General features: G+C 33.6%; 1 protein-coding gene and 1 long non-coding RNA gene across 2 annotated transcripts; both read right to left on the bottom strand.

The window, feature by feature from the left end:
• Window positions 1–27,715: 27,715 nt before the first annotated feature.
• LOC145270553 (uncharacterized) lies at window positions 27,716–32,168 on the bottom strand. Its single transcript, XR_013865438.1, has 2 exons — window positions 32,077–32,168; window positions 27,716–29,877 (listed from the first exon to the last, which is right to left on the bottom strand). It is a non-coding gene; the product is annotated as an uncharacterized LOC145270553 (long non-coding RNA).
• A 3,836-nt stretch (window positions 32,169–36,004) lies between these two features.
• LOC145271289 (uncharacterized) lies at window positions 36,005–36,943 on the bottom strand. Its single transcript, XM_080126840.1, has 2 exons — window positions 36,488–36,943; window positions 36,005–36,295 (listed from the first exon to the last, which is right to left on the bottom strand). Exons 1-2 carry the CDS (start codon window positions 36,941–36,943, stop codon window positions 36,005–36,007), a joined length of 747 nt encoding a protein of 248 aa, XP_079982966.1.
• Window positions 36,944–71,796: the final 34,853 nt, after the last annotated feature.

Genomic DNA, 71,796 nt, shown 5'->3' with positions numbered 1-71,796 from the left:
CCCTATCCACCAGTCTTCTATAATTCTTTCCCTCAATTCTAATCAAAACAGAATATGATGCGCCCATGTTATCAACTATGGCATCGGTATGCCCTTGTTCAGCTGGGTGGCATTGCATGAATGGAGCTCTCCTGATTTCCCTGGATATGGTTCTTGCAGAATTTCTGTATGTTGCCCACCTCAACAAAATAGTAACACCTAATTATCTGCCTCTTTCCTTCTCTCTAGTTTTAAATCCTAATCCCCTACTCTCTACTTGGTTTCTTTTTTACATCTCTCTCCATATCTTGGGGAACTGGCTAGACCCATAGCCTCAACTAGTATCTGCTACAAACCTCCATGGGATAGTTTTTATACCCCTTGCTTGCATTAGGCCAGATCCTCCATTTAACTTCTAAGGCTTTCTGATAAGCCACTTGTGGCTCGTGTCTCATCACAAGCATCTCCACCTTCCTATCCTTGAGACCCTCTATACAGAATCCCAGTACCTGTTATTTAACTAGTCTGCTTCTCTGGACTATCCCACTAAAAGCACCTAATTCTCATCTAACTATCCTGTGCATATAATCAGGTACCCCTTCTAACCTACCCTGTCTCACGTTTGCTAATTCGACTTTGTTTGTTAGGGTTTGCGACAATTCCATAGTAGTTCTCCATAGACCTCTTCAAATCAACCCATGTTAAACTTTCATTGTCTAAGATGAGTCTGGTCATGAATTGTTCGACCAGGCTCCATGTGGTTAAGAGAGCTATCCGATATTTTTCCTCATCCAGTGCTCTGGTCATCCTTAAATACTGTTCTACGTGGTCCACCCATCTCCTGTAGCCACAGTCTTTTCTATTTTCCAACAGCATTGTTTTCCTTAGAAGAGATTCCCCTCTTATCAATCTTCTTACTGACCCCACTGCCTTTTTCAATTCTCTACATCATTCATCCACCTCCTGTAGCCACCGTCTTTTCTATTTGAAAATAGCTGCTACTCCATCATAACAATAGCAAATGCTACTGATGAAAGAACAAGATAACAATACAACTTACAATCAATTTTTGTTAAGATGGAGAGTTTGGATTGCGATGTTGATTTGTTTTTGTATAAAATATAAACAATTTTATTTTCTCTTTCTCATACTGCATCATATGTGTGTGCCTAGCTAGAGATGGAGAGTGTGAACCAGGAGGTTGGTAGAGTAAATAATGCTTGTGCGATGCTCATTCCTGGCTGACTGTAGGCCTCTCATCCTTTTCCTTTTTCTGTGGTTTATATATGTGACATGCCTTTTGCAGATGCTCTCACCTTTGACACTTGCGTGCGTCAAATAGTTGCCCTTTCTCTACTGACGATATCAATTCTAAGAACCTGATCCCATCATCTAGTGTGTTTACTACCAGCTGTCATGCATGCGTTTGTGTGTGTAGCCTCAACACGTGGTACGAAGGAATTAACTTCTTGTCTCTTTTACTATCCAAGTCATGTGATACCACGTGGGGTTAACATCATTAAAAGACTATCATAACATTCTATCCCAACTATCATCAATGGATCTGAGGAAATCCTATCGGCATCAGACAAAGCCAAATTCTTTGCAGCTAATTCTACCCTATGCGACCAAGAACGCCAACCCCCAGTATTTCCTCAGGTATCAGAAAATACTCTATACAATATACAAATACCAGCGTGAAGTTGCCAATCTAATCAAAAACCTTGATTCCAGTAAAGCAACTGGCCCTGACGGCATTCCTATTATAGTGCTAAAAAAGCTTCAACCAGAATTAGCTCCCATACTTACAAAGCTGCTTAAGTGTTATCTTAAGGAGAATTGGTTACCAACACCCTGGGAAACCTTGTTAGTGTGCCTTTTATTAAAGAGTTCAGTTGATCGGTCATCTCCCTCTCAATACAGACCTATGTTTCCTGTGTGTCATGAGTAACTTGCTGGAATCTGTGTTAAATAGAGAACTAGTCTATCACCTCAGCAAAAATAAACTGATTAGTGATATTCAATATGGTTTCCATTCTGCTAGATCTAGAGCAGATGTGCTTATGGTTATATCTAATAGGATTACCGAATCTCTTGATGGAGGCTACCTTTCTGGGGAAGTTGCTCTTGACATATCAAAGGCCTTTGATAGAGTATGGCATAAAGGTCATAAGATATTCAGTTACAGTATAGCATGTAATGTTTTCTCAGTTATTAAATCATTTCTGTTGGATAGGTTCATAAGATGTCATAAGTGGTTAAGGGGCAGAAATCAGAAGCTCAGGGTATTAATGCTGGAGTCCCTCGGATCGATCCTGGGCCCAACTCTCTTCCTGATCTATATCAATGATCTTCCCAATCACATCCTAAGATCATTCATAGACATTTATGCTGATGACACTACCATCTATAGCAGTACATCAAAGACCAAGTTCTCTCTGATTCTCTCTCCTCTGATCTTGAGCATGTGGTACAATCGGGAAAGAAGTGGTTGGTTATTGTTAATGTATCTAAAACCAAACTTCTGTCTTTGCATCATCAACGTTCTGCTCCCTATTTGGCATCAATTGAAATGGGGAGGCTCCATGTTTTGACAAGCTCCTGTGCTTGATGGTTACTCCTGATGTGAAATGGAACATGTACAACAAATCTGTTGCCAAGGATGCTGGGAAAATGGCGGGATCCTTCTATCGATCCAGTAGATATCTTACTGCTGATCCAATTCTTTTCCTATATAAGATCCAGGTACAAGGATGGAGTGCTGTTGTCACATCTGGGTAGCAACTGCTAGAAAGACCTTATCCTGCCTTGACAAAGTTCAAAACAAACTTTGTAGACTAGTGGGAGAATCCTTTTTCTCTTTCCTGCAACCTCTTTCTCACAGAAGAGACGTTGCGAGCCTGTCTCTGCTTTATCCATTATTTTCATGGCAAGTGCCCGTCTGAGCTCCAATCTATGGTTCCCTTCGCTAAACTTTCATGAGAAACACTAGTCTAGCTCAAAACACTATCAATAATTTTCCTCACTCTTTATCTGTGCCTAAACCTAATCGAAGATGCCATGAACAAAGTTTCTTTCTTAGAACTGCACACCTGTGGAACTCGCTTCCTTTTGCCTGCTTTCAAGCTGACTGTAATATGGTCGTCTTCAAGTCCAATGTAAACAAGTTATTGATGAGCCGTTCCACTTAAGTGATCCAATTGACCAAATTTCCACTACTAACAATTATTACGACATTGACCAGTGTACGCTTATTAACTCTTATCCTCGAGTGGCCGCTGGGCCTTGATAACTGGTGACTTCTTTGTAAAAAAAATATTTCTTAATAGTCTTAAATATGTAGCCAGTATGTAAACTTCAATTCTCACAATAATGTAAATAGTCTGCTTTCTACAACACTGAGCAAAAGCAATATGTACTAATAAAAATGTATATCAAAATGAGGTGGAAAGTTTAAGAAAACACTCAACCAAACATCTAGGCAAAATATAGTATTCAAGATGGATTCGACTCTCCAGAAACATGTGTATGTCAAGCCGCTTATGGAAAAATTGTGACTAAGAGATTTCATGTAAATGTGGAAAATTATACAAATGTCATTCACTAACATGTGTATGTCAAGCCGCTTATGGAAAAATTGTGACTAAGAGATTTTATGTAAATGTGGAAAATTATACAAATGTCATTCACTAACAGTAGGTTAGAAAAGCATTGAAAAGCTGTAATATGTAGTGATTGAAAAATCATTTATGGCAGAATATATATGGATGGAAAAGGGAAACCCTCTACCATCTATAATATAAAGCTGTAATATGTGAAGAGATTGTTATAAGTTGCAAAAATCTGTTTAAATGTATGTATGTCTCGCAAAAACGTTCAACAGAGGCAACGGATTTTCATGAGATAGCTATCATTTTGAAGCTGTATCCTTCAGGCAACAAATATCAAAAATATTGGCCAAAACATTAATTCTCTCACCCTCTACTGGGCACTTTTCTAAAGGGAGGGGTCGCATTTTTTGCTGATATTTTCAAAAGTCACTGCTTTTTTTCGATTGTCTAGTTTTAATTTATACCTATGTCACTTCCTACTACCACATTTTTGTGCTCGCAATTTTCCTTTGTTTTTTTTTTTTGCTCACCCAACACTTTTACGCACACCTCAACTTTCTTTTCTGCCGTTGTGTCATGGGTTCGAGCCTGCTGGCTACAATTAATTTGCTTTTTTTTTGCTCAATGTACCCAGGCTACTTATGTAATAAAAAAGAAATTATAGATGGAGGTGAACAATGAAGAGTAATCTGGTTTAAGGGAACAGTGCATATTCCGGATGATGCTCAACTACTAAGCATACCTGGTATAGTATTTAACACGATATAGAAACCATCAATTATAAATAATGATTATATATATATATATATATAGTACTAAGTACTAAAAAGTGTCTAGAAAAAATAGGTCCACAAATTCATACTATGATTGTCTGCTAGGACCATAGTGCTATTATTAGAGTTCTAGGTAAATTCAGTTGTAAGTTATATACTCCTGAATGTTGAAGTTTCAATCCTCAATGAGATTTAAAATAGAATTTAAGATTAATTCGGAATTTTTACAGAGTCATTACTAACCATACAAGAACATGCTAATCTCATAGACTAAATAAAGGTTCCATTCTGAATTATGTTAAGATTTCTGATTTCAAGAGAAAGGTTCCCAAGGTCAACAAAATACAACTGAATAAGATCGGAAGTAAACTAGAAACGTTGTGAAAATAACACCCAAGATAAGAACAGCATTTTGAAGAATCCAAATAATATGAATAATAAATCTTCACCTATAAAACAAAAAACACGTAATTATATTTAGTTAAATATTTAAAAAAATTGTTATCTAACCGGTATTTAATAAAACTATACTCATTCTTCAGATATTCTTTAAAAAGGTCAACATAATGAATTCAATTTTACAACGTGAAATGTATTTTTTCAAATTTATTTTATATTTTCAGATTTTGCAAAAACGAAAAGAAATTCATTAATGGATGAGAACTTTTCTGCATCGGTGATTTAAAAAGGTTATAAATTTCTTCATGAAAATTTTCTAAAGTTAAAACTTAATAGCGTGCCTATCATCATACACTTCATTGCATTTTTACTTTTTGTGTAATCAGATGCAAGCAAACATGACAGAGAAACCACATTCTTGTGAAATATGTAGTTCTTTTTTTGCAAGGAAGTCACATTTATTGCGTCATATGAAAACACATATGGGAGAGAAACTACATTCTTGTGAAGTATGTGGTTTTTTGTTTGCACGGAAGTCAACTTTGTTGAATCATATGACAACACATACGGGAGACAAACCACATTCTTGTGAAGTATGCGATTCTTCTTTTGCACAGAAGTCAACTTTGTTGCGTCATATGAAAACACATACGGGAGAGAAACTACATTCTTGTGAAGTATGTGGTTCTTCTTTTGCACAGAAGTCAACTTTGTTGAGTCATATGACAACGCATACGGGAGACAAACCACACTTTTGTGAAGTATGTGGTTCTTCTTTTGCATGGAAGTCAACTTTGTTGCGTCATATTAAAATACATACGGGGGACAAACCACATTCATGTGAAGTATGTGATTCTTCTTTTGCACAGACGTCACATTTGTTGAGTCATATGAAAACGCATACGGGAGAGAAACCACATTCTTGTGAATTATGTGGTTCTTCTTTTGCACAGAAGTCAACTTTGTTGAGTCATATGACAAGACATACAGGAGACAAACCACATTCTTGTGAAGTATGTTTTTCTTCTTTTGCACAGAAGTCAACTTTGTTGAGTCATATGGCAAGACATACAGGAGACAAACCACATTCTTGTGAAATATGTGGTTCTTCTTTTGCACAGAAGTCAACTTTGTCACGCCATATGCTAACACATACGGGAAAAAAAACACATTGTTGAGTCATATGAAAACATACAGGGCGCCCCTAATGGTGCTGGCGTAAACATCTTAGAGGGAGAAAATAACAAAATAGCAAGGACTTATGTACGACATAAACATAAGACGGTATCAGTCATTCCAGTCCTTATAGGAGACACCAGGCTAATGAAAAAAAATTTCAAGAACTATCTAGTGAATATACCCGGTGAACCAAGCACAAGAGAAATACAAAATATTGCACTTTAAGGCTAGTTAGAATCTTTAAAAGGTCCATCGGTTGGAGTAACTAAATTCATGGGATAATGTTTGACATCTAGCAGAATGCTCTATCCCATCAAAAACAAATTAAGAGAAGGAGAGAAAAAATATTCTGGTTTAATATTTGGTTCTTTTGTATCAAAATCAGATTGGTTGCATCATATGAAAACAGTCATACCAGTTATTACATGTGCCACAGGGGTTATGAAGAAGAACCTGAAGTCCTACCTAACTAATATTCCTGGTGAACCAAGTGCAAAAGAGATCCAGACAATTGCACTTAAGGGAAAAGCGAGGATACTGAAAAGAGCTTTCGGTTGTTTTCAATAAAAAGCAGGACAATGTTGGTGGCTGGTTTGGCTGCCCCATACCCAGCGTTACAATCTTAAAAGAAAGAAAACTTTTTTAAAAATGAGACAAACCATAGGCTTGCAAAGTGTGGTTAACTTGCATGGAAGTCAAATTTGTGAAAACACATACGAGAGACAAAGCACATTCATGTGTTGTATATGATTGTGCGTTTGCACTGAAGTCAACTTTGATGAATCATATGGAAACACATACAGGAGACAATTACTTTACTAACTCAGTGTTTAAGAGATAAAGAACTTAAATGGAACATTCGAATATCTATGTATCTCATATAAAGTTCAAGTGTTAGCTGCAGGTTGTGGGCCCCATGATTTCTGAGAACTTTTATTTTAAAAAAAGAGACAATTCATGTTCTTGTAAAGTATGTGGCTGTTCTTTTGCAGATAAGTCATTGGAAACTGACCAACTATTTTGCACATGGCTTTCTTTAAAACATTACAGAATCAGAAAACAAATTTGCTACAAAAATCACACAAAATAGTAGTTTAAAATACTCCAACTTGCATTTCAGAAAATTGGAAAAATGGGTCAAACAAGAGTGGGACAAGTCTTGTTTGGATTTATTATTATTATTATTATTATTATTATATAAATAAGGGAGACTATAGACTGGCTTTAAAGAGAATGCCTTCACTATGATGAGGACAGAGTTATAATTACTGCTCACAATCAAAGTTTGATTTCCAATGTTTCTAAGTAGATAGAAAGGAAACTGGAATCGTTTGAAAATTTCTATGTCAGTAATTCTAGGAGCAAATCAAATTAGACAAAAGAATTAAAAAAACTACCTGGCAAATATATCTGGTGAACCAAGTGCAAAAGAGATTCAAACCAGAGAGAAACCACATTCTTGTGAAGTATGTGGTTCTTCTTTTGAACAGATGTCTACTTCCTTGAGTCATATGAAATGCATGTGAGAAACAATATTTGATGATTTTCCAAAATCAATACCTCAAAATTGTATTCAGCATCACAAAACAAGAACCAGCAGAACAACGTCTGTCAGGAAACTGGCCAATCATTTTTCACAAGACTTTCTTACAAATATGACAAAATCAGAAAATAAATCTGCTTCAAAAATCACACAAAATAGTAGTTAAAAATACTCCACAACTTGCATTTCAGAAAATTGGAAAAAGTCTTTTCTTGATTTTTATAATAATAATAATAATAATAATAATAATTATTATTATTATTATTATTATTATTATTATTATTATTATTATTATAAGGAATGTTGTGTAGACTGGCTTTAAAGAGGATGTCTTCACTATGATCAGGATAGAATTATAATGACTGCTCACTATCAAAATTTGATTATCAATGTTTCTAAATAGATATAAAAGAAGCTGGAATTTTAGGGAAATCTATTCCAGTAATCATAGGAGGAAATAAAATTACTTAAAAGAATTTAACAAACTACCTGATAAATATATCTGGTGAACCAAGTGCAAGAGAGACGGTTTGATTCTTAAAACTTCCAACCCTCAAACTTGACACTCTTTTGTCAAAATTTTCAATTCCCAAACTGAAACTGTTATCAAAACGTCTAAATCCAAAACACTACATTATTTCAAGTTTATTTGCACACAACTACGTACGTAGCACGCCTTTTTCTTACTCGTCTTCTGTTTACTTTACATCTGTTTTCACCTTTTTATCATTTGCATAGAAATGCAACAGTCTGCATCGCTCTAGTGATCGCCTATGATAAAACCAACTTAGTAACTATTTCAGTCTTTTTTCTTTTTGTTACAAGACCAAACTTTTGAAGAATTCACACATGCTAGCCAAGTAATTTCGATTTTTCCTACAAAGTAAAATAAGAAAAACTGAAAAGGCATATTTTGTATGACTATATCTCAATAAAACATCTATTTTATATTGAGTATTCATGTTTAAATATCTGCTTAAGCGTTGTAAGATTTTTTAAGTACGAGGAACGTTCAATAGTGAACAGGAATGGAGATGAGAGATTTCTTGGCAAATTTTTACTCAATTACAGGAGATTATTTCACTTCATTTTATAGGAAATTGAATAAAGCTATCAGCATTAGGAGGCTTATTGTACTTCATTTAATAGAAAATTAAATAAATAAAATCAACATTAAGAGGTGGGATCAGATCAGCAAATATGTCCCTGCAAAATATCACTCCGATAATCAGATGATGCAGCTTGATTTCTGAATTTCTGCATCTTCTTCAAAAACTTTCTCCAGAGATGCATTAAACGATGTGAGAAATGTGTAACTCTGTGATGTTTTTATCTAGAAAAAGAAACTAAAAACTGTGGCAATTTTTGTTGTTCTAATTATATTTGAAATTAGACTGGCATTATTATTTACTTTTGCAGCATCATGATATCGAGAAAGTATAATTTTGTTACCCAAAGCACTGGCTATAAATTGCTTGATTTACTTAATGTAATATTTTAATGTTCAGAAGTTCGTACAGTCTTTTCATAAACACATAGTTTTTCTCACTTGCGTTTTCGTTTTCAAGTGATCAAGGTTTTTTGTTTAATGCTCGATTAAATAGGGTAATTGACTTCTGATCTCCTCGTGGTGGTTGAGGCCTGGCCCTCACTTTAGATAAATTTAACAGACACAAATTACACGTGTAGTAAAGCAATGAAGATTTTCTGGTTTTCAAAGGTTTTATTTAAAGAGAAATTTTTCAGAGGAGGAGAGACCATTATCTTATTAACTAATTACTTCTTGATCAGTTTTTCTAAGTTAGTTCTAAGGATGAATATTTAGAGATGCAGACAGCTTGACGTGAAGGTTTTAATGGTTTAGATTTTCCTTCCATTTTAAGACTGATTTTGCTTGTATAGAATCCAGATTCAGACTCCCTCAAAACGCTATTCCATCCTCAAATATGTGTTTAATTATTGAACGAAAATTTCAATCACACCACCTTCAGCATGGCATATTTCTGTTTGCTGACAGGTTATCTTGAGATGTACGGCTCTAAAATTCAGACGTATGATCCCAATATATAACATTAAGAGTGTTATTTTTCTAGTTTAAACGTTAGGGGAGAAGGAGGTTGGCAGGGAGAAAGAGGAAGGGAAAAGTGGGGGAAGTGAATTAAAAAATAAAAAAAGAATATAAAACGAAAAATACATATAAAAAGTAGTGTTAATGAAGAAACTGTGTAAGAATGAGAGCACACACATATAGCAGTGAATTGCACGTAAGATACACAAGAGCATACACACCCACACACGTATATGTAAGAACAGTGATAAACGTAAAAGTATTCGTAACAAGAAAACGTAAAAGTAAACGATTACTAAAAGCAAACGTTTAATAATATAGAATAAATAATAAGGACATAAACAGAAATGATGTTGATGCGTCTCTGCGAACCTGTTCTTTCCTCTGTTTTGAATATCACTCTTAATTTTCTATTTTCTTTTTTAGATTTATATACACGGCAAAAAAATTGAAAAATAAACAAGTAGTTGTCGTTTCAAAACGAATTAAAATCTATTAAAATCCATTATTCTAATAGAATTTTACATTTACAAAATTTATCACAACCACACAATTCACCGCCATCATTTTCTCTCCATCACTATTTGACGGACCGTCTTTTTAAAAATCTACCAAAAATCAGGTAATTATCCGATCAATACGAAATTTTCAGCGAATATTAAGAGAAGAATGACCTTTATAACAGTGTACTTATTTTTCATAAACGATATTTATATATATATTTTTTGCTTACAAACCCCCCTTGTTTTGAAGTGGGAACAAATATGCTTAAAATAATCACCTGAAATTGAACACAACATATTGTGTTGTTGTAAGGGATAGAATTATAGATTAAAAAAAAAAAGAAAAAAATTGTTTGCATACCTTATTTTGACGTCTGAATATCAGAACTTCGATTGCCGCTTTTGAGTTTTGAAGTGTGAAATTCGGTGAATATGTTAAGTAAAATAATTAATTTAAGTTAAGCAAAACAAACAAATAATTTTTTTTAATATTTATACGAAAAAAGCCATTTTAAAATCTTTGATAAATAAATTAACAATTTTTTTTATTGAGCCGAATAATGCATGACCATTATTAAACAGGGTATGCTTTGAAGAATCGATACAAAAAAAAATTCGATAAATATTTGTGTTAAAAATAGCATCATTGTTTTCGTTCCCGTTTGAAAACGTTGGCCGCCTTTCGACTACGGTGGACCTAACGCACTGAAATAATTTGTTTTTATTCTGCTTTAAATTGCCCCCCCATTTTGGGGAGCCTGGCCCCCATACACATACACATTAAAAACCAAACTCATACAAATGGTCACCCACCTGGTACTGACCAGCCTCAGCTTAATAATACATTGAAATTTTCGTCACTGAAAAATAAGTTTTTTTTTGCCTGTTTGGTCTTCCATAGTTTGCTTTTTATCAAATGCAAACGTAAACAGTGTCGATCTAGACTCTAGATCGACGCGAAATAACTGGTTGCCTGTATGAATAAGTGGAATTATTTGAAATCCAGGTACTTATATTATAATATTTTTGCATATTCTCTTAGAAAATCATCCTAAATCTTAGTTAGACAACAAATAAATAAATGAATTATTTCAAAAACCTTTTTTTTTTTAAATATTTATGTACGTTTTTTGTGCAAGACAAAAAATGTCAATTGTTAACTTTTGGGGAAAATTTAACATTTAAAATTGAATTAAAAATAGTAGAAAAAGTTTTACATTATTCTGTTTTCTATATGATAAAATTCAGGGTTTTATCTTTCTGGAAAAAAAAGTTACTCAGAAATAATGGATTTTAATAAATGTAATTTCGTTTTAAAAAACAACAACAACTTGATTTTTCGGCCATTTTTGGCGGTGCCTAGTATATACAGTCCTGCCTACATTAAAATATTTTAATATGATTTGCTATGAGAATATCCCATGAATTCTACAGTCACGTATTGGAGCAATCATTTAATGAAGACGTCAAATTGGTTGTAAGATAAAAATAGGACTAATATACACAGATATGTGGGCAATTCTGTGTGGCATCGAAAAAAATGTTTTGAATGTTTTCCAATAAAAAAACAATTTATTGAGCAAACATACAAACAAATAGATGAGAGATAACTAAATTAAATCATTACAAAAAACGACTCATGGAAGATGATTGATTTTAGACGGCAGTGCCGACACAAATTCATCATAAATCACTGTTTTTCATTCACAAATATACATGAATCTTGGTAATAAAAATATAATAAGTACCTGCATCTCAAATAATTACAACTTTTTATACCACTCTATAGATTTGCGAAATTTACAGAAAAATTAATGATATTTTAAAATTAAGTACGGAGGCCAGTAGGTGACTAAATAAACTACATTTATATATATATATATATATATATATATATATATATATATATATATATTGCCTACATAACCCCGAAGTGAAACAATGATGAGACTAGTCAATACCAAATGCATAACTATTCGGGGAATGCTCGGTTGAAAACCATTCTTGCATCTAGTATCACGGTTAGGCAACTATAGGTGAATAAAAAAGATATTGCCAAGAGAAATCATCGTATTTTTAGCAAAATGAGCAGTTATTTATTAATTTCTTTTCTTTTATGGTATCGATTCTTAAAAGCATGTTATATTAAAAAAGAAAGTTTCTGCTTATCGTTTTAAGCATATTTGTGCCCACAAATACAGAAGGGGTAGTAGACAATATATATATATATCGATTATAAAAAGTACATCATTATAAAATTCATTCATCATTTTATAATCGGTGAAAATTACGTATTGATTGGATAATTACTTGATTTTTGAGAGATTTTAAAAGAAAGTCTCCGTCCAAAAATATACTTACTCTCTCTTTTAGTTTTGGCAGTACCGATTTTTTTTTGTGTGTGTTTGTTGGTTTTTTTTTTTTTTTACATATTAAAATATAAAACTAACTGAAGCAATTATGATTAAAGAGTTAAGTAAAGTTTTTTGTGCACGGCAACTTTTACAATCTGTTAATATTGAATAAAAATGTTAATTTTAATTTCAAGGATTTAGTTAAGATTTATAAAAAACTAAGTTTTAGGAATTTAAAATTGGTATTTCGTAGAATAAAGACTAATTTAAAAAGAAAAAATAATACAAATTATGATATGGAAAATTAATAATAAAAGAAATTTTGTATGTTAGCTGACTCCATATTCACAAGAAACTTAGGTCATCTTTTAACTCTCTGATCTTTTTAATATTCCCGGTTTTCTAAAGGAACCTGAAATATCAGTTTTTTTATTATTAAAAATACAGTTTAACAGATTTAATTAAAAATTATTTTACATGTCAAATAAAATAGAAAAATGGCTTTCAATATTTATTTTAACTGTAGAAATTCATTTCTTTCAACATTTGTAAAATTTAGATATTATGCTTATCCCCTTCACAATAAATTAAAAACAAAAAATATCTTATTTTCTGTTTCAGAGGACAAATGTAGATAATGTGTTTAGTCTGGCAACTTCCTTCGAATTATACTTTTTCCAATTCCAAAATCGACCTACAATATAAAGTTTTAAGAACTAAAGAAAAAAAAATAACGCATTTGATTCTGGTAGCTTTTTTATTGATGATAACACCTCCACAACTTTTTTTTTTAAATTACGACTTTTAAATGTTTTCGACTTTGCTGAATGAGAAAATATCGTTAAAACTTTGCAGAGTATTTTTGGGGATATAAAGACTTTTATTATGCACTATAATTCACTGGCTTCCATGTATGCGTGTGATAAATGAATCTTCTTCTCTGCGACTGCCAACTCCCACTTTTTTTTTTAAATATAGCATTTGCGGGTGAGTATGCTGGCAACGAATATCACAGTTACGATAAGCAGTATTCATTCAATATTTTCATGAAAAAAAAATATAATTATGAAAATATTTTTAATATTTCACAAACATTACGATAAGAAGTATTCATTCAATATTTTCATAAAAAAGTATAATTATAAAAAATATTTTTAATATTTCACAAACATTACGATAAGCAGTATTCATTCAATATTTTCATGAAAAAATATAATTATAAAAATATTTTTAATATTTCACAAACATTACGATAAGAAGTATTCATTCAATATTTTCATAAAAAAATATAATTATAAAAATATTTTTAATATTTCACGAACATTACGATAAGCAGTATTCATTCAATATTTTTATGAAAAAAATATAATTATGAAAATATTTTTATATTTCACGAACATTACGATAAGAAGTATTCATTCAATATTTTCATGAAAAAAATATAATTATAAAAATATTTTTAATATTTCACAAACATTACGATAAGCAATTTTAATTCAATATTTTCATAAAAAATAATATAATTATAAAAATATTTTTAATATTTCACAAACATTACGATAAGCAGTATCCTGTTTCATGTGTGAGGATGCCCACGGATAAATATAACATAAAACCAGTCGTTGTGTTTACTCGGAAACCATCTTTATTCAATACTCCTCTTACACCGGTCACCTCAAAGGGGCGTTACTCCAAACGGTGTAACACCTGTTGCTGTTCATACAACATCTTCCCTTTTCTCTAAGATAGGAGAAAACAAACAAAAAACGTCTGAACGGAATTAAAATAAAATATATATAAAAAAAGTGACCTAGGCATTCATTGGGCAGACTTCCCTCCTGCCTAACAGGGATTATTCTGCCCTTTCCTACTTTATTTCGCGTAGTCCCTGAATCTCACAGGATCTCTCACTACTCTTCCCGACCGTGTTGTCCGTAGGCTTGCTTTTGTTTGTTCGGGGCTTGATATCATTGGGGGTGGTGTCGGGTTAACTCCCTCTCCCAATTCACCTTCATACCCAGGTTGGCCTGTGTTATCTCTCTCTTCTATGCCGTTACCTTCATTCCTGACTATTTTGCTCTGCACTCTACATGGCTGGTAAATCAACGATGTAAGTGGGGGTGCTTCTGCAGTTTTTTTTTAGTCGACCCTATTCCGTCGATATAGCTCCCCATTCACTTTTACATTGTATGACCGCTCATCCAGTCTCTCCCATACAATTGCCTTCTTCCACTCTCTCTGACCCTTTATGTAGGGTTTCATCCGTACTACATCTCCAGGGTGTAACGGTTGAAGTGGTTTCACTTTGTGGTTTAAAAAACTGTTCTTGTCTCCTGCTGTCTCGTTTGACACACTTTTTGAGGTTTTTGGCCAATTCTGGACTGAGTAACTCCTCTCTAGTTGGGAGAAGCGTTTTTGTTCTCCTTGACATCAGCTTCTGAGATGGTGATAAGAGACCCTTAGATGGTGTATTCCTATGGTCCAACATTGCTAGGTATGGATCAGCCTTATCGTCCATCGCTTTCCGGAAAAGGTTCTTTGCCATTTTTACTGCAGATTCCACTTTCCCATTCGCCTTGCTATTGTATGGACTGACAGGTGTATGTATAAAACACCACTTTTTAGCAAAAGTGGAAAATTCCTGGCTGCTAAACTGAGGCCCATTATCAGTTACCACTTGATCTGGTATTCCATGTCGTGCAAAATGATGTTTCAGTTTAGTTACTACTGTCTTAGCTTCTGTATTTTGAAGATGATCAATTTCCCAGAAGTTGCTCATGTAATCCACAGTACAAAGATAGTCTCTATATCTGTAAACTTAAACAGGTCCCCTCCCACTTTCGCCCAGGGTCTGTCAGGAACTTCATGAGCCATTAATGGTTCGGCTGGATTGGCTACTTCGTATTTTCTGCATGTGGGGCATTTTGAAACATAGTCTCTGATCTCACTGTTCATGTTTGGCCAATACAAACATTCTCTTGCCCTTCTGCAACATCCTTCTATTCCTAGGTGTGTAGAATGCAGCTTCTCCTTCAGTATAGCCCGTTGGGTAATTGGAACCACTACACGATTATTCCTGAAAATTAATCCATCTTGTACAGTCATTTCATTTCGTATACCAAAAAACGGTCTCACCTCTGGGTCAAGATGTATTTTTTCGTCTGGCCATCCCTCCACAATTACTTGCTGCAACTGCTGCATGCTTCGGTCTTCTTTTGTGGCTGAGCGCAGTTCAAGCAGCCCCCTCTCTGTTACAGGAATGTATTCAGCTTCCTTGACATCATCTTCATTGTCAATATCTTCGCTGTTCACTCCGTGGATATATGCTCTTGATAGCGTGTCTGCAAGGAACATCTTCCTACCTGGATGGTACAGAACGGTAGCATCGTAAGCCTGTAATCGCATCAGCATGTTTTGCAGTCGTTTGGGGCATTTTCCCAACTCTTTTTTCATGATAGTTTCTAATGGCCTATGATCGGTCAGTACCGTTATCTGTCGACCAAACGTATATTGATGAAACCGTTCGGTAGCATAGACGACTGTTAGCAGTTCTTTTTCAATTTGCGCATATCGGGTTTCTGTGTCAGTCAGCGCACGGCTGATATAGGCTAGAGGTTGACCTTCCTGCAGTAGTGCAGCCCCCATACCCTTCTCACTTGCATCACATTGAATGACGAAAGGTTTGTTGGGTTCATAGTATCTCATTACTGGTGCCTCACTCACTAACCTTTTAATTTTTCCAAAAGCTCTTTCATGAATTTGGGACCACGTCCATGGCACATCTGCCTTCACTAAATTCCGAATTGGGGCCATCAAGTCAGAAATATGTGGCAGAAACTTTGCTAAGTAGTTCACAAATCCAGCCAATCTTTGCACGCCTTTAACATCTGTTGGGCATGGCATCTCTTTTATAGCTTTTACCTTCCCAGGGTCAGGAAGTAACCCATCACTGGTTATCGTATGACCTAGGAAAGATATAGATGTTTGTCGTAGGTTCAATTTTCCAGCATTCAATCGAATCCCATGATCACGGCATCTCTGCAACAGTTTTCTCAGTTTTTTGTCATAATCAGCTGTTGCTTTCTCCATTGTTTTACCTTTCCCAATCACCAGAAGATCATCTGCTTTGTTGATCACACCCTCTAAATCCCATACATTGTTAAAGAGGGCCTTTTGAAATATCTCTGGAGCTGGAGTAATCCCAAATGGTAAAACCTTCCACCGAAACCGACCAAATGGCGTGGTAAATGTAGACTGCTGACTTCATCCAATTTCAAATGCCAAAATCCCTCTCGTAAATCCAGGGTGGAAAATACTTTGCTGTCAGCCAGTTCTGGCAGCAAATCATCCAATGTAGGTAGTTGGAAATATTCCCTTTTCAAAGATTTTAGTGGTCTTGGGTCTATGCAAATCCTTAGATTTCCATTTTTCTTCATCACCAATGCCAATGCACTTACCCATGGAGTTGGCTCACTTACTGGTTCAATAACTTTCTTTTTAACCAGTTTCTCCAATTCAACTTTTAATTTGTCTTTCAGTGCGACTGGCACTCTTCGTGCTGCAGCTACATTTGGTGTTACTGCTGTATCCACCTCCAAATGTACCGCTCCAAACTGAACTGCATATTTTTGTCCAGTTTTGGGGTTTGTCATTTTGAGTCGACACTCTCCCAATGGCTTCACTTCTGTTCCATTCCACATGACCATTTGAAGGCTCCAGTATTTTCCCCATTTGAAGGCCCCAGTATTTTCCCCATTACATGCTTCTCATTCAGTATGTTTGCTGATGTTCCACTGTCAAGCTGAAAAATAATTGGCTTTCCTTTCACCATCATTTGCGCTTTTATCACCTCATGATTCACAGCGTTAACTTTTTCTTTTATTGTTACACTGTTTAACTGCCCATAGTCTGAAGAACTACTACTGTCATCTTTAACCTCGTATTGTTGCGTTTTGACAGTCTGCACCTTCTTTTTCCTTGCTAGTCTGCATTTCGCAGAAAAATGATTTTTTTCCATTACAGTTGTAGCATGTCTTGCCAAATGCAGGACATACTTCCTTGTTCGGTCCATGTTGCAGTGTACATGCTCTGCATTCTCTCACAGTTTTTTCCCCTGGCTTTTTCTTGTGTCTGAACTCCACTCGGTTCACTCTCTCAGGCCTTAGGATACTGGCTTGTAACGTAACATTTTCAGGCAGCTTACAAATGTCTATACATCTTTGTAAATCCAGCTGTCTTATTTTAAGTAACTCAGCTTGTGTCTGAGGGTTACGTATTCCCAGCACTACTTGATCTCTGAGTACTGAGGAAACGCAATTGTCACAAAAATTGCACGTTTTTACTAACGTCCAAAGTGCCGTAATAAAAGATTCCACGGTCTCCGTTTCTCCTTGCTTTGTCGTGTGAAAAACATAACGCTCGTAAGTTTCATTTGTTTCCCCTATAGCATATGTATCAAACGCCGGGCGTTGAAAAGTGAAACCCATAGTACACTTTCAAAGCATCATCCCCCAACGTATGAAGCAAAAGTGCAGTTTGATATTGTATCGTCTGGGTTGTCAGATACGTAATAATAGCATAATTATGCCATTTTAGCTTAAATAGCTTCCAATTCTCTGTCAAATTCTGCTCCATACAAAGGGATGGTGGTGGTCTTATGTCAGCTACCGGTCTGTTTATTGCACTCATGTCTCCTTCCGACATTTTTTTTCCTCACCACCTCGTGGCGTCCTACTTTTCACACCGAAAAATTAAACGTTACTGATCTGGGTTTTTTTTCTTTTTCTGCTACCTTTCCACCGTTTTGTTTTTTCTTCTCTTTATTGTACATCCCACCGCTATCACCATGTTTTATGTGTGAGGATGCCCACGGATAAAATATAACATAAAACCAGTCGTTGTGTTTACTTGGCAACCATCTTTATTTAACACTCTTCTTACACCGGTTACCTCAAAGGGGCGTTACTCCAAACGGTGTAACACCTGTTGTTGTTCATGCAACATACACCCAGGCAATCAGGAAACATGGGAAGGGGGTTAAAAAGTCGAGGGAAAATCTACTCCAGGATTATCGGCACATAAAGGCTTCAACAGGATTTTGCTATTTTTCGCATCATTTGGGAGTTTGTGCGTCGAAAGTTCACAAGTGCTATTTCCTCAGAGCACAGTCAACTAAAGAGTTTACAAAACTGGCAAAGAGATGCAACATTCCGGCGATGTGACAGGGCTGGAGCATGGCCGATAGTGCGTAACTTATTAGATTTGACACTTTTTTTATCATGTCTAATAGGTAAAGACTAGAGTTAGATTCATCAACTTAGATGTGGCAACAATATTTTTTACATAGGCGAATTATGGCTTTGTAAAGATATATGATATGTGGGAATGTTAGGCCGAAAAGTTTGAAAAATGGATTTTTTGTCATGGCAATCGTTTGGAGAAGTTTTTTAAAATAATTTGTAAAGAAAAGAAGCTTAGTCTTAGTAGCATTACATGTTTTTTTATTCATTTACGGTCCCATTCCTCTACAAACTGAACGTAGTTTTCTAATGCCTCTGTTACTACTTTGGATTTGTCAACATTCGTTTTTCCATCATATCTATTATAGTGAAATTACAAAACTGATGAAAATCTTCTTCAGATTTCACATGACTACATCAGATAAAAAGAGTATTTTTCAACCTTCAAAAGAATTTTTAAATTTCTAAGGAACACAATGAGTTCTGAAAAAACTAGCATTGCTTTCAATTGAAAAATATACTTCACTAATACACAAGAGGTCAAGTTAAAAATGATATTTTCTTGCAAATTAAAACAATAAGCATGAAGTAAAATCAAATATTTATTTCTATATAAGATTCTATTAAGTTTATATATTTTTTATATGCATGCATATGAATATATTTTTATGTTTGTTTTCATTTTACAAAGTATCGAAACAATAGGTAAAACTTTTTCTGGAATTGTGTAACAGAGCACGTGTGAGAAAATCAGCAGCAGCTGTAAGGTAGCTAGCTGGTGAATATATATTGCCTTTAACCTTAATAGCTACCGGTTTTGAAGATCTGGTTATGTACGTAATTGGAACAGATTATCTCTTTTCAGGGAATCAGATTAGGAGGAAACTATTTCTGAATCTGGATTTTTTTTATAAATTGAAGTTGTGTCTAATATTGCTAGTGTGGCAGACATTTGTAAAAAATCGGATCTTTGTTTTTTCGACAAAACTATTTTATTATTTTATATTGCAACCGAGTTATTACTTTATTTTATATGGGTATGCTTGTGTTTTGAACATATCATAACCTCGACGCCTTGACGTCGAGACAACTGAAACAGCAAAATTCAGTTACGCACGCGTGACTGTATAAAGATTACTTCTGCGCGCACATAGTTTTTCTACGCCCACTCAGATTTGTCTTTTCATGCGGACGTCTTAGGAAGCATATTACATTATAAAGATATTGTTTTTTTTTCATCCAACCAAGAAAACAAATTAATTTTTTCTGACGGTCTCCGTGTAGCAGGTTGAAATGTATAAATAGTTCATTTTGCGCCAAACCAATGAGTCAACCTCATTTTACACTTTATTTTTATTTTTTATTATCTTGAGTTTGCGGGACTTACGCCGACACGCATAGTCCCGCAAAAAACGTATATAAATATATGGAAGCGTTGTCAAGCGTTCAAACTATTCTTGTGTCATTCAAAAACTTGCCCTTTTTTATCTTTTATTGTTTTAACAAGTTTTTGAATAGAATTAATAAATTTGTTAAAATGGCAGTTTTCTTGCTTTATTTTATGTCGTATGGTCTTTACTTTGGGTATTGCGTCATTCGTTTGGAGATAGGATGTCTTTGCGTCTTAGTTTCTGTCGGGTTGAAGGGAGGGCCGATAGTACCGCTCAGGCTATAACAACATAATTGTGTGAAATTCGCAATTTTTATACGCGTAGAACGAAATACAAGGTGGTCGCTAAAAAATCGGGAAATTTATTAAACAACGATTTATTTTTACAAGGAATAATCTTTAAAAAATTTTTCATAGATACTCAAAATGTCACTTCAATGCATCGTAGAAATTCAATAAAAGAACCAATCGAAAAATAGCAATCACGCATTTTATTCATGATCTCAGCTGATCTTCAGATTCCCTGTTTTTCTTGCGACCACCCTGTATAAATTGAATACGATTATAAAAATAATTAGAAAATCAAAACAAGTAATTGTATTAATAGAAACACATTTCTAGCTAAAAAAATAACTAGGATTAAGGATTCATCTGTAGCAGTTATATTTTAATGGAATTTGTATTTTCATTTCAATTAAATGTATTTGCTCTGTTAGATCTCCATGGACACATGTTTTATCATCTCTAAGTCCTATATGTGGCTAAGCGTACATAGATTAAATACACAGATTTCAGTTATTGGTACACAGTGCTGAAACAGTTGAGCCAATGAAATTGCTTGTGACAGTGAGAGAAACTTAATTGAAGCCTCATCTTATCCTTTTTCACACGACGGGTTAATGAGACACGTTAGTTGGAAAGAGGGATATAAAGAGTCAGCGCCCAAGTGGAAGAGCACGCTATCCTGTAAAGCATTCTTGGGAAGCCCCGTCCGCATTCCATGATGGAGGTTTCTCAGAGTATTAGCAATAATTATAATAAGCGATTAGTGAATGTCAAACTATTTATATGTTTCGTTTCATTAATCCATTATCCCAGGCATTATCTACTTATTTCGGATCAAAAATTTTATATTACTTTTTGCGTGAAGGCTTGCAAGAGAACTAAGAAAGCTGTTTACCACTGGATTAATTTGACATTCTTGAGAACATAATTTTTGAAAGCGTAATTCTGAATATGAATTGACCTTGAGTTTAACGTATGCCGTAGAATGCATATAAACATATCATACTTTTGTGGTCGGATTTCCATGTAGTATGTGTTCTGTCCTTTTTGAAAGCTAGCATGTTTTAACTATATATTAGTAATAAACGATGAATCACATTCCACAATAAAATTATTACCAAGGAGTTTTTTAGGGTGATTAAATTTATTTGGTGTATGGATGTGCGTTCTATATTTTAGGATTGAAGAGGAAACTACTATACTACCTACGTATACTTTGTAGTGGTGATAAATTCCTATCGTCATTTCCAAAAACAAGTTAGTTCTTGCAAGAACGTGTAAACTCAAATATTCTTAACCTTTTAAAACAACTAGAAAAATTACACTAATTGTTATATATTGGAACCGTACCTCCATAAAAACGTTGTTAATTCGTATACATTTTAGCAAGGGTTAGAGTCGTACATGTCAGGATAACCTGTCGACAAATGAAATAAACTGTGCTGCAGGTGGCGTGATTTAAATTTCGTCCCCTGGATAAACACATAAGAAATGCAATTGTCACATGATATGGCAAATAAATATCTTACGTATTTGAGGATAGAAGAGGGTTTCCAGTCAGTCTGAATAAGGAAGCGAGACAGACAAGATAGCTGACCGTCTGTATCTCTCAATTTCCATTCTTAAGAATAACATAGAAAAACTGATCAATAAGTAATTACTTAATAAGATATTGATCTTTCCTTCTGTGACGTAATTGCATTTATTGGGGAGCTTTAGATTCCACCAGGGGCTTAGGGGCCGAATGACTATGCTAGATTGTTTTGACCGATCCCTGGTAGCGGCAGGTGCCCCGGGAATTTAGGGTGGATAAATGTAGATATATATTTTAATTCATTATCAAAATAGATATGTTTGCATTTTGGTTGGAAAACCTGAGATATTTTGTTATTTGGAAAAACTCAACAACAGGAAATATGAGGATGTTAGAAGAACATATTGTACTGGCTGAGTTATGGGTGATGACCTCAAGGTTATAGGATTTTGATATTGAATTGAATCTCAGATCCCAGTTGAACTGCACACCCGCAGTTGGGGTTTAGCGTGATTTGATTGGCTGAGGAGACTTTTAACCCCAACCACATTGGGTCGATACGCTCGAAAATTAGTCAGATTGCTTTTTGATTCTGGGAGGAACAGATCGTATAGAGAACGCCGTTCCCTGGAGACGTGACTCCTCTTCATCTTTATCCACCCGTCTGACGCTGTCTGTGAAGAGATTTCAGACTTTGAAAAAACTTACTAAGAAATGAATGATATTTGTAAAAATATTTGTACATAAGTTTGTGAAATTTTCTGTAGAATAGAATTTCACGTGTCTGTTTTTCTTCCTGCATGCGGCTTCAATATTCGCTTTCAGCATACAGGATTCAATGTAACAAATCCCAGAGAAGAACCACACAATACGAGTCGAGAGTTCCAGATAAACAGGCGTCCTAACCGAACTCAACTAGGTTGGAGTTACACTTCAATGAGCAATTTCTTTTTAAATAAAACCTTTTAAATCAACATATCTTTATTGTGCTTTACTACACGTGTTGTTTTTGTTTGTTAACTTAATCTAGTTACATGAGATTCAAGCGTAAAAAATCACTGGATTATGACAGCAATTGAGGCACAAAAATCTTATCGACTATAAAACAAAATCTCGATCGCTTGGAGGCAAAAACGCAAGTGAAAAATATCCGTTTATGAAAAACGATTTACAAAATTTTGGTGAACATTAAAATGTTACATTCAGTTAAAGTAACCCAGCCGATATAACTAGTACCTTAGGTAACACAATCAGGTTTCTGTAAATTTCTCCAGCCTTTTGAGCCGAAATACCCAAGACTTGTGTGGTGGGAGGAGGCAAAGAGGCGAAAATAAATCTTCAATTACTCACATGCATGCCTTCATCTCATGCACATATTCTTACACATTAGCGAGAGTCTGGGGAACAGAAACAAATTGAAACACACAGCTATACACAAGCTAAAAAGAACAAGGTAAATCAACACACATACACAGTGTCATGCACTAACATACATGTATTATTTACATATGCATATTATTCACACTATGAAAATATTGACATACACGTCTCTAAGTTTTGTGATTACTTTGCTTTCTGTATAAAACGTCTTTTAATAAAGAACGCTCACTGTTTGAAAATAACTATTATATTCTTATAAAATTGTGGATATAAGCATGTTATAAAATTTCGTTTTCCTCAAATTTTAATTTAAAAGATTCTGTTTATGTATTAATTAGCACTTTCTAACTGGTGACCGTAATAAATATGTACGTCACAATGTATTCTTCCTAAATTAACTATTCCAACATTTTATTAATTTTATTTCAAGTTTTCTCTCCTTTTACAAGAGAAAGAGCTTAAAAATTATTTAACACCAAATGGTATATCGCTGGTGACTTGGCTGGACACGTTTAAATGGTTTAGACATGAGAAACTGAAACAACTGTAACATACATACATATATTACTTACATGTGAATATTATTCACACTATGAATATATGTACTCACACATATCTAAGCTTTGTGATTATTTTGCTTTCTGCATCAAACACGACTTTTAATAAGAAACCTCACTGTTTGAAAATAAATATTATATCCTTATAAAATTGTAGATGTTTTCCTCAAATTTTTAATAAAAAGTTCTGATTATGTTTTAATTTTCAATTGCTAATTGGTGACCGTAATATCCATTAATGCTTAATTTATTTCCTTTATAATAAAAATGTACATCACAATTTATTTTTCCTAAACTAATCTAGCAATAGCCATTGAACAAACACAGTTTTGTTAACTTTAGTTAAAATAATGAAAATCTCTATTTTAACATTTTCTTAATTTTATTTCGTATTTTCCCTAATTTAACAAGAGTTTAAAAAATGATTTAACACCAAATGTTTTATCGCTGGTGACTTGGGTGGGCACGTTTAAATGATTTAGACATGAGAGAAGTTGTAAATAACTAAGTAGAAGCACTACCTATACAACGTATTTTAATCCAATAATAATCGATAAATAATTCTAAGTAGAAATATTAATTCACATAAATATAAAACAACTCCACAAATTACTTCTACCCAGCTTATTATCTAGGTCGAGGATGTATATGGCTAATCAGTTTATAATTGTTGACTTTTTATCGATATCCTGATGCTGCGACAGTAAATGATAATGCCACAGTCTAATTTCTAACATAAGTAGAACAAAATAATTGCAACAGTTATTAGTTTGTTTTTCTAGACAAGAACATCACAGAGTTACACATTTCTTGCATCGTTTAATGCATCTCTGGAAATAGTTTTTGTAGAAGATGCAAAAATTTAGAAATCAAGCTGCATAATCTGGAAAACGCTTTCCTTTCAACAAACAATATCCTGGCTTCAAAATCTGATAATCAGATGGTACAAGGTGATGCAGAGTAAGTGCATGGCAGAAGATTTCATAGCTTCTGATCTCGAAAATTGTGTTGTGCCTTGGTGTGATATTTTGCAGAGGGATATTTGCTGGTCTGATCCAAGCTCATGATTTTTATAGTTTACATATATTCCCTGAAAATTGAAGCATAATAAACTCCTGTAAATGTGGATACCGTTTTAACATATCTAGAGTGAATATTGCTTCAATATAGTATGGTAATCGACGCGTTTTTGCTTCTGTAAAATTGTGAGCAACCTAGAAATTCATTAGATAATTTCCACAGACCCTGTAATAATCATGATCGATTTGGTGAATAATCAAGCATTGATCTTCACAAAAGGTTGCCTCAACATGGCTTAGAGTTGCCTCATCAATGGCAGATGGAGGGCAACCAAGTCTACTTGCTGCTGCTGCTACAGATTTAATGACATATTGGAATTCACAATGACAACATTTTACCAGAATAATATTATGTGGCATTGTTTCTTTTAATTTCATCAAAAGTTTCCTGTAGTGTGCATGATTTCAAATAAGACAACTGATCACTGCATGACATTTGACAGGCTTACTTTTCCACTTAACTAATTTAAAACGCTTGTAAATAAGGAACAAAAATTAATTCAGAGTTGTAATTTGACACATGACCAATACAATAGATATATATGCATATGCAAAATTATTACTAAGTGAGACGAGGTTGTTTGCTCAGCAACCGACAAGGCTAATATGCTTTCCAGCCGGTGTGCCTCGAACTCCACACTGACTTTCCTTTGCGGACAGACGCCACGCTAGACGATCTAAAAATCACCCCTGCTCAGGTACACACTATCATAAAAAAACCTTGACACTTCAAAAGCATGTGGACCTGATCTCATCCCAGCTGTGCTATTAAAAAAGTGCTCAGCCGAAGTAGCCCCAGTTCTCTCCAAAATCTACAACAAATGCTTTCCGGGCCGCTGGAAAACTGCTTTTGTGGTACCAATATTCAAGAATTCTGGCGAAAGAACTGACCCATCAAATTATCGCCCCATTAGCCTCCTCCAACTTTTCGCCAAAACATTTGAGACCATAATTAACCAGGCTCTAGTCCGGCACCTTACAGATGCTAAACTTCTGACTGACAAACAATATGGATTTAGACATGCCCGCTCCACAGCTGACATCCTCACTGTAATCTCTGAACGTATATACCATTCACTGGACAAAGCGGGGGAGGGCAGAGCGGTAGCTCTAGATATATCTAAGGCTTTTGTTAGGGTATGACACAAGGGTCTCCTCAGGAAAATTAAATCATACGGTATCACTGATAGAATACTTAACATAATTAGGTCCTACTTAGATAAGAGAAAAATCCAGGTTGTCCTCGACGGTCGTACGTCTCAACAGTGGGATATAAATGCGGGAGTGCCTCAGGGGTGTATCCTTGGACCTCTATTGTTCCTAATATTTATTAATGACATCCCCGACAAAACTGCCTCTGAGATAGGTATATATGCTGATGACACTACACTCTATAACAAGCATGACAGGAAAACAAATGAACACATATTTGAAGAAATGACAAAAACACTAGAGGATAACCTCTAATCTGTAGTGGAATGGGGACATAAATGGATGGTCACTTTCAATGCTGCCAAGACTAAACTCATTTCATTCAATAATTACAAGAAACCTTCTCTGTCACCAAAAGCAATGGCCAGTGACTCCCTGTTCTAGAGTACATCTTTCAAACTGCTTGGCCTAACGTTCACAGTAAACATGAGTTGGAACAATTAAATTGAAAACATTGCCAGGGCCGCTGCGAAAAAGGTAGGCTCTCTCTACAATGCTAGAATATTACTGACACCTGAAAGTATCCTGTACCTCTACAAGGCCACCATTCGCCCATGTATGGAGTATTGTTGTCACATTTGGGCTGGTGCATCTGCTACTAGTCTCTCGCTCCTAGACAAGGTTCAGAAAAGAGTCGCCAATCTGATAGGCCCTGAACTGGCATCTAAGCTTCAGACTCTGTCCCATCGACGAAACATTGCATCCCTCTGCCTGTTCTACAAGTACTTTAATGGTGAATGCTCTGACGAACTGCAGACACTTGTGCCCCCACGATGTAGACACCCTCGATAAACCCGACAGGCAGCTAAATCCCACCCCACACAGTATAGATCCCTAGATGCAAAAGATCTTTCTACTCCAGTAGTTTCTTTCCTAGAACCGCGAGACTCTGCAATTCGATTCCAAGTTACTGCTTCCCCAACTGTACTGACATGCAGAAGTTCAAGTGCAAGATGAACCGACATCTTGCTGCCCAAATCCCAACATAGCGGCTCAGTAGTTGCTGCCCCTGATAGTAGCCCCCTACACCAAAGTGGTAATGCGCCTTGTTTGGGGTGAAAAAGTAATTTAAAAAAGACGGAAATTTGCGAAGGTCATTAATTATTGAACGTTCCTTGTATTTAAAAAATCATGCACAATAAACATATATATGAAAACAACAATGATAAAAGACTAAAACTTTAAGTAGATATTTAGACATGAAAACTTGGTATAAAATAATTTTAATGAGATGTATTAAATTTTAAAAAAATAAAACACTTTTAAAACGTTTTATTGAGATGTATTAAATTAAAAAAAAAACTAAAAAAAACTGTTAAAACGTTTTTTTGAGATGTATTAAATAAAAAATGTTTTATTCAAATGTATTACATTTTAAAAAATAAGAAAACTGTTCAAACGTGAACTCAGCATAAAGGCTTATGTTCTTTTGGTGGTTTTAAAGATTTACAGAATAAGAACTTTGTTTTTAAAAGTAAATTATTAACATAATCAAAGTATCATATTCCTTTCTATCGTTTTGCATGAGAAAATGACAAAAATGTTTAACACAATAATACCAACACATACATATAAAAAGAATACCAACACACACATACACACACACACATATAACAAGAATACCAACATATGGTTTTACCTTTTTAAAACTTTATTTTTTGTGAATAGAACATACTACCAGAACTGTACAATTGTGTGTTCGCATATTTGTCTAAAGTGATTTCATATAAACAGAAGAGCTACATGACAAAAAATGTTTTCAGTTTGTCTTATTTTACTTTGTAGGGAAAATAAAAACTTACTTGCTTTGCATGTGTGCGTGCTTCAAGGATCGATTTTGTAACAAAAATATAGAAAGTAGCTATAAGTGGTTACATCAAATTTATTTTATTAGTAACGGTTATGACCATGATGCAGAATGTTACCAATTCTATGCAAAAGAAACAGGTGAATTAAAAAAAGACCCATACAGAATAGAGGACGAGTTAAAAGGAAAATGTGCTGCGTATGTAGGCACGTGCAAGTAAACTTCGAATGTGTTGAATTCTTTCCTTATAATAGTGACACTATCCTCTTTTAAGCCAGTCTATAAAGCGTTCGTTATTCATAAAGTCCTGCATGAACAAATCCAGAAAATATTTGTCATGCTATTGTTTGGCTCACTTGTCCAATTTTCTGTAATGAAAGTTCTGGAGTATTTTTAAAGACTCGTTTTGGTGATTTCTGTAGCAGACTTGTAATATTTGTAAAATGGTCTTGTGCAAAATAGTTTGACTATGTAATAGAGGTTGTACTACTGGCTATTGCTTCATGATGCTGGTATACAATTTTGAGATATGGAATTTGGAAGATCATCAGATATTGTTTCCCATATGTGTTAGCATATGATGCAATAAATCTGACTTCTGTCCAAAGGAACCACGTACTTCACAAGAATGTGGTTTGTCTTTTTTGTTTTAATTTTATTATCACTTTGTTTTTCCTGGGGATGGGGCATTCTACCGGATGCCAAATATTATCCCATTAGTTTAGTTACTCCAACCAAGAGATCTTTTAAAGATTCTAACCGTCCCTTTAAGTGCTATTATTTGTATTTCTTTTGCACTTGGTTCACCAGGTATATTCGCCAGATAGTTTTTGAAATTCCATCCCATTAGCCCGATTGCTCCTACAATGACTGGTATGATTGATATCTTCTTAAAATTCCATTTTCTTTTCATGTCGTACATAAGTCCTTGGTATTTTGTTATTTCCCCCTCTATGCTCTGTTAAGGTGAACATAATTAGAGACGCTTACTTCCACTAGGGTTGCCACTTTCTCCCTCTTGTCCAATATCACTATGTCAGTCTTCCATATGTTTTTTCATATGACGTACCAAACTTGACTTGTGTGCAAAAGAGGAATCACATACATCACAAGTATTTGGTTTCTCTCCCGTATGTGTTCGCATATGAGTCAATAAATTTGACTTACATGCAAAAGGAGAACCACATACTTCACAAGTATATGGTTTCTCTCTTGTATGTGTTTTTCCGTGTCTCAACAAACCTGACTTCCGTGCAAAAGAAGAACCACATACTTCACAAGAATGTGGTTTGTCTCCGGTGTGTGTTTTCATATGATTCAACAAACTTGACTTCCATGCAAAAGAAAAACCACATACTTCACAAAAATGTGGTTTTTCTCCCGTATGTGTTTTCATATGACTCAACAAACTTGACTTCCATGCAAAAGAAAAACCACATATTTCACAAAAATGTGGTTTCTCTCCTGTATGTGTTTTCATATGATTCAACAAAGTTAACTTCCGTGCAAAAGAAGAGCCACATACTTCACAAGAATGTGACTTGTCTTCCGTATGTCTTTTCATATGACTCAACAAAGTTGACTTCTCTGCAAAAGAAGAACAACATACTTCACAAGAATGTGGTTTTTCTCCTGTATGTCTTTTAATATGAGTCATTAAATTTGACTTCCATGCAAAAGAAGAACCACATACTTCACAAGAATGTGGTTTTTCTCCCGTATGTATTTTCATATGACTCAACAAATGTGACTTACGTGCAAATGAATAATCACATCTTTCACAAGAATTAGGTTTGTCTCCCATGTTTGCTCGCATCAAATTCCAGAAAAATTATATGCAATGGAACGTATGATAAGATATGCTAATAAATTTCGACTTTAGAAAATTTATATGAAGAAATTATATTATTATAAACTTATTTACGTCACCAATGATGTAAGATCCTTCATTTTCATTAATATATTTCTTTTCAGTGTTGCAAATTCTGAAAATAAATAATAAATTTGGAAGAAATAGCGTTTAGTTAAATTGAATTTATTATGTTTATTTTTATAAATATAAATTTATTATTAATAAAATACAAAATAAAATAAGTATAGTTTTAATCAATACTGGTTTGTTAAGAAAATGGTTTCTTTTTTCAAATATTTAATTAAAAATTTTACATTCATTTATTGTAGAGATGAGGATTGATTATTCATATTATTTGAATTCTTCAGAATACTGTTCTCATTAATTATGACGTCATTACTATGAAATATTGATAAAAATTGAAATTGTTGAAAAAGAATTGGAAAAGAATTTAATAACTAAGTATTTAATAATTAATAGTATTTTTTAGAATTAAAAAAAAATAAGTTAAGATAGAATTTAAGAATTGAAATTATTGTAAAAGAATTTAATAAGAATTTAATAATAGTATAAAAATAATTAATGTAGAAGTATTTTTAAAAGTTAGTCATTTAAGTTTAAGTAACAATTCGATCGCTGATTTATAGTGAACTATTTTATTTTTATTTTAAATTTAAAAAACGTTAATTAGCTCTCCAGTGAAAATAATTTTTTAAAGTTCAGACAGAATTTAGGAATTGAAAGATTGTAAATAAGTATTTAATAATAGTATTAAAATAATTAATGTAGAAGCAATTCGATCGCTGACTTATAGTGAACTATTTTACTTTTATTTTAAATTATATTGTGTATTAAATTAAATATTTCCGCATATAATAATATGCATCAGAGAACAATATCAGTTATAATTATCTTTGGTTGTTAAAAAAAATGTTTTATACTAAATAAAAAAGTACTTTTGTATCATGCATGTATTTATTTATTTCTAAAACTATCATTTATTTTTTAAAAAATTGTTTTCTAATACTGTCAATTTCAATATCCTATCTTTTTATCGTTTCTAACTAATTAAAATTATGCGTAAAAAATTGTTTAAGAAATTGTTTATTTATAAAATGACGTCATAATTTCTCTATCCGATCAATGGCATTCTTTCAACCGGTGTCAGACGACTGCTGTTCCTTTTCTATCTTCCTATTTGCCAAAAGTGCAAGAGGGCCTTTTCAATGATGTTAACCCTATGTGGCATCACATGACTTGAAAAGTAAAAGCGACAAGAGTTTAACTCCTTTGTGTCGTTGGTTGAAGGTGCACACGCGCATGACAGCTGGTATCAAATGCACTGAACGATGGGTTCAGGTTTTCAGAATTGGTATTGTCAGTGGTGTACAATTTTTTTATGACTGACGAAAAATCCACGGCACATTAGCTTCTTGGTGCCGTTTTTCAAAAAAAAAAATTTTTTTTTACTAGATATTCTAACAAAGAAGAAAGAAGCCTGGATGAACAAATGATAAAGAAAGGCCATGTTAAGTTGTTCGAAAACAATAAGGTAAGATTCGACTCTTTTTACGCTAAAAACTCTTTTTACGCTCTTTTACGTGTGTGTGTGTGTGAAAATATTGAATGAATACTACTTATTGTAATGTTCCTGAAATATTAAAAGAATTTTTAATTGTTAACATCAACAATTCATGCGTTAATTTTTATCTAAACAGACCATAATTTGCGATTTTAGTCATCATATCGGTGTCACTGGACACATGTATCCATAAAAATAAAACTGAGTTTTTAAAGAAAAGGGAATAATAAAATCCATTCAATAATTGATATTTTAAAGTTTATTATCCATTTTCATATTAAGTTAAATGAAATGACACACACAAAAAATAAATAAATAAATAAACCACGATAAAATATTTAGTTTAAAATAAAAATAACGATTTATTAAACGACTTTTTATATACAGGATATTTTTTCGGCATTCACCGGAAGTTATTATTTCCCCTAGAAAGTTCGATGTGTTTATATTTTTAACACTATTAATTAACACACGAATATTGAGAGTAGATATGGTAAAAAAACTGAAAGAAAAAACAAACAAAAGAAATAATTGTTGATAACACAAAGAGAAAAGATAAGAATCGAAAAGTTATAAAAGGCTGAATGGGGAGTCGTATGCGTAATGAAATGAACAACACAGCTAGAAGTAAGGGGGTCGGACATGTGGGTAAAGAAAATAAACAAAGTTCGTAGTTAAGATGAAATAATATTTTAAAAAATAACGTTAAAAATATTATAATGTGTCTTTAAGAAGGAGAATGTTTCTTACCGGAGATGGCTTTAAACGGCGAAGGACAACAGAAGATAAAAGACAGAGACATGTGTGGATAAACAGGGAACAAAACACCGGTCAACTTGCCGGTGTCGAGTCAGACGAAACTCTGCAAAAAAAATGTCTGGCCAAGGGAAATAACTGTTAAAGGAATTAAAAATATTCGTGTGTGTGTGTGTGTGTGTGTGTGTGTATATATATATATATATATATATATATATATATATATATATATATATATATATATATATATATATATATATATATATATATATATACTAGCAAAAGCGAATTTGGGGAATTTGGGGGTATCAAAACCAAAGCAAAATATGATGAAAGTAAAAATAAAATAGATAAACTCCGTAATTTAGTATACCATACCTGTTCACACTGAAACACTTATCACAATATACTGTGCTTCTATATTAAAAAACCGTGTTAAACTTTGTGACATATTTTCATTCTATGGAGATCAGGTGCAAACGAACTCCCCATAATTTTATTATACCATATTTCTTCAAAGTGAAACATAATTATCAAAGTATACTTACGCAGATAGATATGAAAAGTCTTTATTAAAGTTTGTGCCTATTTCCATTCTATGGAGGTCAGGCGCGAACGCAGACCCCACAATTTTATTATACCATCCCTATTTAAGTTGAAACATACTTATCAAAGTATTCTTATGTACATCTTTATCAATAACACTTGTAAACGTTTTTTTTAAATTTTTTATTTCCATACTTTGTGGACCAGGCGCGAATGCAGACCCTACAATTTTAATGAACCACCGTTCTGCCAGATCAAATATACCCATTCCTGTGTCGCGATACATCTTCTATCATTATATGTAATCAGTTTTTTAAAATAGTAAACCATATAGGAGCCTATTCGTGACCACACACACACACACACACACACACACACACACACACACACACACACACACACACACGCACGCACACACACAGGCATTCAGCGTTATATATATATATATTTTTTTCTTTTTATTAACGTATTTTCTGTTAAGTTACATTATTGTTTCAGCTACCCAGCCGATTTTTTGGCCGTCTGTAGCATCTTCAGACATTTACAGAAATGTTCGCTTTTGGAATGTTCCCTGAATGAAAGAATGGATGAATGATGTCAGGGGAGGGGTGCGAGAAAAGCGGAAAAAAGAAGGAGGGAACAAGGAGGAAGGTGGTAGGAGGGTGCTTGGTATGTCAGTAATGTTTTAGTTTTGGGGTTTAAAGGCGTTTTGTGGTTGTGGGGGGTCTGGGGAGTTCATTTCTTGTGTAGCTGAGGGCATAGGGATATATGGAGGGGGAGGGGGAAATGTGGGCGTATGAGGAGGGGGGTTACTTTAAGATTCGAGTCTTAATGTTTAATTTGTTTGGTGTCTCGTTGGTGAGATGATTTCTTGGTAAATATGTCTTGACCTGTTGGGTGTTCACTTTGGTTAGGAGGCGGGGGAGGGCTATGATTCGGTTTATTTATTTTGTTTTTTATTTTTTATTTATTTGTTGTTAAGTGCTTGGAGAGGGCTAGCTAGCGGCTCCACATATGCGTACATACACATATCTACATTCATCTCCGCTCTGGCGTGTAAGTACGTGCACATAGGCGTGCATGCATGTATATACACCTGCAGAGCTCTTGCTTACCCAATTTTTCCTTAAGGTGGTAAATTGAGTACGTGTTCGTAAGTATGGATCCATACATACATAGATACATACACATCGACAACCCAGGCAGGCGCATCTATGGGCTTACATGCACATATTGATTCAGGTATATTTGCATCCCTACGTATACATGCAAGCACACGTGCACGTACAGATATTAATACTCATGAATACATATATCGACATATACACGGCTGCATGCTCCCACAGGCAGTGGGCACATATACTCTCACATCTACACATGTATACATAGGTACATATGTGTGTACATTGGTGCCCGATGCATACGCGGATACAGACATGGATGCACATGTGCGCGCATACACACACATACATACCCAGACATACAGACAGTTATTTGTATAGACATATTCGTCTACGTAGATGTTAATCTAAGTTCATTTGTAGGTACATAGATGTAGTCTTTTCGTTCGATGTGGACATGATTATACATAGGTATGAGCATAAACTCATTCCCAGGCTCATATACTTAATATTTTCATTATGGGGTTTTTTTAATGGTTAGATGTTGGTGTACACAGGAGCGCTGACGGATACCCCTGTGAGTATATACATAGCAACAGATGCACGTACCCACACGTATGCATGCACACAGATACGCATGCATACACGCACACACGTGCGCACACATACATGCACTCATATATACATCTGCAGAGATACACAGCAACACTCACTTACGTACCAATATCCGCGCATGCAGTACATACAGATATGTAGCGTGATGTGCCTTAAATATGGGCACAGGTTCCGCACACATATATTAACATTCGCATGCGTACCTGGGATAGTGATCCTAGGTAGCCATGCTTATAGATTTTTGTGAGGAGTTTGAGGTAGTTTATATGGAGACTGAGTACTGAAGTTATTGTTCTCAGTTGGGGTATTTGGTTATTTAGGGTATTATTGATCAGTTTAGGCGGAAGGCTATATTTGGCGTGTTATATTCTAAGATATGCGTATATATATATATGAATTTAGGAAAACCCGCCCCCTTTTGCTAAATAGGAAAACTGGTCCCTTATTGAATGAATATCGATTGAAAACACATTTTATGACCATTCTTGAATGAGATATTGTTTTTACAAGAGAATACACATCCCATAATATATGTTTAAATATTTTTATTTGTTTACTGTTGTTTTAAAAAAATTAAATTATTTTTTCTAAGTTTTCATTTTCTACCTAGCTTTGAAAGTTTTTGGTCTTTCCACTTATTTTAAAGAGTTTATTTAGTTAAAAAAATGTCGAGTGTTACTTTTGAACAAAAAATGTCCGACATAAGAGGATCACGTCTTAGTGGTCTCGATAATTGCTAAAAAAGGATGTGATACATAGGGTGAAGAACATAGGCGAAGATGCGTTAGGAGGGAACAGAACACGAGAATAAAGCTATTATTAGTTTCGTACTAAGTTTGTTTGCATGTAGTTGGTGTTAGTTTCGTATCATAACATCCCCTCTGTCTAGTTATGTGTTAGTATGTGTTTTTTTGTTTTTTTTAGTCCTTGAACCTTGTTGGGGGTTTTATGACTCGTTCAGATCGATTATGGGTTGAACTTTCTTGGACTGGTTCTTCCTGTGTGCCTTTTGTATTGTTGCAGTGTTTGTTTGTTTTTGTATTATATTGTTGCAGTGTACGTTAGTTTGTTTTTGTCCATTGTCTACATGGGTTTATCCCGTGTTCTGCATTGTTGTTGGTGCTGGGTCGTCAAAGCGGACTCTCTTCATTGTCGTCCATATTGGTACAGCAGGAAGGTGGGCTCTGTTGCGGTGGAGTCTGGTCCCGTTTGGAGTCTGTACAATGTAGCTCTTTGGGTTGTCCTCATCCTCCCAAACAATTGTCCCGGGGTACCATAGCTTGTCATCTTGGTTTGCTATGGTCACATGTTGACCTGGATATAGTGGTGGTAGGTCTCTGGTTTGCATCTTACTGTCGTGGTTTCTCTTCATTTCGTCTGACCTTTCTTCTAGTTGCTGCTGGTGCTCTTCCTTTCTTGGCTCTACTCAGCTGGGGAGTGTCCTGGGTATAGCTCTTCCGAATAGTAGTTCAGCGGGTGATGGTAGGTTGCTATCTATTGAGGTTGCTCTGATCTGCAGTAGTGCTAGTTGTATGTCACCCTTGCCTTTAAGGCATTTTTTCGTTACTGATTTGACATGTCGCACATGTCTCACAATAAATCCGTTGCTTCTAGCGAAGCGTGGTGAGCTGGTGATATGTTTAATACCCCACGATGTAATGAAGTTCTGGAAAGCTTGCCCGGTCATTGCTCATCATGATTTTGTCAGGTCGCCCGAATAGGGATGCGTAGCTCTTGATTTTGTCAGCTACTGCTTTGCTGGTAATGGGTGTGGACATTTCGTAAACCACTGGGTATTTTGAGTACCTGTCGACGGCAAGGAGGTATTGCCGTCCATTTATTTCGAACATGTCCGATGCAATGTATTGCCACGGTTGTGATGGAATATTGTGTGGCTTGAGTGGTTCTCGTCTGTTGGCATCCTGGTGTTCCTGGCAGAGTGAGCACGACTGGCACCTTTTTTTCGACGTCCTTGTTGATGTTAGGCCAGTATATGCTCTCTCTCTCTCTCGCGCGCTCTCTCTCTCTCTCTCTCTTGTCTGGCGACGGGTTTTTTCTATGCCTTGATGGGCCTCGTTGTGTTGGCGCAGGATGTCACTCCTCGTAGATTCTGAGATCAGAACCTGCCTTCCTTTGAAGAGTATTCCACCCTCGAGGGCTAGTTCTTCACGGAATGACCAGTATATTCTGATGTCAGTTGGTACATCCCGGATAGTTTCTGGCCTTCTCTGGAATACGATCTCTTTCAGCAGGTTTAGAGTTCTGTCCCTTGTCTCGCTACAGAGCAAGGCTCTCTTCTCCGCCGAGAAATTGATGGTTGCAATGGTGAGGTGTCCATCATCGACTTCTGTGTCTATGCCATCAATTTTTTCATCTAGTTCGACGACACTGTTGTTTTCTGGGTTGGGCAATTGGCTAAGTGTGTTTGCAAGGATCATGTCTTTGCCTGGGCGGTAGACTACCCTGAAGTTGTAGCCTTGTATCTTTAAAAGCATACGTTGTAGACACGGTGGTGCTGAGTATAGTGGCTTTGAACATATAGTGACTAATGGTTTGTGGTCGGTCACTACGGTGAACATACTCGCATAAAGGTACATATGATAACGCTGGATACCGTGCACAATTGCGAGCATTTTGCGCTCGATGTTGCTATATCTGGATTGGCATTCGGTCAGCGTTTTAGAACCGAATGCGATTGGCTTGTCGTCCTGTGTCAGTGCTACCCCCAGACCCTTCTGCGATGCATCCAGTAGGATAAAAGGGCGTCGGCCGTGATCATTTGTTTTAGGTCATCATAGCATTTTTGGTGGTCTGCATCCCATCTCCAGGGTGTTTGTGATCTCAGAAGATTGCGCAGGGGATGTGCTTTCTCAGCGAAGTTTGGTATATATTGGGAAAGATAGTTAAACATTCCTAAGAAGCGCTGTAATTCGTTCTTGCTTTGCGGCTGTGGCATCTGTTGGATGTCATGTATTTGGTAGGGTTTGGCTTGATGCCGGTGGGTGTGTATATATTTCCGAAAAATGTGATGCTGCTTTTTCTGATGGCACATTTCTTACTGTTAAACACAAGCCAAGTTTATGCTGCTCTTTCCATTAGGTTTCGCAGATTTCTGTCATGTTTCTCGTCATCCTTTCAATATACTATCACATCGTCAGCTATGCTAGCTACACCTTCCAAACCTTCAAGGATCTGGGCTTGGAATATGTCTTGCGAGACACTTAGACCAAATGGTAATCAGTTCAAACAGACCCTTCCAAATGATGTTCTACAGGTTGTCAGTAGCTGGGATTGTTCATCCAGGTGAATCGACCAATATCGTGCTTTGGCATCTAGCTTACTGAATATTTTGCTTTCGCAAATTTCGGGTTCAGTTCTTCAACCGTGGGTATTTTGTACGGACACCTTTTAAAACTTGAGTTAAGTTTCTGAGGGTCGATGCATATCCCGAGAGATCCATCCTTTTTTGTGCTAAAAGCCAGGCTGGAGCACCAGTGTGTGTGCTCCTCTACTTTTCTTAGCACATCCTCTTCTGTCAATCTCTCAATTTCTTGTTTGACTTGTCTTTGAGATGGATGCTGCATTTACAAGGAGGGTCAATGAATGTCTCTGCATCATTTTTTAGCAGGAGTTTAGCCATTCTGCTGAAGTTTCGATTCTGGGTATGCTTCCTTAAGTTGCACGACATCACTCTTTATAGCGTCAACATTTTCGTGATGAGGTTGAGCTGTTCACTTGTAGGCAGGCCTACAATGGCTGGTCCTGGAAAATCTTCCACATTGAATATGGTGTTTATCCATTTGGGATTCTTGTGTCGTCATGGAATGTTGATGGTTCCTGCGCAGGTGATTGTGTCGCCGCTATAAGATGTGAGTCTTTTGTGTGGTGATGGTCGTAGTATGTTTAGGGCAGCTTTGTGTGTTCCGCACATTTGTCAGAACGTTCTCATTGGGAGAGTGTTACCTGATGCCCCAGAGTTAATCTTCAATCAGAGTGTATGTGGTGAGTTAGGTATGTGGGGAGGCTTTACGGTTAGGGTTGTGTATGCCTCATTCGTTGGTTCCTTGTCGATGCCTTCCATACATTTGTCACTGATTGTGATCACATAAAAGTGTTTGTGATAGTTGTCACTTTCACTATTAATGTCTATGTTGTCCACATTTTGGTTTCTTCTTCCACGTTCCGGTCTTCTTTTCTGATTATAATGCCGGTGGTGGTGGGGTTGCCTTTTGTGGCCTCTACTAGGAGGTTTACCCTCTCTGTGCTGTTTCGCGTTAGTGTTTACTTGTGCTTCATAAAACTTCCATGCTTTTTTTGGTGTCCGTTTTTCTTCGTCTGTCAAACCACTAGCCCTCGTCACTTATGCCATGACAGATTTTTCTGGCTTGCTTCACTGTGTCCGTTATGTCCTCGTCCTCTGAATATAACGTCATTTTTTGTTTAAATAGTGATAATGCTTCACTAAGGTCGGGGTCAGTCCATTGCATTTTAGGGTTGCCATTTTGTTAAGGTGTTTTTATTTTAGGTAGTTTAACTTTTCTAAGCATGTGGTAGTACCGTGTATTAGACGGGGTAAAAAAATTACGCTTGGTCTGATATATAAAAAGTTTTTAAATTTCTGTCATCGACAGAAAACTATCCAGTAGACAGTAGATATTTGAAATATTGTTGAATATCAGTAGTTTTTTTTTTTTTTTTTTTTTTTTTCGTGTTGGTTTAATTTTGTTTTCTTTTCCGTATATTTCAGAAACATTACAATAAGCAGTAGCAGTATTCATTCAATATTTTCGCAAAAAATAATATAATTGTAAAAATATTTAATGTCGTTTTAAAGATAAAAATTATCACAAAAATTTCAAATGTAATATTATAACATGTTTCTTGTATGAACGATGGATGGTGTAGCGTAAGAAATTATTTTTTATAATCCTGAAAAAAAAAAAAGAAGAATTTAAATCCAGGACCATTAAGAAAAATAATTGAAAAATGGTATTATTTTTAATAATGAGTAATTTATTATTTTTTTAATTATTACGGATGCGTTGATTGATTGTATGATTGTACTAACAGGGCGTTGTCTAATTATTATTATTTTTTTTTGTTTTGCCTAAACAAGGTATATTTTTTTAATCAATGTTTTAAGACTTTACTTAACTAATTATCTCTGAAATAGTCCCAAAAACCTAATATTAATCTTTCAAGTTAAGTTTAAGTTTCTAACAACGCCGTAAAAATATTTCACGTGTATTCCCCCCCCCATATATATATATATATATATATATATATATATATATATATATATATATATATATATATATATATATATATATAGATTAACTATGGTTCTTTTTCGATATCTTTTCTTTTTTTCTCGTATAGATATTAAATACGTTTTTTTTTTAATATCTTCATTTTCAATGTGTTTAGTAAACTGCATAAGCATCAAATTAACTTTAGGCTTAAATGTTGCAAACACAATAAAAAAACAGGAATCTAAAAAAATGAATAAATAAAAATACGAAAAGGCGGCTTTAAAAACTATCAGTTTCCGCCATTAATTTGTACGTGCAACGAATTAAAGAATTAATAAAGATGAAACTTGTAATCCGTTCTCTCTCATGTAAATATTAAAATATTAAATAAAATAATATTAATTTTAGCCGTGATATTCACCAAATAGATTGGCTCTATTTCGAAATGATTTCATTTTTGTTTATTTTTCCTCTTCAATTTTGTTTTCTGCGAACTTGCTCTTCCGTTCGTCATCTTGAATGTTAAGTTGAGTTTGTGAAGTCAATCACATTTGAAAAATCGTTTCCTTTATAAAAGCAGATAAAGTTAATCGAAAGCAGATTATAAAACAAAAACGTAAGTATTACTACATGAATTTAGTATCGATTTTTACGCATTTGCAGAATACGTTAAAAATGTAAGAAAGATAACTACATTTACTACGCGAATAATCCTAATGAAAATGTTGATTTATCGTTGAAAGGGTTTTCGCTGTTGATTTTTTTTTTGTTTTCAATATTGACTTGAACATAAAAAATAACTTCTTTATCGTTTACTAAAGAAAAAATAATTTTATAATTTTTAAATAGTTTTAACTAATGTTTTGTTTACTAAAGAAAAACATAAATAGTAAATGTTTTTCATTGTTTAATGATTTTTGTTTTCATCTTTTTTCTATTTTCTCAGTGGATTATTATCATTAATCTGTTATTTTATTTTCAATACTACAACACAAAAAACAAAGATAAAAAAAAAATCCAAAAAATCTTTACAATAAAAGCTTTTATAGTTTTTCGGATGTGCTGAAAACGAATATATACTTCAAAAGTGAATTAGATTTCATGATATGAGGAAATTACTTTTTCCAAAAGTGGGGATCACTTTTTATATATATATAAATTTAATGTAAAATGAGCGGTACTAGTGCACACTTATTGGTCCATGCTGAAATAATGTTATTTTTAGAAAGCCATTCTTAACACGGGGAGAGGAGGGTGTCTTGTACCTATGCTGTAATTTAACATTAGAATTTAATAAAAACAGATATCATAAAACTTTAATTAAACTTGGAAATACTATTTAAAAAATAGTGCAGATCAATAAGTGCACTAGCACCAAATAGCACCCACTTTCAGGCCACACGGTGATAATTTTTTGTGGAGGGGGGGGTGCTGCCTGAAAGCCGTTTTTTTCATTTTTACTTATTTCCACGACTTGTTTGCGATAAAGTTTTTACTTACTTTCGACCTTAACAATTACCTTTAACATGAAGACTTCTATTGTTTTTTTGTATGCTGAAAACGAATATCCCATTAAACTTTATCGCAAACAAGTCGTTTTTCGAATATATCACAATGTAAACAATTGGCCACTACTGATAACATAAGAAATAACACTGCCTGATCAGAAAACTACTTTGTGCAAAAATATGCATATGCTTGCACATACAGAAATGGTCACCACTGATAACATAAGGAATGACACATATCTGTATACATATTTTTCTTTTTTTTTCTGTTCTTCAATCTACTCGGGCTTTATTAAAATATGAAATTAGAAAAATAACTTTTACCTCAACTCACTAGGTGGCCATAAAATGGGTGCTTATTTTGCGTTAAATTTTTAATGAAAAGTGATATCGTACTTCTTAAAAAAGTACATTTTTCATATTATTTTTCTGTGCCACTATTAAAGCATGTATTCGGTTTCATCACCCCCCCCCGAAAACTTATAAAATGGTAATCATAAATCTTAAATGTTTTTCATTGTTTAATGGTTTTTGTTTTCATCTTTTTTTCTATTTTCTCAGTGGATTATTATCATTAATCTGTTATTTTATTTTCAATACTTAAACAAAAAACAACGATAAAAAAAATCCAAAAAATCTTTACAATAAAAACTTTTATAGTTTTTCGGATGTGCTGAAAATGAATATATACTTCAAAAGTGAATTAGATTTTATGATATGAGGAAATTACTTTTTCCAAAAGTGGGGATCACTTTTTTTATGTATAAATTTAATGTAAAATGAGCGATACTAGTGCACTTATTATTCCATGCTGAAATAATGTTATTTTTAGAAAGCCAGTCTTAACATGGGGAGGGAGGATGTTTTTTTTACCTATTATGTAATTCACCATTACAATTTAATAAAAACAGATATCATAAAACTTTATTAAACTTGGAAATACTATTTAAAAAATAGTGCAGATCAATAAGTGCACTAGCACCAAATAGCACTCACAGGCCACACGGTGATAATTTTTTGTGGGGGGTGCTGCCTGGAAGCCGTTTGTTTTACATTTTTACTTACTTTCAACCTTAACTATTACCTTTAACATGAAGACTTCTATTGTTTTTTGTATGCTGAAAACGAATATCCCATTAAACTTTATCGCAAACAAGTCGTTTTTCGAATATTTCACAATGTAAGCAATTGGCCACTAATGATAACATAAGAAATAACACTGCCTGATCAGAAAACTACTTTGTACAAAAATATGCATATGCTTGCACATACAGAAATGGTCACCACTGATAACATAAGGAATGACACATATCTGTATACAGATTTTTCTCTTTTTCTGTTCTTTAATGTCCTCTGGCTTTATTAAAATATGAAATTAGAAAAATAACTTTTACCTCAACTCACTACGTGTCCATAAAATGGGTGCTTATTTTGCGTTAAATTTTAAATGAAAAGTGATACCGTACTTTTTAAAAAAGTTCATTTTTCATATAATGTTTCTGTGCCACTATTAAAGCATATATTCGGTTCATCACCCCTCGAAAACTTATAAAATGGTAATCATAAAAGTTTTTTTTTGGGGGGGGGAAGGTTTGGGGGGTTTGAAAGATTCTAGACATTGACCAGTACAACTTCTTTATGGTTTACAATGAAAAAAAAATTATGAATTTTAAATGATTTTCACTGGTCTAAAGTAAAAAACAAAACGCTCGACACATGCATGGAAGTAGTATGCTCCTGTGTACTTGTCACTAATCACCCAGATCATCCCCCCCAAAATTCAATACTTTCAATTTTTAAGTTGTGCTCTGTTTCTAATACAAAGTTCTAGTAAATCGATCCCCCATTTTGGAAACATCGACTTTTTCAGCCAATTTTGAGAATGTAGCCTTTTTTTTTTTTAGCTTTTTTATATTAATTTTCATTTTTTCCTTTCTTTAAATGTTTTTTTTCTCGCCTAGTAGTTTCAATAAGAGGGATCGATGTATTAAAAACTGTGTACATTCAAATCTCTTGTAGAGTGATCTCGTGTTATTATGTACTGACAAGATCATGTATCTATTGGAGAGCCTGATGAGAATTTCGTCATTTCACTCACATTGAATCTGACAACCGCCAACATTTAGTTAATGTATATATCCCATGAGAGTTCATTGTTCCAACTTTTCACTAAAACGTTCTACTTTGCCATTAGTTTGGGGTGATAAAATGATGTGCTCACATGATGTATGTTGAGGTCCTACAATGCCTTCTTCATCAATTTGTTTACATTTTCTGTTAACAACTAAAGTGGTGCCCTGAATCTGGGAAAAATTTCATCCAACAGCAGATAAACCACTGTTTCAGCCTTCTTGTAAAAGATTGAAAAAACCTCCCGCAAACCACTATACATATCGATGAACATCAATATATATTGGTTACGCAAAACTGTAAGGTAGGGGCCGGAAATATCCATTGCCAGTTTTGCAAAAGGAAAACGAAGCAAATTTATTCAAGGTTTTTGCTTGTTTATGTTTCTAGTTTGGCATGGAATACATTTGCCTACGTATTCATAAACATGGTCAGAAATATTTTTGCTTATGTAATGTAAATTATATATATATATATATATATATATATATATATATATATATATATATATATATATATATTTTGTGACCATATGCTGTGGTACATATAACGTTAACAATTGTTCATCATCGGGTTGCAATAAGTAATAAACTATCTTTTAGACATAAACGTTTTTGTTTCATTTTAGACGATTTACCATTCATCATCTGCATCTTTAAATCTAAAAATTTCATTATCTGCCTCTTATTCTCTAATTAAATCAAAACCCAATAACGTATGATGTTCGTGCGATACTGATGAGCCTTTAACCTTCTTATATGATGCAAATTCTATTGATCTGAGTTTATCTGAGTAGGGAACGTCATTGTCTCTGCTCAAATCCATGGTGCATAACAAGAGATCCACACAAACATTTTCCTTCTCCTTCAAAGCCCACCTCTGTATTGTACTATTCTAGATGGTGACCTTCATATTATGAAAACATTCATTCAACTTATTAAGAGCATTGTAATTATTAAGTGTATCGTGTATGCTTCTTTTTGTATAGTCGGTAAACTTGTCTGCATATCATTAAGTTTATGGCATAAGAAGTAAATTGGTTTTAAAACCTCTATACTGCCTCTGATCGTGTACAGTCTGTAGCCTTTCTCAGGATTGGGATAAGCCAGTATAACAATATATGCAAGCTTCATTTTTAAGCTGTCTATCTACCCTCTCGGGGATTTAATTCTTTTGTTCATCAAGCATGATAATCACAGTAATTTTACAAGATACTCTACACTTAGCGATTTGGCAACCCGTTCTCAATGTGACTCGTTGGTATTTTTTTATCTTATGTGCATCACACACACACACACACATATATATATATATATATATATATATATTTGTTGTTTTTTCGAGCAGAAACAGGAGGGTTAAAAAATTATTGTTTTATTTTTTGCTTTACTCAAGCTCACAGGACTCTTCTTTTTCGTACGTTTACAATTCGTCCAGGCTCCCTTAATATTTGTTAGAATAACTGGTAAAAAACTGCAGTAAATGAAATATATGTTCCGTTGTCATTGGCTATATATAGGATCTGCTTTTTGTGCTCACCCTCAACTGTAATGCGTGCGTTTGCATGTGTGCACCTTCATGCTTTATCAAGAATTAAATTCTTTTCTCTTTTACATTTCAAGTCATGTGATGCCACGTGAGGTTAACATCATAAAAAGACTTTCATAACAGCCAAATATTTCTTAATATCTTTAAGTATGTAGCCAGTCAATTCTCACAATCTATATAATCTAAACAATGTAATAGTTTGTTTCCTACAGCATCAAGCAAAATCAATCTGTATTAATAACAATACATATCAAAATGAGGTGGAAAATTTAAGAGAAACCTACCACCAGAGAGCTAGACACGAGAGTATTCAAGCGTCATTTGAGTCTCCAGGAATATGTTCATGCTTATGGAAAATCATGACTAAGAGATTCCATGTAAATGTGGAAAATTATAAAAATGTGAGCCATGTCATTCACTAAGAGTATGGTTTAAACCAAACAGAAAGAAATAATTACTGTAAAGAACAGAAAGTGCCGTTGGCTTCTGTCAGATGCATTGAAGATCATGACACTTCATATCACTCGATAGCGATTTTTAGCAATGAACGAAAATCCAGTATGCAAGGCACTGATTGAAGACACTACGGCAGTCGAAGAGAGAATGAAGAATTTAATCCTAGGTGCACAGTTTCAACGCTACAAGGTGGTTGAGGTTCAGTATTAGTGCCTATAGTTCGCTTGCAAGGTTGAATTCATTCGACCAAATACATTAATTGTTGACTGAGCATTTTCTACCCTACTTTAGCCGAAATTTGGATGATAATCCAAACTTTATGTTGGATAATGCTTCCATTCACGCAACTCACAGTGAAATGCGATGCTTTTACAATGGAGTTTCTGCTGAAGACTAATTCAAGGAATGCCCAAAAGATTGCAGTTATCAAATTGCAGAAGGACTATACCACTAAATATTAACTAGTTCATTGTGTTCATGATGTATTTGTGTTGCAGTAATATTCTAAAATTATATTAAAATACAATTTTCCATAGTGCAGAGTTTCTTTATGCCTTCTTAATTTAAAGTTATTTTTTAAATTGATGTGAACACTAGGATACTTCAGTAAAAATCAAATATGAACAGGTAAAATTATAGAGGAATAAAAGATGACTCAAATGAGGTATTGGACTTTTAAACTGTTACATTGAATTTAGCTGTAATTTGTAGCATTTGAAAAAATTATAAGTGCGAACTATTTTATGCCATTATATATATATATATATATATAATATATATATATATATATATATATATATATATATATATATATATATATATATATAGTCCAGGTCAAAATCATAAGACCACTTAAGAAAGTAATGTTTGTTTTAAAGAAAAATGATTATTAGATCAGGGTTAAGGGTTCGAATTAAGCAGATTTCTTTTTTTTCTATCATATTTTCCTTTTTGGCAATGGTTTCAACCATTTGTTCGATTAAAAATTCGATAATATGCATAAAGGCTTATTTTCTTAAGTGGGCTTAGGATTTTGACCAGGACTAATATATATATATATATATATATATATATATATATATATATATATATATATATATATATATAATTCCACAGCCAAACAACATCAAAGCCCACAAAAGCCATGAAAGTCAACGAAACAGAAGTCCAAGACAAAATACACCTAAGCAAGATCGGAAGTAAGATAGAAAATAACACCCAAGATGAGAACAGTATGCTGAAGAATCGAAATAATATGAATAATTAATCCTAATCTCTAAATTGAAGAAACGTAAAGATTTGTAATTAAATATTTGATATTAAAAACGCATTAATTTGTTAACTGACCAGTATCCCATAAAACTATACTAATTTTCTATTTTTAATTTCATTCATAATAGATATTTTGGATATTTTTAATAAAAATCAACATGAGAAATTCAAGTTTACCACATGAAATATAATGTATCAAATTTATTTTATATTTTCAGAATTTGCAACAATGAAAAGAAATTAATGGATAAGAAAGAGCTTTCTTCATTGGTGATTTAAATTAATAATTATACGTTTCTTTGCATAAATTTTCTTAAGTAAAAATATACTAGCCTGATTATCATAATACACTACATTACATATATATTTTATGGAATATATCCAACATGGCTGACAAACCACATTCATGTGAAGTATGTGGTTCCTCTTTTGCACAGAAGTCAACTTTGTTGAATCATATAAAAACACATACGGGAGAGAAACCACATTCATGTGAAGTATGTGGTTCTTCTTTCGCACAGAAGACAACTTTGTTGAATCATACGACAACACATACGGGATTAAAACCACATTCTTGTGAAGTATGTGGTTCTTCTTTTGCACGGAAATCATATTTGTTGTATCATATGAAAACACATACAGGAAACAAACCACATTATTGTGAAGTATGTGGTTCTATTTTTGCATGGAAGTCAAATTTGTTGAGTCACATGAAAACACATACGGGAGAGAAACCATATTCATGTGAAGTATGTGGTTCTTCTTTTGCACAGAAGTCATATTTGTTAAGTCATATGACAAGACATACGGGAGAGAAACCACATTCTTGTAAAGTATGTGGTTCTTCTTTTGCAAAGAAGTCAAGTTTGCTGAGTCATATGAAAACACATATAGGAGAGAAACCACATTCTTGTAAAGTATGTGGTTCTTCTTTTGCACAGAAGACAACTTTGTTGAGTCATATGAAAACACATACAGGAGAGAAACCACATACTTGTGAAGTATGTGGTTCTTCTTTTGCATGGAATTCAGCTTTGTTGCGTCATGTGAAAACACATACAGGAGAGAAACCACATTCTTGTGAAGTATGTGGTTATTTTTTTGCACAGAAGTCAACTTTGTTGAATCATATGAAAACACATACAGGAGAGAAACCACATTCTTGTGAAGTATGTGGTTCTTCTTTTGCACAGAAGTCATACTTGTTGAGTCATATGAAAACACATACAGGAGAGAAACCACATTTTTGTGAAGTATGTGGTTCTTCTTTTGCATGGAAGTCAGCTTTGTTGCGTCATGTGAAAATACATACGGGAGAGAGATCACATTCTTGTGAAGTATGTGGTTCTTCTTTTGCACAGAAGTCACATTTGTTGAGTCATATGAAAACACATACAGGAGAGAAACCACATTCTTGTAAAATATGTGGTTATTTTTTTGCACAGAAGTCAACTTTGTTTAGTCATATGAAAAAACATACAGGAGAAAAACCACATTCTTGTGAAGTATGTGGTTCTTCTTTTGCACAGAAGTCATACTTGGTGAGTCATATGAAAACACATACAGGAGAGAAACCACATTTTTGTGAAGTATGTGGTTCTTCTTTTGCATGGAAGTCAGCTTTGTTGCGTCATGTGAAAATACATACTGGAGAGAAACCACATTCTTGTGAAGTATGTGGTTCTTCTTTTGCACAGAAGTCAACTTTGTTGATTCACATGAATACACACACGGGATAAAAATATCTCCACTAGAAAAACTGTAAAATCCTTAATATCTAATGTAGTAGCAAAAACAGTTTGAAATAAGTCATACACCACCCACTATAAGTACGAACGTCCTACATAGCTAGAAAATGTGGCTATTAAGCCAGACATAGTGATATGGGACAAGAAGAAGAATATGGCAACCTTAGTTGAAGAATGCATTACTAATGATGATGGTCTTAACAGAGCAGAGAAGGAGAAAATAACAAAATACCAAGAATTGATGTACGAAATAAAAAGAAACTGGAATCTTATGAATGTAGCAGTCATACCTTTCACCCAAGCTAATGAAAAATTTTCCAAAACTATCTGGCAAATATACTCAGTGAACGCCTTGCAAAATAAATACAAACAATAGCACGAATGGAGGTTAGCATCTTAAAAGATGTTTCGGTTGGAGCAACTTTATTAATAGGAGAATCTTTTGCATCCAGTAGAATGCTGCATCCCCAGATAAAACAAAGTGATAAGAAAATTAAAACAGAAAAAACACATTCTTGTTAAGTATATGTTTCTTCTTTTGAAGGGAGGTAAAATTTAAAGCATTGATGCTAAAAAGATAAGAAAATTGTTTGCACAGATGTGAGATTTGATGCATTATATGAAAACACATACAAGAAACAGTATCTGATGATGTTCCAATATCCATATCTCAACATTGTATTGCAGCCTTATGAAACGAGCCAGAAGAACAACCTCTTTTAATCAGGTCTACTTTACAAAAACTATATAAGTTTGAAATACACAGAAATATTGAGGATGAGTGATTTGCTATGGAGCTGTTAGGTTCTTCAGGAGGATGGCTATTATACAATGGAATGTGTAAATATATCCACATGACGATCTATAACATGTTGAATATTGAATGCTGCAGCAAGTCATGGGAACAGCAGTTCGACATGTTATACACTATCTGCTATGACTGTGATTCCTAAAGCTATGTGCCTTGAAACGGAGCTGTTAAACATACATAACTAGATGAGACAATAAGGCACAACCTTAGACGTTAATGTCTTCAACAACACTGAGTTAAAAAGAGTTAGAATAAAAATAACAGAATACCAGGTTTATGTACGACCTGAAACACTGGAATTTTTCAACAATCTCTATTTCAGTAATTATATGAGCAACTGAAATTAAACAAAAAAATTAAAAAATTACCTAAAAAATTTACCTGGTCAACCAAGTGCAAGAGATTCAAACAATTGCTCAAAAACTGAGTTAGAATCTTAAAATGATTCTTTGCTGAAAATGTATGAGATAAAGGGTGAATGCCTGGCATCCGGTAGGGTGCGATATCACCAGCTTAAATGAAAAATTTTAATTAAAATTAGCCAAACCACATTCTTTTTACGCATGTGGTTCTTTGCATAGAAGGAACATTTGTTGTGTCATATGCAAAAACATACACAAGACAAAAGAACTTTAAAAGAACAGTCAATATCTATGCATTTCATATAGAGTTAAATGTGAGACCCATGTAGGGAGCTTGTTGATTTCTGAGAACTTCGACTGATGAAAATTGAAAGAAAGGGGAAATGTATGACATATACTAACTGGTTTAATGAAAAATCCTAAGGAATATTTACACAATTTCTAGAATAGCGAACGTTTGCAATGAAGCGATAACGGGGATAATAACTGTCTATAAATATCTATATATTCTAAAAAAATTATGTGAGGATCTCTTCAGACTAACTAAAATGTAAGATAACTATTTATCAGATAAATTCGACAATTTGTTGCCAAAATTTCCAATTCCAAAACTCGACACTTGTTTCCAAACTTCAAACTCAAAAATTCAAGTTGAGTTGCACACGACTACGTATGTAGCATGCTTTCTCCTTACATGTCCATCCACAGTGAGAACTAAAATGATAAAATGTTAAAAAAGTTAAAAACCATATTCTTGTTAAGTGTGTTTGTATTCTTAAAAAACTGTTATTCACTCACGCAAAAACATGAGAAACAAATATGATACTTTGATTATGTTTATAATTTTCTTAAAAAAGGTTTTATTTTCGTGTAAATCTTTGAAACCACTCAAAAGAACTGAGGTCATGTCTTACTAGTTTTTTACCTTTATTTTTTAATATAATATATTTCAATAAGACATCTATTTTATACCAAGTTTTCATGTTTAAATATCTAATTCATGTTTTAACCTTTTATCATTGTTATTTTCATACAAATCTTTATTGTGCAAGATTTTTAAATACGATTCAAGTTCAATAAGTAATGCCCCTGACTCACTTCTGTTTGATCTAGTAGAAATGTTGCATATGCAATGATTTATATCTCTGTTCAGAGTTGTACTTTGCCACATATGGCAAACTACAACTCTGAACTGATTTACAAGTGTTTGAAATTAAGTGTGAAATGGAGCATGTCAAGTGTCATGCAGTGATCGGTTCTCTTTTTGCAATCAGGCACACCACAGGACATACTATAGAAAATTTGATGAAATTAAAAGAAATCATGTCACATCATATTCTTGTAAAACGTTGACATTGTGAATTCCAATATGTCATGAAATCTGTAACAGCAGTACCTAGGTATTATTGCCTTTCATCTGTCATTAATGAGACAACTGTTAGCCATTGTGAACCTTTTTTGAAGATATATGCTGGACTATTTGTCAGATCGCTAAAAAGCTCATGACTAGCACAGGGTCTGTGTAAATTATCTGATGGATTCATAGGTTGCTGACAACTTTCCAAAAGCAAGACCACGTTGATTACCATACTGTACTGAAGAAGTATTAACTCCAGGTGTCTTAAACCGGTATTTACAATTTACAGGAGCTTATTACGCTTCAAATTTCAGAAAATATATTAAAGCTATCAAAATCCAGAGCAGGGGCCAGATCAAGAAATATCTCCACTGCAAGATATGACTCTAATCCACAACACACATTGTTCGAGATCAGAAGTGCAGATGTCTACGAAATCCTCTGCCATACACTTTGTCTCACCTTGCCCCATCCGATTTTCATATTTTGAAGTCTGAAAGTTATTTTTGAAAGGAACGCCTTTGCCAGATGATGCAGCTTGATTTCTGATTTAAAAGATGCAAGAAATGTGTAACTCTATGATGTTCTTATCTAGAAAACAAACTAACAACTGTGCCAGTTTTCGTTGTTTTACTTATATGAAAAATTAGACCATTACATTACGTACTGAGCGCCTGTTATAACAATTTTATATTTTTTGCGAACATTTTTAAGGACAATTATTTTCAATCAGTAAGGATTCTTTACTAAAAGTCGTGTTTGGTACAGAAATGAAAGTAAGTAATCACAAAGCTTTGTAGATGTGTGAGTCAATATGTTCATTGTGTGAAAAATATGCACATGTAAGTAATATATGTATATGAGTGCATGGCACTGTGTATGTGTGTTGATTTACCTTGTTTTTTTAGTTTGTGTATAGCTATGTTATGATATACACTTTTTGGGGTAATCTCAGCCCGACCAGATTTGAAAAAATCCGATTTTGTTTTCCAGGGCACTAGTTGTATATACTTTTTTAATTACACTTAATGTAACATTTTAATATTCAACCAAACTTCGTACACAGTCTTTTCAGGAACGTATGTTTTATTTTTCTCTCTTGCGTTTTTGCCTTGAAGTGATCAAGGTCTTTGTTTTATAGTCGATTTAAATACTGTCCCTGACTTGCCGTTATATTCTCGTGATTCTGGACCTCTGGCCCTCACTGTAATATAGTACAATAAATATTTGCTAGTCTTAAAAATTTTATGTAAAAATAAATTGTTTATGAAAGGAGAGACTATCATATAATTAACTAATTACTTCTTAATCAGTTTTTATTTGTTAGTCTTAAGGATGATAAATAAGAGACGCAGACAACCAGGCATTTTGCTTGTCTTGCTTGCCAATTCAGATTTCAGCCTGAAAACTTTTATCCCCTCATTTCCGGTTGCCGACACTTGCATTTCTCATGCATTTATCTAGGGAACAGAACTTCCAATTATTCCATCTGCAGCACGGCATATTTCTATTTGCCGACATGTAATCCTGAGATGTACGACTCTAACCCCCGCCAAAATTCATACAAATTAACAAAATTGTTACGGGCGTACTATTCAAATATATAGCATTAAGGGTGATATTTTTCCTTTTTAAAGCAGTTGTCGAAGTTTAGAAATATTTTGAGTTAACACGTTCCTGTGAGAACTAACTTCCTTTTGGAAATGACAAATGGAATTAATCACCCCAACAAAGTATATGTAGGTACTGTGCTAAGTTTATTCTGCAATCCTCAAATATAGCACGCTCATCCATACACCAAATAAAATTTAATCACCGTAAAAAACTCCTTGGTAGTAATTTTGTAGTGAAATTGATTCATGCTTATAGCTAATATATAGTTAAAACCTTCTAGCTTTCAAAAACGACTGAAGACACACTATACTGAAATGCTACCACAAAATGATGATTTGTTTTTATGCATTCTACGGCATAAATTAAACACGATCAATTCTTATTCAGAATTAAGATCCTAACAATGTCAAATTAATGAAGTTGTAAAAAGACTTCTTACTACCCTCGCTATACTTCACACAATAAGTAATATAAAATTTGTGATCCGAAATAAGTTGATAATGCCTGGGATAATGAATTCATGAAACGAAACATATACTTCACTTAATCTTCCCAGACATGTTTTTCAGTATATGGTTGAATTATGCCTTCACTGCCTTAAGTTTATCAGCAGGGAGGCGCCGAGGGTGTGAGAACACAGGAGCGCTTGTGGTTTCGATGTGGTATTTTGTGGTGTGCATGGGTAGAAGTATCAGAATTTTGGGGGAATTTTCAGCCGAGTCGCCATTTTGAATAGACACCTATCTTTCTATCATTTTAATAATATGAAAACGTAATTTAAACCCGTAAATTTTATTTCAATAAAACGAGCAAAGACCAAATTTTAATATCATAAAAGCTTTAATAGAGAAATAAACAATTTTATTTATTTTTCCTTCGATTTCTTCACTTAACATTACACGGATTGTAAAACAATAACATTACTTGAATCTTACGATAATTATTTTAACGGCAAAATAAAGAACTTACCTGGTTAATGAGTAAGATATGCTTTCTTTTAATCTTCCTGTATGAGAATTTATTCATATTTATGTATTATAATCCATGTATTTTTTAAATGGAAGGATTTTTCCAACACATATCGCGACAACGCGTGTCTTTCAAGAAAGTTGTAAAGACACTGGATGTTAAAATTATCACTTTCTTATCTACGGAAGCCTATAAGTGTAAAAAAACACTATCTCGATATTGGATTATATTCCTTCAAATTTTCCACTTTTAAAGGTTTTCGGAGGCGCTGAAAACGGAAATAACCATTTATATATACGGTAAACGAAACTAGTAGTTTCCAAGATAAAAAATTTTACAAATGGTCACAAAGTGGGGGATCACTTTTCTATAATGATGTGACGTCAAATGGGCACCCACTTTATGGTCACATTGCAATGAACAGATTTGGCCGTAATTTTAAAGGAATTTTCGAGGGTGGCTTCATATTGACCCTGTATGAATAAAGGGAGATAACATCGTCCTTTTTTTTTAATGTGGGCGCCTTTACGCTATTATACATGAAAACTGGGATTTTTCATTTTTGGATTTACACGGATTACGAAATGACGAAGATATGCAATGTTATTTTTTTTAATATCTTAAAGAAATACCTGAATTTTTTATTTATTATACTATAAATCTGCATTATCGGGTTTCGTCTTTTTTTATATCAAAAAAAAAGGAAACCAGGAATTAAATATAAAAATATACACTGACCGAAAAATAATGACTGGAAAATTCTAAACAAAAATTAAGCTTCCACGTAAAAAAAAAACAAAAAAAACACGTGGTTATCGAAATAAGAAGCTGACGTCTGTGCATATCCATTATCAGGTTGAAGTGATGCAGGAAGTCCGCACCTAGTATTGGGTAGGGTAAATCCTCTATGGTAAAGACCCATGTAAAGTCTCTCTGTAATTCCAAGTCGAGGGAACAAGAATATTGACCGTCCAGAGGAATGGAGGAGTGATTTTCCGCTTGTAGTGTGATTAGCGACATTGGTGGGTTCTTGGGCCAATTGGAGTATCTGTCAACAATGACTAAGTAGTTGATATCTTTGTAACGGAAGAAGTCAGTACATACAAACTGAAAGGCGGTGCTGAACTGGATTAGGAGGGCACCATCTGGTTGCAGTGATTGCAGTTGTTTCGAGTGGCCATGACAGCCGAGGTGAGTCAACATCATAGATTGGTGTGCAGAATGACGTCCTATCTCAGAGAATAATAATATGCTGCTTGTATACAACAACAGTGTTAACCATGTACTGTTGGTCGCAACCCAAAATCTGTCCGAAATGATATACTGTATCTTGTTGATGGATGATAGAGCGACTCTTGCACATTGGTGTCGTATGGAGGAAAGGATGATGCGGCTGAGACTAGAGAATGGTGGCAGATGAGGAATGTGTTCGTCATGGCTGGAAACTAATGTGATGTTGTCAACCAACAGCATCCTTTGGGGTTGAGGAGCACCGGTTGTATGGTGAGAAATAGCATCTGCTGAATGATAGATGGATTACCTTGATACTGGACATGCGACTTTGACAACCAGTATAAGCCATGTTAATTACACCAGCCGTTTTAGCCATTGGGATTTGGGCCAAAGCCGATTTGTTCATAGTCCTCACGGGTGACGTTTGTTGTGAAGTTGATAAATAGTTGTGATCGTGAGGTTTGTTTGGTTCACACGTCAGACAACTGGTTGTAGAGATGGTCGTCCAGGATCAAATTTGCATGCGTTGCGGTATCCGAATATAGCTGGATTCCACACACAGGATGTCAAAAACGGCGGCTTCATGTTCTATGCATGAGTTTGACGATGTTTCTGGTTGCGGATTCTTTCTGTTTTTGTTGCAGCACACACTTTTATAGTGATCTTTACAAACACATCTTTTGCATTCATGACAATAGGGTGGGGCATTTCTTTCTTCAAACACTTGAAAAAGACTTTCTACCAGCTGAATGTCTGTGTCTTCAAAACCAAGACATCTTGAAGGATGGTTTCCGTGTAGTTCTCCTCGTTGCAATTCGAACACTTGATGATAAATTGGCACACTCCAGCTTGGCCCCGAAGATGAGCACCAAAAGAACTGGTTATTTCGGCCATTTTATATTCACAATCTGCGATAGAGCATTGTACCAGTCACATAACTCAATATAACATAACATAACGTAACATGTATTCATGACCATAGCTGGGATATTTCTTTCTTCAGACACTTGCAAAAAACTTTCTACCATATCAAAGTCCAGCTGAATTTCTGTGTCCTCAAGGCCAATACATCTTGAGGGATGGTTTCCGTGTAGTTCTCATTACAATTCGAACACTTGATGATAAATTTACACACTCCAGCTTGACCCCGAAGATGAGCACCAAAAGAACTGGTTATTCATATTCACAGTCTGCGATAAAGCATTGTATCACAAGTATAGTGTGATTGGTATACTGTTTGATGCGAAAGTGGTTGTAGGATGGTTTTGCATTTAGAATCAGCCCAAGTAAATGTTCATCATAAATAAGTATACAGTATTTTACATTATTTCAGGATGACATCAAAAATGATGAAGATCTGAAATACATAGATTGGTAGAACAAAGTAAACGGAATAGTTACAGCCACATAACATAACAATTATAGCTATGGTAAATATTTCTCTAATATTAATAAACCATCAACATATATATATCAATTATGACAAAAAATGGAACCTTTATAAGGTATATTGTTCACTTAAAATTCTATAAAAATGTCATATTGATGAGATAATTACTTGCTTTAAAAATAGACTCCGTCAAAACAAACTTAGCCCCCCCCCATTTTGTCCGTCGCTGAACTAAATAAATTTAAAAGAAAATCTAATAATATGTGTACATTTTCACCGTTCCTTATTTCTCTTCATTATTATCAGTATTCGCTTCGTAAATGTACTTATCTCCTTTGTATTTTTAAGTATTAATCAAAACATGCCCTTTGTTTTAGTTTTATTTGTCAGTTTCATTTGTCAGTTTCATTTGTGATTGTTACATATGGTTTGTTTGTACCGGACTGTGTGATATGTGCAAGACTATGTGTTTCGGCAGATGGCGTGCAGATGCTTGCATGCGTATTGGGAGTTTCTGCAGGATGTCAGCCTGGTACATTGGGTGATGTGACGTGAGTATGACGCGAGGGTGTATTATGTGTAATTGATTGTGTCGTATTGGATGTGTGGGCAACTTTCTTGAGATGGCTGCGGTTTCTGCGATGAATCTGTCCTGATGACGTTGTAGCGAGCTGCTACTACTACGAGGCTAGGCTGTAGGCTTAGTTCTCTCTTTCTTCCAACTCTTTTCTCTTTTCCTTCCTTTCTTCTTATACGTCATCAGAGGTTTCAGCCAATGAAAAGCGAGAACGGTTTACGTGGGGCATTCGAGTGAAGGAAACGTCCTTACTTCCACGGCGACTAGAGACAAAACACACGCTTCACTCCTCAGCTCCCGTTAGGTAGCCAAGAGGAGCATTGAACATTAATACAGACTTTACAAAATGCACTGTGTTTCTTTGTAACCCGAGTTTCGGGAAAACACACATATATATTGGATATATAAAACCTCATGAATTCATAACAAAGTCGCGTTACACGTCCTCATTTTTATAAGAAGACAATGTCTTCTTTTACCAGTATTTCTTTCTATTTCAGCGATCCAGTTCTCCCTGTCATCGGAGGCGCCCCGAAGTGGGAGCCTACCGAAATGGTGACCTCTAATTAGTACCCCTGTTAATGTATTGTAATAATACCATAATATGGTGAACTCCGTACGCGTATATACACGCAATCTTCAAGAAAACCCCAGGAGAACGGTGTAGTGTTAACTACTTTCATACGCGTAACAAGGAAATCATGGCGTATGAATATTGATGTAAACCGCCTAATACATATCGTATTCGACAATATGGCGTAGACCTCTACACACGTACCTTCAATCTCTCTTCCTATGTAAATATGTAATAAAGTTCTATATCAAATAAAACCACAACTTGGTTATTAATTACTTATAATAACAAACTTAAAACAACGACAAACGGGATAGAGTGAAAAAAGAAAAAAAAGAAAGAAAAAAAACGAACTTTCGAGGACAACAGTAAAACCATACAAAAATAAGGTATATATGAATCCGCTTCCTAAGAAATGCCAGGCATATATATATATATATATATATATTGCTATTTTTGTGAAACGGTTTTACACTAAAAAAGTCATTTTACGTGATTTTCATCAGATAAATTGCTAAATTAGAACCAGGTCTAAAAACTATTCTCCGACGAAAGCGGCCCGAGCAGTTAAAACAGATTAAAAAACGGCGTACTGACACATATAAGTCTAGAGCAGGAAGGAAGGTGACAGGGAAGAAGAAAAACGAATACTTTTATTTTCAAACAAAGAACAGATTTAATAATTGGGTATAAGTTACTTAACTCCGTTAATTGGAGGGGGACTCTTGTAGCGAGCTGCTACTACTACGAGACTAGGTTGTATTCTCACCTTAGTTCTCTTTTTCTTCCTACTCTTTTCTCTTCCTTTCTTCTTATACATCATCAGAGGTTCCAGCCAATGAAAAGCGAGAACGGTTTCCGTGGGGCATTCGAGTGAAGGAAACGCCCTTACTTCCACGGCGACTAGAGACAGAACACACGCCTCACTCCTCAGCTCCTGTTAGGTAGCCAAGAGGAGCATTGAACATTAATACAGACTTTACAAAATGCACTGTCTTTCTTTGTAACACGTCCTCATTTTTAAAAGAAGACAATGTCTTCTTTTACCAGTATTTCTTTCTATTTCAGCGCTCCAGTTCTCCCTGTTATCGGAGGCGCCCCGATGTGGGGAGCCTACCGAAATTACCTCTAATTAGTACCCCTGTTAATGTATGGTAATAATACCATAACGTCTCTACAATGTAGGAACGTGGTTCAGTGCAGGCTTGTCTAACAGTCGCTGGAGTCCATCTTCTCGTCTCTTGTACTCGTACTGTTTCTGTAACAGACGATTCTGGATTTCCTCCCAATGGACATTTTGGTTCGTACATTTTGTGGGAAGATTGCTAACTAGTTTGCGATTAAAAAGTATTTCACCCGGGGATGTGATATTATGATCCATCGGTGTTGATTGCAGACACAAGAGGCCCATGTTTATGTCCCGATTGCTCAACATGGCTTTCTTCATGACTGCTTTGACAGTCTGAATGCAGCGTTCTGCCATGCCGTTAGATTCGGGATATCTAGGAGAACTGGTAATATGCTCAAAGTCCCAGGCTTTAGCAAATTCTTTGAACTGCTGACAGCTAAAATGTGAGCCATTATCGGCATGAGGGTTTCAGCGTGTTGGAATTCTGGAGCTCTTGGCATACCGCACATTGTTGTGTTATGGTGTCAATGTCATTGCTTATTCCACTCAAGAAAACACAAGTTTTAGCTCTTAATTTACACTTGTCACTTCCTTGGTGTCCATAGTGTATTTTCTCGACTACGTCTGCGTACAGTGCTTGAGGTATCAGAATTCTGTTGCCTTTGAGCAGAATCTTATTTTCAATAGAGAGCTTATCCCGACAAGACCAGTATGGTTGAAGGTCTTTGTGTAGTTTCCTGTGAGAGTCTAGCCAACCATTTAGGATCCGAATCTTCAGCTCACGAAAAATGGGGTCGTCATCCGTTGCTTGACGAATGAGTATAAGTTTCTCAGTAGAAAACTGCACAAAGTCCACTTTGATGTCTAGGTTTATGGCCTCTTTGTTCTTTTCGTTGGGTAGCCTAGATAATCCATCAGCTAGTAGCATTTCGTTGCCCGGTCGATATTTTATGATCATGTCATATTCCTGGCTCTCAGAAGCATCCGTTGAAGTCGAGGGAGTGCTGCTGTTAGGTTCTTGAGGCAGATTATTCCCAAGGGCTTATGGTCACTCTCGACTTCAAAGGAGCAGCCGTAAATATATATTTGAAAGCGTCCACAGCTAAATATGACAGCCAGGAGTTCGCGTTCGATATTGGCATAGTGCTGCTTGGTTTCAGTGGGTGATTTTGAGGCAAAAGCTATAGGTTAGCCTTCTTGTATTAGTGCGGCTCCCAACCCTCTGGACGATGCATCAACTTGTATGATAGATTATCTTGATGGGTCCTTGTATATTATGTCCTTTATTTCCTGCAGTGACTTCTGGTGGCTATTGTTCCATTGGTAGTTAGCATCTTTTTTAAGAGATCCCTGAGGCTTGCTGTGAGGTCTGAAAGCCTCGGAATGAAAGGTGACGTGTAGGAATGATCCCTAGTATCTTCTGCAGATCGGTAACATTAGTTGGACTCGGAAGTGATTTTATTTCCTCCACTTTAGGGGGATCTGAGTGTACTCATCCTTATCAAAGATGGCACCAAAGAATTTGACTTGTTCTTGATTTATAGCACATTTGCTGCTGCTGAATGTGAGGCCAGCATTTTTTGTCTCCATTAACTTTCTCATTTACGGTTGTGCTCCTCTTTGGTTTTTCCATAGATGATCACGTCATCAATTAACGCTAATGCTCCAGGCCACTTTTCTATGATCATATCCATTTTTGCTGGAAAACATCCTGAGACATGACCAACCCAAAGGGCATTCGCTTGAAGCAATATATTCAAGAGGAGAGTTAAATGTCGTGAGTAGCTGTGACTCCTTGTCAAGTTTGATTGACCAGTAGCCGTTTTTGGCGTCCTGCTTTGAGAAGAATTTGGCACCAGACAGTTTGTGTGAGAGCTCTTCCCGAACAGAAGCATTTGCCACTATGACCCATCAAGATAATGTACCATACAAGTTGATGCATCGTCCAGAGGGTTGGGAGCCGCACTGGAGTTTTGTAATGGCATCGCATTATGTTTTTGTTTAAATCTTTAGAGTCTAAACATATTCGCAGTTTTGTTAATTTTATTTTATTTCGGACTATTAGTCTCATCTTATCTTTTTATTGGTGCACAACGTTTCGGCCAACTTCCTCTGACCTTCGTCAGGTGGTAACCGCGACGGATAGGAACTTCGAATCTCCTAACTGCATTCTCAGCCATCACTGCCATCCGTAGTTGTTGTCGTCTCACCACATTTTTGACCAATTACCTCTGGCACGCTTTGGGTGGGATTGAAACCGCTATCTTCAGATAATGTTCATCTGGAACCGTAGAGATTCAACGTCTCTATCAACTGCGCCACGATGCTGCTTACCCAGTCAGTTGGTTTTTTTTTATTCCCAGAGACACCATTAGGTCTAGTCCCGCCTTTATGTCGTCCCTCATCTTGATGGGACATTTCCTTAGTGCATGGACTATGAGTAAATTGTTAGGTCGAAGTGTGATGTGTTACTCTCCTGGAAAGTTTCCAATCCCGTCGAATTGGTCTGGATAGGCTTCCATGAGATCTCTCATAGAATTTATGGTGGTGTTTGACAGAGGATCGACTGGGGTACATGCAGTTCTCTGTATGGAACAGTGTAGCGTTGCGAATTTCAAATCTTGGATGGAGGATAATCCTAATATGGTAGGTCCATTTGATGTGACCACATAAAATGTTATTGCTTTCCATAAACCCTTGTACCCACATTTTATATCGATGGATCCATGCTACGTGATATCAGAGCTGTTGTACGCTGTAAGGATTGCAGTTTCTTTGTTGGTTGTGCCTGGATGTGGATGCCCATTCTGGTCCACATGTTTGGGAAACATATGTCGGAACGTGCGCAAAGAGAGTGTATTCCTTTCTGCGCCTGTGTCCACTTTGACCTTCAGCTCATGAATGCCTTTTCTGTTTGGGAGGACAAGGTTGGCAAATGCTTCTGTTCGGGAGGTGTTGTCCACTTTCTTATTTACTGGATATAAAACATATTTTCAACATCACCTGCCATTTCATCGTGCTGTACGTTTATACATTTCTGCTGGTTTTTAAGAGTATCCCGTTCTGGTCCGAAATTTCTCTGCTTGGTTAGCTTGTTTGCTTGTGACTGCCTATTGGTGTTTTTAGTTTTTCCGGTGTGGCACCTTTTGGCCCAGTGGTTCTTACGACCACATGCTGAACACGTACTGCTGCGCGCAGGACAATTTCCTGGTTTATGACTGAGTCCACATCTCTCACAGACGTCTGCGCTCTCCATTTTATGCTTGATAGAGCTTATTTGGCTTTCACATTCACCCTTTATTTCGCCCATTTTTTTTTTCATGTGATCTACTGAAGCTTCGTAGCCTCTGCACATGTTTAGAACTTCAGGCATCGCCAGTTTTTCATTATTGAATAGTAGCTGCTTTTGCACCTCTGGGAATCTAGTCCCCGCAATTATCTGGTCGATGATGCGTTCTTCTGTTTCGGTTTCATCCCTGAACTTGCATTTTTGTGCCTGCAGCCTCCATCTCGTGAGAAAGTCATCGATATTTTCTGTATTGGTCTGCGATTATTTCTGTAAAAAGAAGCGTGCAATTCTGAAGTTGATTTGAGGCTCTATTTGTTCTTGGAATTTGTTCCAAATCAATACAGGGTTGCTCTTGTCGCCCTCGTTTTCAAATGACCACGAGTTAAATCTTCTTAACGTTCTTTCCCCGATAATAATAAAATGTGGGTCACTTGTTTGGTTACGTCAATGTTCCTGACGGGGAAGTGTAACTCACACTGTTGTTTAAAGAATTTAAAAGACTTCACTAAGTTGTCGGTATCCCAGCACATGTGTCGTCCCATTGAATAATTGACCATTTTCTTATAAACGATACACGGGAATGCAATGAAAATAATTAGGGAAAAGAGGAAAAAAACGACACACAGCTTTACGAGTACGAATCCAATACGGCGCCTTTGTGATGCACGTGTTCTCGAAAGACCGGTAAGAAGACTGCATACTTGTCGGGCTGTTTTCAAAGTTCTCTTTTTTTTTTAGTTTTTTTTTTAACAGTACTGGCTCATAGCTGTAGTTGAGTTTTATCACTGCCACCATGTTGTACATTTTTTGTAATATTATTAGTATGAATGTGTAAAATTAAGGAGGCGAAACGAAGCGTGTTAGGTTACGGGAGACATCTTTATTTTCTAAGGGAAGTAACTCGTACAGCATGAAATATAGACAACAAGGAAAGATAATCCATACGTTGACAAAGGGGGGGTCAAAATTTGTATACATTTTGAGCATCAGCGTTCATTTTGCCCGTACCTATATATTGCGTATGTTTTTCTTATTTAAAACTATTTACATAGTAACACACCGATGATTAACGAAATTTGAGTCCTATTTTATCAGGATTAGAGAGTATTTTGCCATTCTTGTCTATAGGAATATGTCTGATTATATAATCAGAAATTAACGATAATGTTTTTTTTAAGAAAATTGAAAATAAATTGCGAAACAGATCAAATTAAAAGTATCGTTTAATTACCCCAAATAGTAAATATATATATATATATATATATATATATATATATATATATATATATATATATATATATATATATATATATATGAAGTTTGAATCGATTTCACTAAAAATAGTTTACTTAACAGAACAGCAGTAAAGTTCCAAGATTAACTTTTAAACCGTCTTTTTAATAATAAAAAAATACTTTTAAAAATATAAATAAATTACAATATAAAAGTTTTTTTTTTTTTTTTTTTTAATATTTGTCTATTTTGCGTGTATTATGTCACTTAGTTTGGTCCTTTCAAGAGTTATCTCCCTTGGCCGGACATTTTTCTTTTAGAGTTTCCCCCTGACTCGACACCGGCAGGTTGACCGGTGTTTTGTTCCCTAATTCTAGTCAGCAACCGTTTTAGCCCCACATGGCTCTGTCTTTTATCCTCTGTTGTCTTTTACCGTTTTAAGCCATCTCCGGTAAGAAACATTATATATCTCCTTCTTAAAGACACTTTTTAATAATTTTGATATTATTTTTTATATTATTTCATCTTAACTACGAACTTTGTTTGTTTTCTTTACCCACATGTCCGACCCCCATATTTCTAGCTGTGTTGTTCATTTCCCTACGTATACGACTCCCCATTTCAGCCCTTTAAAACTTCTCGCTTTATAACTCGTTTTGTGTGTTTGTTTTTTTTCGTTTTATTTATTTTTATTTACCGTTTGGACTCTCAATATGCGTGTTAATTAATTAAATTTTTCACTTAATAATACATATTTTAATATATATATATATATATATATATATATATATATATATATATATATATGCGTGTGTTAATTAAAAGGATTAAAAAGATAAACAAATCGAACTTACTAGGGGAGATAATAACTTCCGGTGAATGCCAGAAAAATATTCAGTAAATAAAACGTCGTTTAGTAAATCGTTATTTGTATTTTAAACTAAATATTTTATCGTGTTTTTTTGTGATTTATTTATTTTATTTTATTTGTCATTTCATTTAACTTAATACGAAAATCGATAATAAACTTTGAAATATCAATTATTGAATGGATTTTATTATTTCCTTTTCTTTAAAAACAGTTTTATTTTTATGGATACATGTGCCCATTGACACCGATATGATGACTAAAATCACAAATTATTGTCTTTTTAAATTAAAAATAACGCATGAATTTCTGTTTGCTTTTTTATATAAAAACTAGCAAGGCCATCCGGCGTTGATCAAGACCGTATAAGACAATGAGAAAAATCCTGTTATTTTTAGGATAGAGGAGTTTTGGATGCCTATGTATCATTTGCCATCTAGAGCAAAAGCATATTTTACCTACCCTAGGACGGGTATTATATGTATGAAATAATTGTGCCTTCCCTAGGACAGGAAATTTACAACACATATATGGATAAAAATTTCCTTACTAGGGCGGGTAATGTACAACACATATTTAAAATAATTTACATAATTTTCTGTTGTTCTAACATTTCTGTGTCACAGATAAAAGTTTGTTTTTACATCAGAGTGCTATAGTGAAGAAGCTCCTTATGTCTTTTATAAATGTTATACTACTCGAATGTATTACATGATTTTTGGTTTTGATAACTATTGTAGGTCACAGGTAAGATGTTCTTTGGTTTTCATATCAGTACTATACTGTACAAGTACCTTATTTCCTGGGTAGGATACTGTACAAATACATTTTTTCTAATTTTAAAATGAAAGAACTCGATACTTTTAAGAAATGTTCTGTTGTGCTGAATTTTCTGTTCGTCTAGTGTAAGAATTTGTTTTATTTTTTCATCTGGATGCTATAGTGAAGAAGTACGTTATTTTTCATTGAAAAGTCATACCACCCGAATATATAACGTGATTTTTGGTTTTAATAACTTTTATGCACGTCACAGGTAGGATTTCCTTTGTTTTTCATATGAGTACTATACTGCACAAGTACCTTATTTCTAGGGTAGGATAATGTATAAGTACGTCATTTCTAAGATATAGCTGAAACTATTCGATATTTTTACATAATTTCTGTTGTGCTAACTTTTCCATATGTCACAGGTGAGAGTTTGTTTTTACATCAGAGTGCTATAAGTAATGAAAGATTTTATTTCTCATATGAATGAAATACTACTCGAATATATTTCAGGAACATTACGATAAGCAGTATTCATTCAATATTTTCACACAAAAAATATTAAAAAAATATTTTAATGATAGAAATTATCACAAAAATTTGTTTACATGGTTTAATTACCGTTTTTCTTTCAGAAAATATTCACATTCATTTCAAGCTACGTGTGACACTCTGTTCATAAAAATCAGTAATCTTAAACTTCATGCTATTCTCAGGAGATCCTCAGTTAACTAAGCCTGCATAATGAACACTCGTTACAAGAAAACAATTACGTTTGAACGATTTAAATTAATATTCCTAATACGTAAATAAATGTATATTTCATCTTAATACTTTGATTTCGAGTTCTTTGTCAAGTGTTGTTATTTTCTGGAGTTATTTCTATATTTTTATTTTATGTATGTGAGGATTGCCTCGGTGGAAACCTTCTAATAACTTGCGATATCATTAAATTTACCTTTAATGGTCCTGTGGATGCTCTACTACTTTCGACTTCAAGCGATTCTATTAATCGGTGATTCCGTTAAATTTACTTTTAACAGTCCTGTGGATACTCTACTACTTTCACGAGATTCCTGCATCGGTCTTAAAAATTGATTATGAATGGGTGAACACAGACACACACATAGAAGTCAGTTTTTATAAATTGGCACCATGAGTTCTATAGGGTCAGAATTAAAAACATCGTTATACATTTTGTACATTGATTGTCACAAGTTCGATTTGGATATTCACACCTTATTTTCATTGGTCGCTAAAAGGACATCATTTCTCAGCATCATTTTGGACATATTTCCTCTACAATTCATTCTCTTTTTGCAATTGCATTGCAGCTGCATGCATCAAATAGTTGACCTTTCTACCACTGACGATATCAATACTGACAACCTGACCCCCATCAGTCCAAGCTGTCATGTGTTGTTTTTTGTGTGTGTGCACATTCAATACACAACATCATTCCCCTCTTTATTTTCAAAAAATATATTCACATATTTTTCCAACAATCAAAATATTCTTATTGTTCCTAAATTGAAGGATATCCTTAGCCCTTTTTCTTAAGTTGGTGGCGGGTTAGTATCACACTTGTGTTGAAATTCTCTTTAACAGAGATGTACTGGTTGATAGACTGACTTCCTATCCCTAATATTAATCGAGCAAGCCCTTTTTCAATTAATGAGGACCAATTAGCTTTAAGATTTTTATCACATTATTCAGGTTCCTCTCTCACTATTTTAAAAACATTATTATTGACAAATTTGCTCCTTTATTACCAGAGGTCTATAATTCTTTCCCTCTGTTCTAATTAAAATAAACTTTGATGTTCCCATGTGACCGACTATGTTGTTCTATTCATCGCATGAACGGATACACTTCTTGCAGAATCTTTGTATGTAATTCACTCCACCACAACAGTAACATGTAAATATTTAAATACTAATTTCCTTCTCTGTATGTAACCCCACTACAACAGTAATACATAATTATTTAAATACTAACCTCGTTACAACAGTAACACATAATTATCTACCTGCCCCATTCCTTTCTCTCTAGTTTTAAATACTAGTCTCCTTCTCTCTACTTGGTTTCCTCTTTTACCTCTGTCTCACTCTTTGGGGACGAACTGCACCCATAGACTAAACTAGAATCCATCGTCTCCTGTGACAAACCTCCATGAGCTTGTTTTCATTCTCCATTCTTAAGTCGATCAAAATTTTTCATTTAACTTCTGCAATGGCTTTCTGGTAAGCTGCTTGGAGATCCTGTTGCTCGTGTCTTATCGTAACTATCTTCGATTTCCTATCTCTAGCTATCTTTTGCATATAATTCTGTATCCCTTCTAACCTAACTAATTCGACTATATGTTTGTTAGGGTTTGTTTCAGTATCATAGTAGGGACCTCTTCAATTCTGTCCATGTTAAGTATGAGTCTGTTTATCAATTAGCCGACTATGTCTCTTGTGATTAAGAGAGCTATTTGACATTTTCCCTCATCCACTGCGCTGGGAACCCTACAATACCGGTCTACATCATCCACCCACTTCCTGTAGACGCTGTATTTTCTATTTTCTAACAAATATTTTTTTTTACTTACAAGAGATTTCCCTCTTATCCGTTTTGTTACACACCCAACTGCCTATTTCAATTCTAAAGTATATATATATTTATATATATATATATATATATGTATATGTATATATATATATATATATATATATATATATATATATATATATGCAGTCGATTTTTTGTCAGCAAAAAACAACTTGTATGCTTCGTTTTTGTATAAAAATATAAAACATTTTTTGTTTCTCCACTTTCTCATATGTATGCACCCAGCTAGATATAGAGAGCGTGGACCGGGAGGTGAGTAGATTGAACCATGCTTGTATGATGTTGATTGCCAGCTGACTGTATGCCTCTCTCTTTTGCCCTTTTCTCTGAGCTATATATGTTACCTGTTTTTGCAGATGTGACACCAAAAAATGTAAGTCTTGTCTTTTTTACTTTCTAAGTCATGTGATTCCACGTGTGGTTAACATTATTAAAAGACTCTCATAACACCCTAAATATTTCTTGATATCTTTAAAGAAAGTAAAACTCTGTTTCCTATAACACAGCAAAAGCAATATGTACCGCAAAAAATCATGAGTAAGAGATTCCATGTACATGTGAAAAATTCTACAAATGTGAGCCATGTCATTCACTTACAGTAATGTTCTAAAAACATTAAAAAGCTGTAATGCATGGATAGATTGGAAAATAAATTAGGACAGAATACAGATGAATGGAAAAGGGAAAAAGTCTAACCTTATATCATGAAGTTTGGTAGCTTTTACGCATTTTTATTCTCATAGAATATTTTATGCTGATTAAATAATAAACATGTCGCAAATATATATATATATATATATATATATATATATATATATATATATATATTAATAACTAGTAAAGTGTTTTTTACCAAAGGTAATTAAGCTTTTATGCATTTTTATTTGCATAGATTTTTTTATGCTAACAAGCATGTCGCAGAATAGATCTTATAATCTTATCAATATTAAACCTACCCATATATATTATTAATATTTTATTTTTTTATATAAATATAAACAGTAACTGTATTGTTTTTACATTTTGTTATTTCAAAAGTGGTATTTTCCACTGGAGGGCCATGAATTTTACAGGTGTCCTGCTTTTAAATCTCTAAAACAGTTACAAGGAAGCTGATGATCCCCGTTTACAATCTAACAATTTAAGTTATTGATTACAATTGATAATTAAACTATATAATAATTAAAAAATCTATATTTTATATACACATACATATATACTATGTAGTGTTAAATAGTGATAACATCTATATTTTATATACACATACATATATGATATGTAATAATAAATAGTGATAACATATATATTTTATATACACATACATATATAATATGTAATAATAATTAGTGACAACATCTATATTTTATATACACATACATATATAATATGTAATAATAATTAGTGATAACATATATATTTTATATACACATACATATATAATATGTAATAATAAATAGTGATAACATCTATATTTTATATACACATACATATATAATATGTAATAATAAATAGTGATAGCATCTATATTTTATATACACATACATATATATGTAGTAATAAATAGTGATAACATCTATGTTTTATATACACATACATATATAATATGTAATAATAAATAGTGATAACATCTATATTTTATATACACATACATATATAATATGCAGTAATAAATAGTGATAATATCTATATTTTATATACACATACATATATAATATGTAGTGTTAAATAGTGATAACATCTATATTTTATATACACATACATATATAATATGTAGTGTTAAATAGTGATAACATCTATATTTTATATACACATACATATATAATATGTAATAATAATTAGTGATAACATATATATTTTATATACACATACATATATAATATGTAATAATAAATAGTGATAACATCTATATTTTATATACACATACATATATAATATGTAATAATAAATAGTGATAGCATCTATATTTTATATACACATACATATATAATATGTAATAATAGTGACAACATCTATATTTTATATACACATACATATATAATATGTAATAATAGTGACAACATCTATATTTTATATACACATACATATATAATATGTAATAATAAATAGTGATAACATCTATATTTTATATACACATACATGTATAATATGTAATAATAAATAGTGATAACATCTATATTTTATATACACATACATATATAATATGTAATAATAAATAGTGATAACATCTATATTTTATATACACATACATATATATGTAGTAATAAATAGTGATAACATCTATGTTTTATATACACATACATATATAATATGTAATAATAAATAGTGATAACATCTATATTTTATATACACATACATATATAATATGCAGTAATAAATAGTGATAATATCTATATTTTATATACACATACATATATAATATGTAGTGTTAAATAGTGATAACATCTATATTTTATATACACATACATATATAATATGTAATAATAAATAGTGATAACATCTATATTTTATATACACATACATATATAATATGTAATAATAATTAGTGATAACATATATATTTTATATACACATACATATATAATATGTAATAATAAATAGTGATAACATCTATATTTTATATACACATACATATATAATATGAAATAATAAATAGTGATAGCATCTATATTTTATATACACATACATATATAATATGTAATAATAGTGACAACATCTATATTTTATATACACATACATATATAATATGTAATAATAGTGACAACATCTATATTTTATATACACATACATATATAATATGTAATAATAAATAGTGATAATATCTATATTTTATATACACATACATATATAATATGTAATAATAAATAGTGATAACATCTATATTTTATATACACATACATATATAATATGTAATAATAGTGACAACATCTATATTTTATATACACATATATAATATGTAATAATAGTGACAACATCTATATTTTATATACACATACATATATAATATGTAATAATAGTGACAACATCTATATTTTATATACACATACATATATAATATGTAATAATAAATAGTGATAACATCTATATTTTATATACACATACATATATAATATGTAATAATAGTGACAACATCTATATTTTATATACACATACATATATAATATGTAATAATAAATAGTGATAACATATTTTATATACACATACATATATAATATGTAGTGTTAAATAGTGATAACATCTATATTTTATATACACATACGTATATAATATGTAATAATAAATAGTTATAACATCTATATTTTATATACACATACATATATAATATGTAATAATAAATTGTGATAACATCTATATTTTATGTACACATAAATATATAATATGCAGTAATAAATAGTGATAACATCTATATTTTATATACACATACATATATAATATGCAGTAATAAATAGTGATAATATCTATATTTTATATACACATACATATATAATATGTAGTGTTAAATAGTGATAACATCTATATTTTATATACACATACATATATAATATGTAATAATAAATAGTGATAACATCTATATTTTATATACACATACATATATAATATGTAATAATAATTAGTGATAACATCTATATTTTATATACACATACATATATAATATGTAATAATAAATAGTGATAACATCTATATTTTATATACACATACATATATAATATGAAATAATAAATAGTGATAGCATCTATATTTTATATACACATACATATATAATATGTAATAATAGTGACAACATCTATATTTTATATACACATACATATATAATATGTAATAATAGTGACAACATCTATATTTTATATACACATACATATATAATATGTAATAATAGTGACAACATCTATATTTTATATACACATACATATATAATATGTAATAATAAATAGTGATAACATCTATATTTTATATACACATACATATATAATATGTAATAATAGTGACAACATCTATATTTTATGTATACATACATATATAATATGTAATAATAGTGACAACATCTATATTTTATATACACATACATATATAATATGTAATAATAAATAGTGATAACATCTATATTTTATATACACATACATATATAATATGTAATAATAAATTGTGATAACATCTATATTTTATATACACATACATATATTATATGTAATAATAAATAGTGATAACATCTATATTTTATATACACATACATATATAATATGTAATAATAAATAGTTATAACATCTATATTTTATATACACATACATATATAACATTTAGTGTTAAATAGTGATAACATCTATATTTTATATACACATACATATATAATATGTAATAATAAATAGTTATAACATCTATATTTTATATACACATACATATATAATATGTAATAATAAATTGTGATAACATCTATATTTTATATACACATACATATATAATATGTAATAATAAATAGTGATAACATCTATATTTTATATACACATACATATATAATATGTAATAATAAATAGTGATAGCATCTATATTTTATATACACATACATATATAATATGTAATAATAGTGACAACATCTATATTTTATATACACATACATATATAATATGTAATAATAGTGACAACATCTATATTTTATATACACATACATATATAATATGTAATAATAAATAGTGATAACATCTATATTTTATATACACATACATATATAATATGTAATAATAG

This window comes from Euprymna scolopes, chromosome 46 (assembly GCF_053919585.1).
Source record: "Euprymna scolopes isolate OS-2025 chromosome 46, ASM5391958v1, whole genome shotgun sequence".
NCBI lineage: Eukaryota > Metazoa > Mollusca > Cephalopoda > Sepiida > Sepiolidae > Euprymna > Euprymna scolopes.
Note: the sequence above shows the minus strand (reverse complement) of the source record. Positions and strands in the feature narration are given on the sequence as shown.

Excerpts from the sequence above, each read along its gene's own strand:
- LOC145271289 (XM_080126840.1), bottom strand. The coding sequence starts at position 36,943 with ATGTTCACCGTAGTGACCGACCACAAACCATTAGTCACTATATGTTCA. Across the intron at positions 36,296-36,487 it reads TACTCTTCAAAGGAAGGCAG|GAACACCAGGATGCCAACAG; the intron begins GTTCTGATCTCA and ends TCACTCTGCCAG.